The sequence below is a fragment of the Chelonoidis abingdonii genome, chromosome 7 (genome assembly GCF_003597395.2).
Source record: "Chelonoidis abingdonii isolate Lonesome George chromosome 7, CheloAbing_2.0, whole genome shotgun sequence".
Lineage (NCBI taxonomy): Eukaryota > Metazoa > Chordata > Testudines > Testudinidae > Chelonoidis > Chelonoidis abingdonii.
The window spans coordinates 28,671,847-28,743,935 of record NC_133775.1 but is presented as its reverse complement, the minus strand read 5'-3'; positions in this window follow the sequence as shown (position 1 = coordinate 28,743,935).

Below are 72,089 nucleotides of genomic sequence, written 5' to 3'. Positions count from 1 at the left end.
ACCTTTTAACTGTTTCAGGAGCTATGGGGCTCCTGTGTGTCAACTCCTTGAGGCAGAGCCTGGTAGTATATGTGTCTTGGTTCGGGGGTTCAACAGAACTTGGAGCAGAAGCTAACATGGTGCCGTTGCCAAAGGATGTGTGGTTCATGAGCCACCAGCCATGAAATGCCAAGGATTTTGGGGAAGTGTGATAAGTGGATTATCCCAAACTGGACGATCTCCTGATGGTCCCAAATGGCAACTTCCAGAGGCACTGTCTCCTGTGTCATGGGTCCCGATGTTAGAAGCAAACCATTTGTAGTTTCCACCAGTTCATGGGCAGACTTTGGTTGAACCAGAATACCCAGGGCTTGGGCCATATCAGCATCTATGAAGTTCTCTACTGCCCCAGAATCCACCAGTGCCCACTATGGTGAAATTCGGTAGAAGAGACCTGGACTTTAAGTTTCGGAGAGTGCTTGCCACACCTGGGACATACCTCTGTGACAATTGGATGGCATTATCTTGGAGTTTGCTTAGGCCAACCCCCTCTACCAGGCTTGGGCATGGTTATTTCCCAAACTGCATCATGCTGGAGCTTGGGATGGGCAGTTGTCAAGAGCATAGCTGGATCCCGCACAATAGAAACAGCCCGTGGTGACGATGGCACTCTTTTTTTTCTCAAGGGTCACAGGGCAGTGGATGCTATCCAGCTGCATGGATTTGAAGTTTGGGATGGAGGCAGATACTGAGGAGTGCTGGCCGGCTGGTAACACAGTCCCCTTCCTTTGCTTGTGTTGTTCACAGCCTATTGTCAATGCATATGACAAGGTCGATGAAGGCATCTAGGTTGGTTGGGGCCTCCACACAGGCTAGTTTATTCTTAGCCTCCTCATGTAGACCCCACCAGAACTTGAAGAGCTGGGCTGCTTTGTTCCATTCAGGGTCAGAAACTAGATGTCAAAAGTGGCCAGCATACAAACAGACCGGTCCCTACCCCTTTAGGAGTTTGAACAGGGCTGCCTCTGCCAAGCAAATGGCTTCTTGTGCATAGCTAGTTACATGTAACTCTTGGTTACTTTGGTACTTGAATAAGAGGAGAATGGAGAATCAGGTGTCAAAATAAAAGAAAGAGGATGTGCAGAAGGTATAGATCGCATATACAGTGAGGGGGAGAGAAGATGATGAGTGGTTCAAATGTGGTATGAACAAAAAAACACAGGCATGAATTCAAGATGATTCTTTATCAAGGAAATGATGTCTAATAAGCATGACAGGTTTGAAAAGGAAAAGAAAAATGACAGAACTGGCATTTCAAATCACATGCACTGGCTCTTAATAATAATTTTACCATTCATCTGAGTGTTTTGCAGACTGAACTAGTTAAAAAAAAAAAATTACCTCTATTTTCAGTATTTCTTACATGAAATTCACACGTACTGAAGTATTGTTAATCTAGGCAAAATAGATTAGATTTTATGGCTGACATATATAATTAATTTTGTGTAATACAGCGTCACTATAATGCGAACACTTCTGGTCTAGAGGCTGGCAAAAGAATCATAGAATATCAGAGTTGGAAGGGACCTCAGGAAGTCATCTAGTCCAACCCCCTGCTCAAAGCAGGACCAATTCCCAACTAAATCATCCCAGCCAGGTCTCCCTCTAAGGAAGGAGATTCCATCACCTCCCTAGGTAACCCATTCCAGTGCTTCACCACTCTCCTAGTGAAAAAGTTTTTCCTAATATCCAACCTAAACCTCCCCCACTGCAACTTGAGACCATTACTCCTTGTTCTATCATCTAGTACCACTGAGAACAGTCTAGATCCATCCTCTTTGGAACCCCCTTTCAGGTACTTGAAAGCAGCTATCAAATCCCCCCTCATTCTTCTCTTCTGCAGACTAACAAGAAATCAGTGCACAGCATGATACGAATGGCAATGGGGAAGTAGTGAAGAGCACTTGTAAAAATTTTTACTCTGACAAAATGTCTATGCAATTTTTAATATTTATGCAGAGTAGAGAAGATATTTTAAGGTCACATGTGAGAGACTGTCACACTGTAAGCTAGATGGAACTCCCATGATCTATCTTGAAAATATGCTGGGCTGTGTCAGCACAGACAAGGTTTAAACCTTTGGTTTCCTCAGAATTTAGTTAACCCAAGTGGAATACAAATATTCCTGCCCAACCTTTACAGACAGTGAGTAACACAGCAGTGCCACCTACCCAGTCCAGGGGCTGGGAGCTATGCTGCTGTGGATGACTGCTCTCCCAAGACAGGTTGGCTGGCAGGGTAGAGGAAGCAGATGGCAATGGTCAGGCAGTGAAGCTTGCATGCCCGTTTATTGAACCTGTGCAGCAGATGGCATTCAGGATCTCTTCCAGTACCATTCCCTCACCCTACTTGTCAAGTGGGTCACCAAAATGAGCAGAGATTCAGAGTGGATTGTGTAGTTTTTCATAATATGAAACTACTTTCTTTACATGCTTTGATAAGCAGTGAGACACTTTACATGTCAACATTACTAACGGGTATCACTGGCATCTCGGTTAACACCCACTAAAATAAATGACACTGTTCAAATCTCAAGGCTTTTGTCTCAGGCTCTCTGAAAACTAGGCAGACATTGCTGCATCAGTTACACTTGGGTCACATTTTCAAGGTTGTCTTTGCAACCATAATAGCTAAAGAAAGTTACTTTTGTAACAACTCTGGACAGGAATTGAGAAGCCAGCCTGCTTCCCCGGGATAGTCTTTCATTCCTCCCTCGCACTGGGGAACACTTTGGGAAATGCTGCACTACCCCTTCCCACTTGCAGCCCTAGTATTCAGTTGAACTAGCAAAGTGACACATTTCAAGTCTGAGTGCATTCATGTAAAAACAGATGTTGGTGTTTGGGAATTGGATCCAAGATGAATTTTTGCTATTTCTGTTAGTGGAATAAGCTTTCAGTGTAAAAAGGTCTTGGTTCCAGCCTCTGGGCAAAGTAATGAATTGTCCCAGAAAGAAATGTGCTACCTTTGCAGAGCATTTTGTCTGTTTGGCTATGCAAGAAGACTTCTGCAGCAAAACTCCATCACCAAAATTAAGAACCTAATTGCTTAGAAAATTCTCAGAATCTCAGTTTATTAGTGACTAACTTTGTGTGGGAATCAACTAACTTGAAACATACCATAGTTGTCAGCTTAAACCAAAACAATATAATCATGAATTCCAAGCATGCTGCAGGAAAGCATATGGTTCAGTAAACACAATAAACCTTCACTAAAGAAATTGTATACATAAAACAGATCTCCAAATCTGAACTAGTAAAAAAGGATTATAAAGGCAGCTCTCAGACAGACATCCCTCACTTTAATCTTTTAACTTTTCAGCTAAAACTTGTTTCATTAAAGAACCCAACAAAAACTTTCTCAGTCTGAGCTTTTTACAACTACAGCAGTTTCCAGATGCAAAAATGCTCAGTTTCTTCCATGATGAGATCACAACTCAAACCATTTCTGTTTGCTTAAGAAATACAATCTTGAAGTCTGATCTGTAGACCCTTCCTGGGATGTACTCCTTCCCGTGAGAAGTCCAATCAGCTTCAGAGGCACTACTCATGTATATAGGAACTCAGGTCTCAAATGGTTTTGTAAAATCAAGACCTTATTTTTCTCCTCTAAATTTGTATCTCCAAATAGTCATCACATTAAATACAATTGCTCAATTCTCCTTTTGCACACGATGTATTTCCAGGCTAATTAAATAAAGGTATGTCTTCAAGGTAAATATCCTGGTAGTGATTTTTTTTCAGTTGTTTTTTTGTGGAACATAATGATATGGTTAATGATTTTCTTGTGTTAAAGCTTGAAAAATAGCTGTTGGTTCTTTTTTGTTTTTAAATAAACAGTGATCAATCTTTGATCTCAGTTACTATGGATATACATTGATGTAATGCCCTTAATTGCAATGGAGTTATTTAGGATTTACACCAGAGTAACTGAGATCAAATTTTTAGCCTGGGTATGTGTTGCCAACAATCTATTCATCAGTAATACATACTGAAAACTGTCAACAGGAATACATAGGAATCTTACAAGGGACAAGTGTCCTGCCCTTTTGATCACAGAATGTAAAACTCCATTTGTGCACCATGCTACCCAAATATTAATTCAGTAAACCCTGTGTTTAAAGTAATTGGCATTTGAAGTGAGCCCAGGTAGGCATTGCACTTCAACATGAAGCACATCCTGCTGTGATTTCACTTTGTAATGATGGAAGCTACTCATCACCAAGTGGCAAATCCTCAACTCCTGTAAATTGTCATAACTCCCATTGAAATCAATGGTGCTGTGACCATTTACATCAGCAAAGTCAGTGTCCTTCAAGCCAGTTTCATCCACTTTAACTCAGAAAGGCACTATCCCGTGAATCACAGCTAGAATCCAAAATACTGGCATCTCTAATTGGAACTTTCCTGTCTCTTTGCCAACATCCCAAAATAAAGAATACAATTCATATACAGACAAGTTTAGAAGTAGCAAAATTGGGTTTTAAACTAACCAAAGTGCGCGTGTGTGTGTGTGCACGCATGTGTGTAAGTAAAACGTGCTTTCCCCAGAAAATTTCAATTTAAAAAAAAATTTTTGTAATGAAAAAGAAAAAGTGAATTTTTTTATTTGGAAATACTGCCTTGGTGCACCTTGGGAGTTGTAGTTCAGGTGTCTCATGCCCCTATTCTCCTCTCCTGCCTGGGCTCGCCAGCTGGACTACCTCTCCCTTAGTACACCAGCTGGGAAGCCCAGGCAGTAAAGGAGAATAGGGGCATGAGACACCTGAACAACAACTCCCAAGGTGCACCAAGGCACTTCAGTAAGAAAGGAAAACATGGTTCATCATAGAAGATGTAGTATGGCCTGGGAATCTGGTTTTCAGATGACAGGTTTTGGTTTTCAATTCCCCCTTCCCCCAAAAGTCATTTTTTTTGTGGAAGGAAATCCCACCCTCTGACCAGCTTTACTTAAAACAGCTCTGATTTGTTCATCCACAGGGAGGTACCCTTTTGGCCCACAAGGTAGAGTTGTGAGAGTGCTGCTGTGATAACTAGCTCTGCTGCAGTAAATAATTAATAGGACATTCATACAAAAAGACCGGTCTTAAAACAAGGAAATAGCTAATTGATGTGTTGTAGTGTCTTGCTACCGGTGGCAAATACAGTACAAAACAAAATTAACCCCAAAATAACTAGAAATTCCCTGTGACAACTGCTTAAGAAAAAAATAGAATTTATCTAATTTCATTGAATAATTACTGTTTGATGTAGTAACTTCTAAAAGATAGTTTACTATCCGGGTTTCATCCAATTTAGCTCAGAAAAGCAGTATCCAGTGAATGACATCTAAAATTCAAAATACTAGCATCTCTAACTGGAACTTTCCTCTGTCTCTTTGCCAAACTCCTCAAATAAAGAATACAATTCAGATACAGTTTACAGTAGTAGTAATGTTAACCCAGTTTGACAAATCTGCATGTCAGACTCAACTGTGAATGGCCAAAGGCCAAATGATTGTCAAATGGATTTTGGCACTGGATTAAAAATTAAATCTATTTCTACTTCATCTCTTTATTCCAGACATACGTTTTATACTGCTTTTGACTGCTGTAGACAAAGATTAAAACTACAAAGTGGTATTTTGCAATTCTGCAACCACTGTAGAAATCTTTTGTTAGAAACTGTTCAAGAAATTTTGTTAGAAAAATTGACTTTAAAAGTTTTCTTATTAAATTATAAGCTAGCAATTAGTTTCCTTTACCCACAGTCCCCACCTTGCAGAATGTTGCCACATGAGCAAGAGTTGTTTTATCTCTTGTTTTCTTTTACAGTTTGACTTTAGACATCTTTGAATATTTTTGTAGGTTTTAAAAGGTATGTTTTTATTTCTGGGCTTAAAATGAGAAGAAACACTTGTTTGCTCATCAGGATACCTGCTTCTTATTTCATTGTGAATTCCCTGGTAATTCAAAGTAGAAACACACTGGGCAACCACAAGAGGTTTTACCTTTATGGGTCAATATTTGTGTGTTAGATGTTGTAAGACTGTTTTATAAGATTCACAAATGCTTTGTGGGATGACTTGTATAAGATTCAGAAATGCTTTTTTTTCCTACTTGAAGACACTTGACACAAAAGGAGTTTGAATATCAAGAGACTTACCTGATCCAAAGAAAATAGCCAACTGGGAAAAAGCTAGAAATGGGTCAATTAAAGTTGAATGGCCAATGAATAGCTGTGCAGGAAATATCTGTCATTTTAGGGACAAATATAAAAAAAAAAACTACATTTGTCAGTTGAGAGATTTATTTACTATTGCAACAAGGATAACTAGAAATTAAATCTGTCAATAAAGTTGCCAAGTTGTGTAATACAAAAATTGTGTTCCCACCTAATAAATAGTACCAAGTAGAAATAGAAGGAAGATGATTGTTTCCTGTAACAAAGCAATATGACACTTGTACAGTAGCTATCTGGCAAGTGAATATTCAAAGTTTATAGGTCAAGAACCACCCGTGTTACATGTTATCCTACATCCTACGGTGTTATATTTGAGGTTGTGTATTTAGCACTGGTGTATAATCTGAAATCTAAATAAGGCACTCTAACCCGTATTTTTTTTACAATCATTTTTAACATGGTTATAAACATTTTATTCTGGATGTAAACTTGGAATAAATAAAATCAGACTATGATTTTAATATTTCCCCCCAAAGTTGCAGTATCCTTGACTGTTTTAAAATTGGTTAATAGTTACTATGATGGATAAGAGGAGGTAGTTTCAAACGCTCAGTGGTGTTACTAGCGCTGGCTGGGATACTGAATTTCACTTCTGTGAAAAATTTAGAGGTTTTGAAAAAAATTTCACTCTAAACCTGCCTGGTTTCTCTCAAAATCAGAAATGTGCCATTTAGCTGAATTCACATTTTTTACTGGAAAAATTTAAATTGCTCTTTAGTCATTCTCAATCTTTTTCTATGGCCTATAGACCAGTGATCAGGGTATTTTCCTGGGATGTGGGAGGCTCCAGTCCCCACCCCAATTAATATTTAATTAATTTATACAGTGTCCACAGGAGAGATTGAGAGACTCACCCCAGAATACTCCACAGCCCAGTGGTTTAGGCACTCAGCTAGAAGGTAGGAGACATAGGTTGATGTCTCTGTTCCTTTCAGGCAGACTATGGAGTTGACTACTAGTCTCCCACATGCTCAGTGACAGCTACCATCACTGGGATTATTGGGTACAAGGGGGAAGCAGCAGCACCAGCAGTCCCACCATTTTCTCATTTTTTTGAGAGAGAGGGTTGACCTGGCTTAGGCACAGAGCTAATGTGGGGGAGAGGAGAAAGGAACCAGGTGAGTGATCATCTCCCCTGGTGATCTTTAGGTGTATGTCTGGTGCCTTTTCACATGAGGCTGGAGAGCGACCTGGTCTGCACTCACGCAATAGTGTTGTCCTTGCTCCAGGCATTGTGACATGGTGCACAGGGTTATGAAGCACTGCTGCCCATGTGCCATGTCGCAATGCCATTCACTCAAATTTGGCCGAACTGCCCTTCCATCATGACAGACAATGGCTGAGCCAAACCTGATTGGTGCTGTACACCTGTGTGCCAGGCCACAAGGCCTGAAGTGGGGAGCAGGGCCCAGCCTAGTGGTATAGGAGCTGCTGCTGCTGCCAGGTGAGTGGAGGGTGGGCTCATGCTTGAGTCCCAGCCTTCTTGGGGACTCTCCTCTAGGCCAGGCTAGGATTAGGTTTGCAGTGCTGGGGTGGAGAGTGCTGCTCCAGGTGGTCAGTGCCCCCTAGATGGGGCAAGGGGGAGGCAGCAGCAGCAGAGGGGCTGTGCACTTATTGAATAGGGAGGCACCACCAATGATCCATCATCTCACCCCAGTTGCACAATCTGTCTCCACCAGTGCTTACCTCCAGGAGAAGGTTCATAGGTCTGAATCCTAAGTGGAGATAAGTGCTCTATCTGTTCTGCAGTTAGGTGCCCAATTCCTTTTAAGAGACAGGTATTACACCACACCCTTTCCTTGGCACTTCTGATTGGCTACTTTAGGGGGCTCTCTGGTCAGCATGCTGGCTTTTATGAATCCCATTCTGAGGTACCTAACTCTTTTCATGCATAGTATTGGGACTCTGGGTGCCTCACTCAGGCTTTGGATTCCACCAAGTGGCAGAGTTCCTAAAGTTAGTATGTAGCCCATAGTTCCTTCTCCTCTTCTTTGCTTTTTTCCTTCCACTAGCATGCTTTCACTTTCACTGTTCTTGTCACATTCTGGGGTGCAATGCAAACCAGTGAAAGGTTGTGTCACCACTTGGCCTAGGGTTGCCAACCCTCTGGGATTGTCCTGGACTCTACAACAATTACAGATTAATCTTTAATTAAAGATTATGTCCAGTGATGAAACCTCCATAAATATGTGCAACCAAAATTGGCAACCCTAACTTGGCCTGCAAGTTTGGTTGCCTCATAAAGTTCTGCTGTTGTAGCTCCCAACTTGGGCCTCTCACAAACAGCCAAACAGCATGCAGTTCAAACCCTGAGTGTCCGTGTACAGATGCGGTCCTGCTGTAGCAACTCTGATCCCAGCAGCTTGTCAGCAACACACCAGCCGCACTCTGGCTTCCAGCAACCTTGGTTACAGAGTGACATCAACACACACACACTACCAAATTTTCCCCAAAACGTGTTCTGCAGCATCCAGCCCTCTCCTGGACAATTCAGATATTATATGTCCATTGCCCCTAGAAGCGTCAACATCCAATTGTTTGCTACTTTAACTGGAGATACCAAACTGTTCCATTTAAACACAATCCTGGATTAGTTTGTTTTATTTTTTTTCAATCAATCTTATTTAACTACAGAGAGATTTTAAGTTAGTACAGGATATTAAATTCAGAAATGGTTAAACAGAAATAAAGATAAAATATTTTCTAGTACCTTGAACCAAGTCTAGTTTGTTAAGTTTTAGCTAAAATCTGTACCATATGTCCCCAGCAATATTGCCAACCAAATTTTCATGCCAGGATCCCTTTTAATCAAAAGGCTGGTTCCTTTGTCCATAGCTGTTGACTCCCTGGGTCCTCTGGGGCTGGAGAACCCATGGGAAAAAAATAGTAGGTGTTCAGCACCCACTGGTGACCCCACAGATAAGCTCCTCCCTCTTTCCCCTGTGCCTCCTGCCCACCAGGGGGCCTCACCGATCAGCTCTTCCCCTTCCTCTCAGTGCCTGCTACCCACTGTGGATCAGCTGTTTAGCGGCATTCAGGAGGCGATGGGAGGGGAGGGGTAGAGCAAGGGCAGAGCACAGCCAGGGGAGTGGGCAGGAAGAGCAGGTGGAGTGGGACTGGGACTGGGACAGGGATGGGGTCTTGCGGGAAGGGGTAGCGTGGAGGCAGGGCCTGGGGTTGAGCACCCCCTGGAAAAACACAGTCGGTCTCTATGCCTTGTTGTCTTAGGTGAAAAATAGAGAATATACCTGGGGTGTTTTTACTTGTCACCCTTTTAAATGCATTTTCCTAAGCGTTACCACTAGATAAAGTTCATTCCAGCTGTGAGGATGAAGACCTGGAGTCTTATGGTGAAAGAGGTTCCATGTTGTTGCTTGCTAAAATACAGAAAAATCTGTTCTTGTCCCCCTTCATTACTAAAGACTGGCCATTTGACAGGTGATTGTCAATCAACTTTGACACCTGGCTAGAGGTGTTAGCTTGTCCTTTGTCTTTGAGGAACAGGTTTACCCCTTCCCCAGATTTCTCTGGTAAACACATTTCAGTCATAATTTCAGTTTGTGTTCATAACTTTACATATCATGTTGCTACACCCACTACTCCATAATATTATTAACGAGTGAGTTGTTTGTTTTCAAATGATATATCACAAGGCATGTTTTGTACAAAGATTATTACAATAGCATGAAGGGTGTGAATACAGGAGTGCATTTGGTCACAACAGTTAAAGGGAATGATGGAAGGCTGGCATCCTCAGTGATTCAGTGGCTTATACCAGCTATGGTAATGGCGAGGAGTGTACTTATGGGTGGAAGAACAGCATGTATGTACTGCTAGGTGGCTTAACTTTTAATTTCTTTGTTTTTGTGGCATTGCATTAGGCATGCGGTGGGTGTGTTCATTTCCTAGGAGTTTTTTAAACACTTCACGGGGCTAAGGTTTTAATGGCTGTGGGGGTAAAAATTTAGCTGCTGAAGGAAAAACATTTACCCATCCACAGCTGAGCAAGATCACTTGCATCTGCAGCTATACATTAGTCCTTTTCTGTTGCATCTGCAGCTATACATTAATCCAGGGGTCCCCAATGCGGTGCCCGTGAGCGCCATGGCACCTGCAGGAGCATCTAAATGCACCCACATCCTGGCTGGTGGTTGAGCATCCGCCGAAATGCCGCTGAAATTCGGTGGCGACGCCTCTGGATGATGCCGCTTGCCACTAACAAGAGACGTCATCGAGAAATGTCGCTGCCGAAGTGCCGCAGAAATTCGGCGGCATTTCGGCAGATGCTCGACCGCTGCTATGGTCCTTCTTCTGGTGCCTGCCAGACAAAAAAGTTGGGGACCACTGCATTAATCCTTTTCTGTTGTAGAATAAAATCTAATAGGAAAGTGTACCTCTTGATCAAACAATGTGCTTAGCACTAAAATTTCTCCTGTTGTGATATAATTAACAGCAAAAAATGAACCAAAATCCAACATTTTTCTTAGAAGATTTTGTTTGTTTATTTTAAGAGTTGCACTGTTCCAAGTTTTGAGGATACACGATGAAGGAAGAATTTCATCCAGAAACCAAATTCAAAGCTGCTCTATTAATAATGTATGAAGAGAAACCAACCCAAATCATCTACATAAGAAATTCAGAGGGCATTAAAATTATGTGAAATTTCATGCCAGTTGGCCACCTACTTGTAGAGAAAAACATTAAATTTGCCTCATCTTAAGCCCCTTTTAGAATGCATATTTAACCATGTAGTTGTTAAGAGATGGTTCTGTATAATTCTGTACACAAATACATACTATCTGCATAAAAGTATTGTGTTCTATTTAAGTTAGAGAGCCATAACCAATAGCATTCACTCCTAATTTAGATAACAAAGTGATTTGTATGGAGAGTGGATATCTGAGTATGACTTTTTGGCTGTGATGCATCTTAAGTGATAACACTGAACAGCATAGTAAACAAATAACAAAATCTAAGAGATTATAATTGCAGAATAACGTGTAGGTTACCCTGGGGGAAAAAAATCAATCATTTCCAATCCTGAACATTGCATATGAAACACTACAAAATTATAAACATTATTATTCTCTCTTTCTCAATCAATCAGTAACATTAAATAAAAATCTTACAAAACTCCTAAGAAATTCAAAGTCCGACCAGGCTTCTTATGGTTGCACAAAATGTCATTAATATCACTCTCTTTTGAAGATCATATATTTGTATAGGTCACTTTTTAATTTCAACTGCTCATACCACCTATAACACACAGCAAAACTGTACTATCATTATCAATCATGACATTGCCAAGAAATGTAACCTTTCATTTTATTTTTATTGCTTTTTCAAATTACAAAACTTTATTCAAATGTCACATTTTCCAAATGCTCCATTTCATGAAAAGCAAAACCATAGCACTGAACAGTATATAGTATGTAAGTTCTCATCAAAACCAAGAGCTAGATGGTGCTCCATCTCTGGAGCATACAAGGGAAGGAATAGTGTCTCAAAGAGTGAAACTTCTACATGTTGTATAAATCCAGATAAAATGAACCTTTTCAGGGATGCAATCCCATGCTTTGGGCATTCCTAAACCTCTGTCTGACAGAAGCTGGTTCATTAGATAATTGTCCTGTTCTGTTCATTCCCTCTGAAGCCTCTGGCACCAGCCACTGTCAAAAGCCAAGATACTGCGCTTGGTGGACTATTGGTCTTGTCCAGTATGGCCATTCTTATGTTAAATAAAAAGAATCTGAATATTTAGTGACTACTTGAAAGAATTTGAGGGCTTGCTCACATGTCAATCTAGTATGCGGCAAGCTGGGATGTAAATCTACAGTGCACTAGCTTTCCGTGTAGTAACTGATGGTGTAGACCAGGGGTAGGCAACCTATGGCACTGATGCCGAAAGCGACATGCGAACTGTTTTTCAGTGGCACTCACATTGCCCAGGTCCTGGCCACTGGTCCGGAGGGCTCTGCATTTTATTTAATTTTACATGAAACTTCTTAAATATTTAAAAAACCTTATTTACCTTACATACAAGAATAGTTTAGTTATATCTTATAGACTCATAGAAAGAGACCTTCTAAGAACGTTAATGTATTAGAGTGAATGAATGAAGATTCGGCACACCACTTCTGACAGGTTGCTGACCCCTCGTGTAGACCTACTACCTTGCACTAGAACTTCTGTAGTGTGCCTTGACCCCCTGCTGTTTGAAATGTCAGTAGGTCAGAGTACGCTATGGAACTTTTAGTGCATAACAGCAGGTTGTATAGGTGCCCTGGTGTACTAAGGCTGGTATGCAGTAGATTTACACCTCAGCTTGCCATGCTGCACTAAATTGCCACATGGACAAGCCCTTAGAAAAATACAAAAGCTTTAAAAGTAGAATATTTTGTGTGCTTTTGCATTCAGCATTTTGGATCTGGCTGAGGCTAGGAAGTACTAGAAAATTCATGAGGTAGTTTATTGCCACAAGATTTTAGGCCAAATTTTCTTCTCAGAAGGGTTTAGATACCCACCTGAGTTGTCAAGTACTTATCCAAACCTAACTGCCTCCATGAAACTACTGGAGTCCTGCCATTGTCCGAAAAACCTAGGAAAATATATTGAGGGGAAAAGTAATTTCTGTTAATTATTTATTCAATATGAATTAAGTATGTTAAAATATGACCTTAACTTAAAGCATTACCAATGTGTCTTGGAGTTGTTTGCCCTCACTCCAATGCTATATGCAGCCCAAACGCCCAGTCGAGCTTTGCTTAAGGGGGCCCGCTTGTTCTCAGTTTAGGACTTAAAAGAATTCATTGAGAGAGATTAGATTAGAGGGTCCCACAGCACTAAATTCATGCTTAAACGTATAATGTTTCATTCAAAGCACTAAGGCTCTTTAGACCTGTCATTTTTAAAATATTCCTATTTCTGCACTGTTTCTCTGTAGCTCTGGAGAGGGAGCCTTTCAAAGAACCATCAAAGTGGAAGCAACCAAGCAAACAAATTTTAAGATGACAGGTCTGTGCAGAATCTTTGTGGTCTAAATGAAATCTATATTTTGAGATACTCTGCTTCATCCACTCCTTTCCAATAAAATCTTCCCAACTCAGCTCTCTGTTGATGTGTAAACCTCTCAGGGGAATTTCCAAATGGGAGCATCAGCCGGATGTAACAGTGGAGCAGCAACAAGCATTTGTAAACAAACTGCATTAGTAAACAATACCTTTACCTAACCTCCTCTGAGGCTTGAAATGTTGGATGGTCTTTCTTTTTTTAAATTAAAAAGAGAGAGTGAGATGGCTTGCCAAGTGGGATTTTATAAGTTCGCATAGCTGTAACCATTACTAAGCCATAAATAATATTTAACATGCTGAAAGTCCATCCGAGTGCCCAGTGGATATTTGTTCACATCACACAATTTGGCTCAGTTCAGCAGGTTTGGCAGTCTCTGTTCATGAAAGGCCAAGAACCGGAGTAGCAGAAGCGCTGCGGGTCAGGATTGTGATTCATTGGCAGAGCTGTATGGGGAAGCTTGCACTGTGTCTTGACTGCATTATTCTTGGCTGTAGCAAATGCTGTCAATCCCTTATTTTCCTGAGCACTAAACTCATCCCAAATATAAAGTATATATTAGATGTGTGTCTCTGTATATACTGTATGAATGCAACACAATAAATATGCTACTGATTTGTTAAGTGCCAGATTCTGATATCCTTCCTCATATTGTACTACCTATAGACATGAATAGGACCAATTGTGGAATAAAGTGCTAATTATTATAGTTATTCACTGCATTTTGTTAGTTGTTTTTTTAACGTTCATTTTTGTTGTGATAGTACTCATAGGTTCCTGAAAGTGATCTCTGCAGCTCAGTCCTAAAAGACCAGAATAAACACTCTTCACTAAAAGCTGAAGACGGATATGTCTGAATTGCCCACAAGAAATCTTTGAAGATTTTCTGGAAAAAAAAAAACCAAATCAAAAACTAATCTTGGTGCACAGTAAATATCAGGTTGCTTATGTAACTGGTTGCACAAATTTGTGTTGCCAGATATATATTCCTTCAAACAGCATTTCATGATTGAAACAGCACTGGAAAACAACAAAACTTTTTTCCATGTGCATGCAGCTGTGTATCTAGTGCATATATCCGTCCAGCAAAATGACAGGTTCTAGTCTGTTTTTGAGTATTTAGCACATAATGTCTGATGAATGTAAGGTTGTTGATTGGTTTTATTTTAGTATTTATAAGTAAAAAGATGTCTGTGTTGTGATTGACAACATTTTTATTTATACATCCTATTGAGCTCTGCTGAAAAGTTTGCTGTGGTCTTTATTCACATTTAATTAGCACCTCATAGGATTAGTACCTCATTTTTCAAGCTAATGCAATCTTAATATAAGATGATGTAAATACAATATGATAACAACATGTACCTGGCTGTTTTAATTAATCTGTCTAAACTGAACAAGGCACTTCAAATATATAAAGCTCAACCTTTAAACTACCCCTGGAATTCTCATCATATTAACTGGCTGCTGTGCTAGCAAATGCTCTTTTTATTGTTCAGTGTACATACCAGCCACTGTAACCCCTGTTGACCCTGATGAGCATGCATTGTAAGGGAGTAATCCATGTTTTAACAGACTCATGGAGTAAATAATATATCAGGGTTGAATATTGCCCATAATTCCATGGATGGAGTTAAACCAAGGACGAATAAATGCCTATATTGTATTGTATTATTTGCTGTTTCTTGGTCTCCTTCTGGTTTATACAATTTGAAATGAAACTTTTTATATAGGTTAGAAAACTGCCAAAGCAAGACTGTTGATAACTATGCCCACCTTGATTTGGGAATATGCAAAAATGTTTAAAACATTTTGAGGATTTTTTTAAATAGCATTTAAAACTTTCTATGGTATAACTTTATACCTTGCATGAACTAAAATTCTTCCCACTATTCACTGCTTTATTGCCCAGTCTTGTCTTTACTTGTACCTGTACTCTTCAATTCAGATAATCTTCATAGACTAAATAGTCTTGTAGCCTCTATGCTCTCTGTACTCCACAGATGTGCTATTTGTATGGATCCAAATGCCTTCCTCTTTTTAATATAGAATACAGGCCTATTTGTTCTATATCTTTGAATAACTAAGATCTTTGAATGCCAATTTGGTTGTCCTCATACTATATCTTTTCTATTTATATTACATTTTTCATATATATAATAAGGTGACTAATGTGATCTGCACAGAACATAACCTCCCGCATCCACATCTTCCATTAACTTTGTACAGTGCCAAGCACAACAGTGCTCCAGTCCAGGTGTAGAGAGGTGCTGTACAAGGTGCCCAGGGTTCACAATAGAACAATACAAAGAAGCCAACATTATGGCCTCAAACTAATCCCTTTTAAAGTGTAAAAAATAATCTTCTGTGACTCAGTATCTCTTTACATGTCCCTGAGTTTTTACTGTAGGTTTAGAGTTATATCTACAATTATATTTATAGTGTACAGTTGTGCAGGGTGTATGCACATCAAAGTCTGGTGGTTTAAAGTAACTTCCTTTGTTTATTTTCCTGTGCTGACTGTCTATCATCTGCCTATGATGCCGATATACCGAACTATATTTGGATTATATTGCCTTCCTTCACTTTTGCATCATAAGCAAATTTAATGTTCAGTCTTCCAGGTGAGTGGTAAATAAAATGAACAAAAGCTGTTCCAGCACTGATCCTTGTGGCACTTCACTAATCATCTTTCTCTGGTCATCTAGTCCAACCCCCTGCTCAAAGCAGGACCAATTCCCAACTAAATTATCCCAGCCAGGTCTTTGTTAAGCCTGACCTTAAAAACCTCTAAGGAAGGAGATTCCACCATCTCCCTAGGTAACCAATTCCAGTGCTTCACCACTCTCCTAGTGAAAAAGTTTTTCCTAATATCCAACCTAAACCTCCCCCACTGCAACTTGAGACCATTACTCCTTGTTCTATCATCTAGTACCACTGAGAACAGTCTAGCTCCATCCTCTTTGGAACCCCCCTTTGGGTAGTTGAAGGCTGCTATCAAATCCCCCCTCACTCTTCTCCTCTGCAGACTAAATAAGCCCAGTTCCCTCAGCCTCTTCTTGTAAGTCATGTTTCCCAGCCCCCTAATCATTTTCATTGCCCTCCACTGGACTCCCTCCAATTTGTCCACATCCTTTCTGTAGTGGGGGGCCCAAAACTGAACGCAACACTCTATATGTGGCCTCACCAGTGCCGAATAGAGGGAAATAATCACTTACCTGGATCTGCTGATAATGCTCCTACTAATGCATCCAAATATGGGTTAAGAATAGTGTAAGTCAAAATAAGGTCCAAGAGACAGCAGCTTTTTCAAAGAAAACTTTAAAGTGAATGTCAATTGTTAAAAGAATAAATAAATGACATGGGAACTGTGCATGCGTTTGAAGGGTAACTTTGGCCCCTAGACAGTTTGTGTGTGTATGTGAGTATCGCTATAATAATTTCTTGTTTGGTCTTTCAGATAAAAGCGTGACAGTTGTAAAGCTGATTGCTAATGCCACTTCTAGAGTATTGGGTTGAGATACAATATCTAATTAGTGGTTCAAAGATATTTCAGATACAATTCAGAATGATTAAACTACAATTTACTGGTAATTTTAAGGTATAAAACTATGTCTGGGCATATTTTTATTGTTATCTAGGAGACTATTTGTAGATGTGCAGTATCTGCTTTCATTAGCAAAAGATGCCCATCTTATTTTCCATTACCCATGCTGAAATTTCAACCCTTAATATTTCTTTAAACATATTGTTATAAAACCAAACCACTTGCGTGTTATTCATACTGTATAACTTGGCAATAGTACAGAAGACCTAAAACCTAGGAAATGTAATTTCGTCTGTTGCTTACATTGTGAAAAACATCATCTTTTATGTCAGCTGGGTATGAACTGGAATTTTAGTAAACTTATCTATAATGCAATTGGACTTGATTTCATGCAAGAAAATAAATTTACTGGAGGACCTATAAATACGAGAGACGCAGCATCAACATGCTGGTGGCTGTGTGGGGTGGGAGGAATGAATGTATGGGAAAGTATAAGGTACAGTTTAAGTATTACACTCTATTAAGAAATCCATTAAAAAGAGCATTTCTTCTGGATGCAGTTTTCCTTTTGTTTCATGAAAAAAATCTGTTACTAAAAATTCTAGAATGACAGAGAAGGGGGAGTTCTGATGGAATTTAGTATCTGGGAACCAAATTGCATTCTCACTGGCAGCTGTTAAGATTCAGAGTAACTCCATTCATGTCAGTGCAACTACTTCGGATTTACACTGCTGTAACTGAGAGCAGAATTTGTCCCTGCAGTTCTATCTCTTCTCTTGCACCGAAAGTTGTGGTCTAGGGATGTTCAGCTTGTCATCTGATAACACAAAAAGCACAATTTAATTGCAGTTCTACACATAAAAAGTAACAATTTCCTCACTGACTGACAGGCTCTAAATGGTTGTCACTTACAAAGTGCATAACTAGCATTTTCAGGTAGTTTATTTGAGTTAGTCAACGCTGAAGTTTCTTGTGAAAGTTACACAAAAATGGCATTTTGCCTTTTATCAAAAATATGCATCTCAAACATCTCGTCAATGACATAAGGAGTGGTAAGAGTGAGCATCCCAGAAAAAGAATGTGACTCAAACAAGGAGACTTGGACAAAGTTGCTATCATAAATTGATTCTTCTTCCGGGAAATGAGTAAATACAGAACCCTGACCACAAATAGGCTTACATTATGCAAACTCACTTTTGCAAAGTACTGCTAGAAGAATTCTTCTGTTTGTCACAGACTTTAAGCATGGAGGTAGGAGAAGTAGCTTGCCTGAGAAACTGCAAGTGCCCTACAAAAGACTGTCCCAAGATAGCATCTTGATTAATTTCATTATAAAAAGCTCTGCTCCTGAAAATCTTTCTGAAAGTGAAATCACCACATCAGTTAATTTAATATTATCTGATAGAATGAACTCACTCACTGCAGTAATTATGGGGGTACTAGTAAGTTCCTGTATTAATATCATTTTACAGCTGGTGGTAGGTTGCATAGTGAAATACTAGAACTGGTTATATGCGGACTCTGTATTCCCATCTGTAATCTAATAATCTGTCTAGATTTAATGGCAGAGCCAGCCATCTTCAAATACAACAAATGTGAATTATACATGGAACTGAAAGAAAAATAGTCTCCAATACTGTTTCATTGGTGAAAATTGATTCCGTACACTCAAACATATACTTTATATTATGCCACTTTATATTTTTTCAGTAGAAGCCCACATTATTATCTTCTATTTACTCTATCTTCTAGTCTAGTGGTTCTCAAACTGTGGGTCTGGATCCCAAAGTGGATCACAACCCAATTTTAACGAGGCCACCAGGGCTGGCATTAGACTTGCTGGGACTTGAAGCTGATGCTGAAGCCCTGGGTGGTGGGGCTAAGATTACAGGCTCCCTGCCTAGGGCTGAAGCCCTTGAGCTTCTGCTTTGGCTCCCTGCCTTGGGTGGTGGGACTTTGGGTTTGCCCCCCCATGTAAAGCGGTGAGGCTCGGGAAGGCTCAGGCTTCAGTCCCCACTCCTGGGATCACATAGTATTTTTTCTTGTCAGAAAGGGTTCGTGATGCAGTGCAGTTTGAGAACCCCTGCTCTAGTCACCTTTCTTTGGGGCACTGATAAACCCTACTTATACATTCTGCTTTCCTCCACCCAGACTACAGGCTCTTTAAAGACACAATATAGAAACATTCATTTAAACTAATAAGTATAAACCATTTTTTCATGAACAGATTAACTACAAAATATAATTTACCTCAGTTCTAGAATGAAACAGGCTTAACATCATGCAATCTTAAATCCAAGAGAAGTTACTTTAGTTCAAGAAAGAAAGCAATGGAAGTTTTGCACTTCTTGGTTTTGTAGTGGCAATGAAAAAATATATAGTTTGGAAAAACAGTGGGAAAGCCTGGCATGTGACTGAGTCCTGGGTCCAGATATTTGTTCACTCTCTCTTTTGTGCTGCAGTTTAAGCTCTTCACCCTGTGTTAATACTACACAATATATTATGTTGAATGTGGGTATACTGTCTATGGCACAAAGCTCTTTACTTCCATACAATGTGCACTTAAAAAATTGAATGAGAAAGGAAAATATGTGCACTTACAGTAAGAGAAAGGATATGCTTTGAAATTGTCAGTGTGTGTCGCTTTTGGTTTCTTTCTAGGTTTTTACTTACAAACTCTGTATAAAAACCTGCTCCCAGATATGGGCACTCAACTTCAGTTGGAACCAGTGGAAGCTCTGGGTGTGCATGTCGAAGAATAAACTTTGACCTTGCAGTATGTGGTTATCTTCCCTCTCTACATTTATAAATTCAATCTGAAACTTTTCAAAGTTCTTTACTTAGTGAAGTAGTTGTAAGAAACCAATAACATATTTACAAGCTTCTCTGTCAATTATCTTGAAACTTTAAACCTGCTTAGAACACCTGGGTGTCATCAGTAATATAGGTGTCTCAGTAACATATAACAGAAACAAGCACAACTGAAGCTGAAGAGGCTGATTTTTCTTATTGAAAAATGGTTCATTTTAATTGGTTTTTAGACCAGTCCTGGAGTGATAGAAGACACTACATTAGTTGTGGGAATGCGTGTACACATTGTGTGTATACAGACAAATACACACACAAACAATAATATAGGATGTTTGTGTGCACATATATATTGTGTCTATAGTAATGTTCTCATGCTGGTATTATACTGTAATATTAATGACTGTAAATATGTTTTGTAGTCACTGTGGAAAACAGAAGAGATTTTCATCTGAGAACAAATGAAATATTTAAAGAAGATGCATGATGATATTTCCACTGGGCATCTTAATAATAACTCAGAAAAGAAAGTGTGTGTACAGATAATCAAAATGACCAATGGTATATTATAATAAGCACTTAGAACTTAGAACTGCTACATTTTCTTAATTTTAGAAAACCAATCAAATAACTATGTTGGGTTACCTGCAGAATAAAGATCCTGATAAACACTATTCTGATAACAAAGAATTAAGGCAAAATTGAGAGAAATTAGTTCTGGTCTTTATGCGGTGAATTCTGAGCTAGTAAAACTGTCTTCAGCCTTTAGGTTCAATAGTTAACTCCACACAAAGAACAATAGACAACAGTGTCAGAGTACCTTATATGGAGGAACTAATGTCTTGGACTACTCTCAGACAAATGAATGGACAAATGTACATGCTGGCAAAACTGAAAATTAATTCTGCTTGTGTGTACTAGCATGAGGCTACAAACACCTCCCCGATAGGTACCACTAAGGGAAATATCTCTGACTTTGGTGCACTGGGTGTGCGCACGCACCCACCTGAAGTGGAATGGACATGTGCAAAACATCTCAAAGAACATCAGTTACAGAACGGGTTAATAACTAGATTTCTCTGTGCTGCTTCCAAAGTGGAATCTTGGATTTTACTTAAGATAATTGAGCACTGATAATATTTTGCATTTATATGTGTTTTTTCTTGCAAACAATAGACAGAGTACTGCAGAAATACAGCCTCTTCTGTGTGGAGAGAACCAACTGGCTTATAGGATGTAGAACAACAGGGGGAGGAAGGGCAATACAGACGGATATCCACTCCCTGTCACCAAGGTTTTGGTGGATTGTAATTATGTAGTAGTTTACAACTGGGAAATGATATAGTGCACTAAGGACCTGGTACAGTAGAGGACATGCAAGTACCCTTCCCTTGTGTGACTAGTCCCATTGACTCTAATGGCTGTATTTCTAGATCTGTTGGACCTCAATGAGAGCCATTCCACTGAGTCACAGTGATTTCAACTGACTTTGGACTAGGCCCTATGTGCTCAGAACTGCTCACCTGAGTAACAGTTTACAGGATCAGGCTCTGAAGTATTCACTGATGTGAAAAAGAAACACAGGAATGGTTGTTTGTTTGTACAACCAACATAGGAAATAATAGAAATTTGTTTTGTATGCAACTGTGTGTTATAATGTAATTTATTATGAGGCCCATGCATTCTGAGGTGATTTGATAACAACAGTTTGGTGTTTGATTATTTGTATGATGATAGCACCTAGAGGCCTACCTGAGATCAGGGCCCCATGTATAGGCACTGTACAAACACACAGCAAGGGACAGTCATTTCCCTGAATGTTTTACAGTGGAAATAGATAAGACAGACAAGGTGGGACAAAGAACGTGTTATCTCCATTTTTCAGATGGGGGCACTGACGCACAGGGGGAGACTTTCCTAAGATCACACTGGAAGTCTGTGACAGTGCAAGGAATTGAACCCAGATTTCGAGCCACATTGCCAAATAGACAGATTTTCTAGTGCTTTGAAAAATTTCTTGGGTAATAACATTTATAATCTAGAGAAAGAAACTTTTTGCTGGCTTCTTTAGTTCTGATTGCATATCTTGTCTCAAGAAAAAAATCAAACACCTCAGTGATAGAATTTTAAAAAGACGATATTAGATTCTTATGCAAATTCAGGAAAATGTCCATAAATTCTTCATAAAACAAAATTTATATTTATTAATTAGATTCATTATGAATATTCAGGTTGCTATGCAAATAGATCCAGCATTGTTTTAAATTTGCTGTATAGATTTAAATCTTCTATTTCAGCTTAAAAATGTGTACATCTTTATTGAGTTCTATTTTTCCTGAGATAAAATTGGGTCCTGAATGCTCATAATTTTTCGGAGTAGCTAATTTGAACAGACTTGTCACTCCTAAGTACCAGGAGTTTGGGGATATTGACTTTCTATTGAATTTTTTAGGGGGAATTAATAATGTTTCATGTTCTATGAGATGATTATCTGCACAACTGGTATCCCTGTTAGGTCTAGGCTGGGCAGTCAGCATATCAGAGTTACTGTTTATTCTGAATCTGGGATGAAAGAGATTCCATCTATCCATGAAATATTGTTGGATTTCAGGCAAGAGACTGTCATATTAGTCTATTTGGTTAGAAATGATTTGTATAAAAATCTGCCTGCCTTCATGTTTGAGAACTTTCATATACAGAACTCAATTTACTGAAATAACTCCAAGTTTTTTTTCAACTCTTGGGTTTTTTTTTATAAAGGAGTCTATTCAACAAAATAAATACTAGGCTTGAAAGCGCTGCTGCAGAAACAAATGTCCTGCTTTTTTTTAATGTCTAAACTGGTATGCTTTTTCTTTTTTCTTTTCTTTTTTTTTTTATCTGAACCCATCAGAAGAACTGTTTCTCTCATTCCCTCTGCCTTTTATTCATTTTAAACACTGTTCATTGGTGACCTTCACATAACAGCATATGCAGTCTACCCATTACGTATGAGTTTTTATGTCTGATTTGTGAATGAGTGAGTCATTGCCCTGAAGTTTGAGAAATTGAGTAGTTGACTAAAATGATTTTATTTCTCTTACTCATGGCAATGACTCATTATTGCCACCTCTTGAGGTGATATTAACTCTCTTGTAGTTTTATACTAAGCCCTTGCTAATGGGCTATCATGTTAATTATTGTGCTTTTGTTTATGGAGAAACCACACCAGCAAGATTAATATGATCAACATACACAATTCTAACCAGAAATTTCTATTTAAGAAAATTATTGTTCAGCACCACAGCCAAAGGGAGTTAGTTCATCATGTTGCACTGTAGTATGTATGTACTGAGTCAACTTAATCTTTAACAGAAGTTGGCTAAATATTAAAGTTCCATCCCCGCCCCCAGGCTGTTTTGTCTATCGCTAATTACTAAAATGCCAAAAAGTCAGTGGTTGTAGGTTTGAGATTAGTAGGTGACTTATTTTCTCAATTCCTAGTCCCAAATTTTAAAATATAGATGGGATAAATGCAGGAAGGAGAGGACGCTATCCCTATCAGTAGTAGTCCACCTTAACCAAGCTATGAAAGCTAATAAAAGTTAAAAAAATTATTAGATTACTTATGACAAAATTCAGCCATGGGAAAAAAATCCCAAGAACATTAGTATAAGCGTATGTGCTAGGTACATTCAGTGATATCTTGATGTCTGCTACATGTAAAGAAAATATATAACAAGTGGGGTCCCACAGGGATCAGTTTTGGGTATGGTTCTGTTCAATATCTTCATCAATGATTTAGATAGTAGCATAGAGAGTACACTTATAAAGTTTGTGGATGATACCAAGCTGGGAAGGGTTGTAAGTGCTTTAGAGGATAGGATTAAAATTCAAAACAATCTGGACAAATGGTCCAGTATATAGGATGAAATTCAATAAGTCAAATGCAAAATACTCCACTTAGGAAGGAATAATCAGTTGCACACATACAAAATGCCTAGGAATGAGTACTACAGAAAGGGATCTCAGGGTCATAGTGCATCACAAGCTAAATATGCCTCAACAGTATAACACTGTTGCAAAAAAATCAAATATCATTCTGGGATATATTAGCAAGAGTGTTATAAGCAAGACATAAGAAGTAACTCTTTGGCTCTACTCTGCACTGATTAGGCCTCAACTGGATTATTGTGTCTAGTTGTGCGTGCTACATTTCAGGAAAGATGTGGTCAAATTGGAGAAAGTCCAAAGAAGAGCAACAAAAATGATTAAAGGTCTAGCAAACATGACCTATGAGGGAAGATTGAAAAAACTGGGTTTGTTTAGTCTGGAGAAGAAAAGACTGAGACGTGGGGACATAACAGTTTTCAAGTACATAAAAGGTTGTTACAAGGAGGAGGGAGAAAAACTGTTCTGCTTAACCTCTGACGATAGGACAAGATGCAGCGGCCTTAAATTGCAGCAAGGGAGGTTGAGGTTGGACACTAGGAAAAACTTCCTAGCTGTCAGGGTGGTTAAGCACTGGAATAAATTGCCTAGGGAGGTCATTAAATCTCCAACATTGGAAAATTTTAGGAGCAGGTTAGACAAACACTCGTCGGAGATGATTACGACAATACTTAGTCCTGCCTTGAGTGCAGGGGACTGGATTAGAAGATCTCCTGAGGTCCCTCCCAGTTCTATGATTCTGTATGGGTAGAATATAATCCAGGCTTTCATGTTCATCATGATAGTTTGAGTGATCTGTGGCATTGGTCATATGTGCTGTAAGGCATGAAATATTTAGGAAAATTTATTCTTTTGCATACTTGCTTTTATACACCACCTATATATTCCTAAAAGGAAATAGATGTGGTTGTGTGCTTATATAACAAGCATGCAATAATATAAATTACCTTCACTAGCAAACACATATCTGTTACAAAAATATTGGGGTATGAAGCAGTATTTTTTTTTTATTTTGAGAAGAAAAAATCATACACCAATCTTGAACCTAAAACCTGTGGCATGTTGGCCCTCTCTGAGCTAAGATCAAGCGTGAGTAGTCTCTTGGCTTATCCAAGGCCATGATCAAGTGTCTTGATGTTTTTGGTCTTTTAGCCTTAAGACGAAAACCTTGTCTGTGTCTCTCGGACCTTGAAGTAAAACTATTATCTAAGTTATACCTGTAAAGCTTCTCAGTGTGGTGGTCTGGCCCTCTCTAATGGACATAGGGCTACAGATTGAGGTTGGTGAAAGTGCTTAACGTTGGCTAACAGGGCCACATCCTTTAGGTCAGTCAGAAGTTCGTGCTTTAAGACCCTGAAGTCTCAGGTTTAAATCTAACTGCTGATAACTCACCCAGCCTTGCAACATTTATAGTTTGCAAATCTTTTGCTGTTTGAGTGTATTTAAAAAACCCTAAGAGACTCAATTTATCCAGTCCTCCTCAAACAGGGAGGGCACTAAACTTCTTGCAACAGCTGTGCTCCTACAGGAATAACTCGCTTACTTTTAAGATTCCTGCAGAGGAAGTTAGTGACCTTGTGGCTTTCTGTTAGAGAGGAAGGAAGATGAAGTGATTATTGGAATACAAAATATGGCCTTGCTTCGATATTCACATTTAGTATCTCAACAGTCTCCTAACAAGGATGCATTCAGAACAGGTTAACAATGGTGCTATTGCCATTATGGCTAAATGTAAAACAAGCTAGAATGTAAAGAAACATAAATGACTCAAGTATCAGAGGGGTAGCCATGTTAGTCTGGATCTATAAAAGCAGCAGAGAATCCTGTGGCACCTTATAGACTAACAGACGTTTTGGAGCGTGAGCTTTCGTGGGTGAATACCCTATGCCACCAGCACTCCCAGCTATCTCCGTGACACCACTGTTTTCCTGAGGAAACTACAATGCATTGGTCACCTCCCAGAAAACACCATCCTAGCCACCATGGATGTAGAGGCTCTCTACACAAACATCCCACACACAGATGGAATACAAGCTGTTAGGAACAGTATCCCTGATGATGCCACAGCACAACTGGCTGCTGAGCTCTGTGCCTTTATACTCACACACAACTATTTCAAGTTTGATGACAATATATACCTCCAGATCAGTGGCACTGCTATGGGCACCCGCATGGCCCCACAATACGCCAATATTTTTATGGCTGACCTGGAACAACGCTTCCTCAGCTCTCGTCCACTCACGCCCCTTCTCTACCTACGCTACATTGATGACATCTTCATCATCTGGACCCATGGGAAGGAGACTCTAGAAAAATTCCACCACGATTTCAACAACTTCCACCCCACCATCAACCTCAGCCTGGACCAATCTACACGGGAGGTCCACTTTCTAGACACCACGGTGCAAATAAGTGATGGTCACATTAACACCACCCTATATCGAAAACCTACCGACCGCTATGCCTACCTTCATGCCTCCAGCTTCCATCCCAGGCACATCACACGATCCATTGTCTACAGCCAAGCACTGAGGTACAACCGCATCTGCTCTAACCCCTCAGACAGAGACCAACACCTACAAAATCTCCACCAAGCATTCTCAAAACTACAATACCCGCACGAGGAAATTAGGAAACAGATCAACAGAGCCAGACGTGTACCCAGAAGCCTCCTACTGCAAGACAAACCCAAGAAAGAAACCAACAGGACTCCACTGGCCATCACATACAGCCCCCAGCTAAAACCCCTCCAACGCATCATCAGGGATCTACAACCCATCCTGGACAATGATCCCACACTTTCACAGGTCTTGGGTGGCAGGCCAATCCTTGCCCACAGACAACCTGCCAACCTGAAACGTATTCTCACCAGCAACTGCACACCGCACCATAGTAACTCTAGCTCAGGAACCAATCCATGCAACAAACCTCGATGCCAACTCTGCCCACATATCTACACCAGCGACACCATCACAGGACCTAACCAGATCAGCCATACCATCACTGGTTCATTCACCTGCACGTCCACCAATGTAATATACGCCATCATATGCCAGCAATGCCCCTCTGCTATGTACATCGGCCAAACTGGACAGTCACTACGGAAAAGGATAAATGGACACAAATCAGATATCAGGAATGGCAATATACAAAAACCTGTAGGAGAGCACTTCAACCTCCCTGGCCACACTATAGCAGACCTTAAGGTGGCCATCCTGCAGCAAAAAAACTTCAGGACCAGACTTCAAAGAGAAACTGCTGAGCTTCAGTTCATCTGCAAATTTGACACCATCAGCTCTGGACTAAACAAAGACTGTGAATGGCTTGCCAATTACAGAACCAGTTTCTCCTCCCTTGGTTTTCACACCTCTACTGCTAGAACAGGGCCTCACCCTCCCTGACTGAACTAACCTCGTTATCTCTAGCTTGCTTGCTAGCATATATATACCTGCCCCTGGAAATTTCCACTACCTGCGTCTGACGAAGTGGGTATTCACCCACGAAAGCTCATGCTCCAAAACGTCTGTTAGTCTATAAGGTGCCACAGGATTCTCTGCTATAAATGACTCACATTCTAAAAAAATCAGTCTGAAACTGTTTCTTCTTCTAAAGCTGAATCTCCTGCTTCTGCTATTAGTAGTCAGATCTCTAAAGTGCCAGACAATGGTAATGGAGCAGGCAAAGATGTCTGTAGTGAAAGGCAAAGGAGTAAAAGACAGCCTTTCTTGAAAAATTCCACTCCAGTAGATGACGATATGTCTACACAGATTTTTTTAGAGCCTTGTCTTTGTCTTGACTGTAAAGTAGTTACCTGCTTGTGCATTGACATTTTGCATTCTTTGTTACCTCAAGCAGGTAGTTAAACTTAGATGGGAACATTTTATCCAGTAGAGTAAACTTGAGTTATCCCTTAACTTTGAAAGACTAATTTTTACTAAGGGAATTTAGGTGAAATAAGGTCTCATCTACATTGTGAATTTTACCTTAGCGGGGATCTGATTAGAACATATTTGTGCCCAAAATATATTTAAGGACCTTTATTTTTATTTTATTTTTTTAGTAACACAACTGATACCAAACATCACTTCAGGCTATTAACATAACAAAGTAACAGATCAGAAAGCAGCCACAGTCTTACATAATAGTTTGCAGGACCCAGTGCTGCTTTGTATAGAAACATTTTCTGCTCATTCGTGTTATTGTTCATTTTAGATACAATTCCGTGCCTTGTTTGGGCAACTGAAATACAGCTCACACCCTCCCTATGTAATTTAACAGGTTAACATAATATATCTGGAATGCAGCTCCCATAACCCCACCATATAAATAGCGTTGCTGCACCCTTGTCGAATTTTGAGCCACTGTAGCACATAAGTGGAAACTTACATCCCTGCCTGTCTCCTCCACCTTCGCCTGAATTTGCACTCCTCAAAATAAATAAATAAAACCCTGTAGGAAGAGAATAAACTTGGAGGTATAACTATAACAGCCTCTGAGTTAATTAGCCTGCTTAACTTCTACTGTGTGTTGCTGTCTTCATCTGAAGCAGACAAAGACAAGCAGGAATTCTATGGCTGGCCATCATCTTACAGCCACTCTAGTTAGAGAAGAAGAGAAACACGCTGTTAAACTAATAAGGACTGAAGGAGAGAGACAGTGAGTCACAGAATTTTTCTCGCTAATTGCTGATGCCATGTGCCAGCAGCTTATAAGGAGGAACCAAGACAGAGTTAAAAATCTCAGAGAGCTAATGAGGAGATGGAGAAATAGGTAATTTTAAATCATATGTGATAAGGAGACCTGGCCTTTTGACACCTCCCAATGGCTTCTTCTTTATCAGGGAGAGCCAAGAGGGACAGTGCTCCTGGAAAGAAAACTATTTTGTAATAGCATTTATTTGAAGAAAACATTTGTTGTACAGCAGAGGCTATTAGAAAGATCAGCATTTACCAAGGTGTGTTACTTGATTTTTACCTCTGTATTTCTTATATCTCTAGTGGGAAATACAACAAATATTGCAATACATTAACAGTATATGTTGGATTTTAGTGGTGCCCACTATACAAAGGAGAAGATAATTCCTGAATAAATGTGAACTCCTAAATTAGTTTGCTGTGGGAAGCGGTATATAGTAAGAGCAGTGAAAGTAGTTCTCTTGCACTTCCAGAGACTTTTATATTGGCCATATTCAGCCTCTGACACCATTGAAAAACAATCTCCCATCCAACAATTTCTCCTATTGTCACTCTGCAGTGTTTTGATCACATTAATTGCCAACTGAAATCCCTTCTCTTCTTCTTACTGTCACCATCTGGCTGCAGTTCCACTCCAATCAATTTATCCAGGCTTCTTGATTTATACTAGGATTCAGAATTGTTTGTTTTTTTTAAATGCAAGAATTCTGCCAATCTGAAGACCACAGTTATTCCCCTTGAGGATCATGGAGGCTGAAATTTTCAAGCATGGCAGGGCTGGCTAGATTTGATTTTACAGAGCTAGCACCAAGCAAAGATATCTCTAGCCTTGCACCAGGCCACATCATCTCCTTGCCATGCCATATAGTCAATCTTTGTGTATTTAAAATATCAGACCGTTACATTATGTGATCAGAATTCTAGTGTGTGTTACAGCAATCCAGACTTCCTGCCACATGGAAATCATGTTGTTTTCCTCATTTGCTGTTAGAAATAATGATTTTAAAAGAAAAATGAGAACTGATTGTTCTGTAGTGATAAGGATTGCCACAGTACGACAGTGGTAACAGATTTATGAAAAGAGATACAGAAATATCAAACCACTGGCTTTGGTATTTTATGGCATACAAAAGACAAACATTCTAATTTGAGGTCCAGTAAAACTCTAAGATTGGTGTAATGAAACCCTGAAAGAAGTTAAAATTTGAATTTGAATTCTCTTGCCTCTCTTTAATCAAGGCATAATGTAACTTGGTTATGTATTGTGTGTACTATTATAGCACACCTACTAGTACTCATTAACAGCCCGTTGTCTGCCTCTATTTTTGAAGGTCTTGACAGTGAACATTATCACCCAATGTGTCATCCCAGAAACAAGTTTACTTTCAAAAATCATAGAAATCCATTCAGCATGTTTAAAATTGGACAAAGTGGGCCTGATTCATGAGAGTTTGCAGGGTATACACGGTCAATCACTGTGAAGCCATCCCCGTGGCAGTCCTCAGCCCCTCACCACCAAGTCTGCACCATGCTCAGTCCCCACCTTCCAGCTCTGCCGCCCAGAGGTAACGTCACTCCCCATGCCTGAGAGGGGACACAGGTTGCTGGAAATGGGGTCAGGGTGGGCAGTCCCCTGAGGTGACCCTGCATGGGGAAGCTAAATCCACAGCAGCAGCAAGGAGAAGTGGTGGTGGCCACTCCACTGTCTATTGAGGTTTGGCCCTGATGGCTCATCATGAAAGGGGGAAGAGGGAGGGCAGCAGGTCCAAAACTGAATAAATGACATTGCAACCTGTTATATGGAGGTCAGGGGGCCAATTGTGAGCAGCACTGAGACCCCCATGCACCAGGTTGCAGTAGCACTCTCTCAGATTTGGCCCTGGCACCTGGCTGTCATGACAGAGGACCAGCGGAGCCAAACCTGAGTGGACCGAGGGGCAGCTGGAGCTGCTCATCCTTGCCAATGCCAATGATATGTGCCATGTGTGGTATACACACATACAGTTGTCGGTGCACTGAGAGTTTGATCATTGATTTCAGTGAGAGCAGGATTGGGCCCAATGTGTGTAGCTGTGGCTATTATGTATATACACAGCACATCTGTAGTGATGATAAACGTGATGAAATGCAGAGGCATGTAATAAATTGTGCAAGCACGTGATAAATTAATTTATTATGCACTTTGGACTGTTTCATCTGCCCTCTGCTCATTAATTCTTCTCCCCCAGGACATACTCCAGCATTCCAAACCTATGAGCACATTCACACAGCTGCCATTAAAAAATAAAAAAGAAATTAACCTTCCAGGGAGATGCTTCCTCCTTCTACTGAATGTAGAATTTTGTCCCAAATTACATCTGCTCAGAGCAGGGTGGGGGAAAATCCATCCAGTAACAGCTTTTCAAGGCATAAAGGTGTCATGAGTTTAATGCTGATAATGGCTTTGCCGGACTACAAATGGAGACTTTATAATTGGGAAGGGATGATTCCCAGCTTTCCGATGGATCCAGTAACCTACTTCTAATGTGGGTAGCTACTAAGATAGTAAACTTCTAAATCATGATATACATACATATAAAAGCGATATTTTAGGTCAATTTTAGGGTTTTATGGATCCCTTAAAGTGCTGTACAGTTGAACTCCTGGTAAATTACCTGGCTTTACAGGCAAAGGGATGGAGAATATAATCCAAACACATTTTTTTTTTAAATTTGTACAGACGTTTGCAAGAATTTTTCTATAGTATAAGTGGCATGTACAGGATGTATGATACTGTTGTTTAAGGGTTTCATGGGCAATGTGGGATGACCTGTGTAAACATTTATGACTTTGCCACTATTGAGTAGTGCAGTCATCTCCAGTGGATAAAATATTTATGTCACAGCAAACCAATCATGTGTTCTCTGTAACAAATAATATAATATAAACATGGTTCTGGTTGTGCCTGAGCCATATTAAGTGCTAGATGCAGAAATTACTGGATGAAATTTTATGGCCTCTGTTTATGTAGGAGGTCATACTGGGAGAAAGGGATAATAATGGTCTGTGATGGGATGCACTCACCCCGCACCAGACGGGAAGGTGTTAACACCACTTTTTGGGCTGAGGAAGCCATGCCCCCTTGTCCTTAGTGGGCATGCTCCAGGTGTACCAGCATAAAAGAGAGCAGCTCAGCTCAGTCAGGGGAAGATATTTGTGGGGAAGGATGTGTGCCAGGAGCTCCTGCTGCAGACAGCCTCCAGCCTGTGCCAGAGGGGAGCGGAGACGTGGACCACAACCTCAGACCCCAGCAGCCCATGGAGCCCCAGGGAGCAGCGGTGCTGGGGAGCTAAGAGATCCCAATGCCTCCTGGACTACAGCACCTGAGACTGTGGTAGGAAGTGACCCAGGGTGATATCAGAGTGGTATCTCCCACCAAGGTAAGCTTGGCGTGTTTCAGTGGGACTCCCCACTGAACTGATAGCTGGTCGTTCCAGTGCTACTAGGGCCCTGGGTCAGGGCCCAGTGGAGACAAGTGAGCCCCATGATCTCTGGCCATTGGGCCACACTTCCCTGACTGTAGGGGTATGTTTCATAGACTCCAGCCACTAGGCTGTACTACCCCAATGTTTGCATAAACTCCAACCATTGGGATGTGCTGCCTTAACAGTAGGGGTGTGTTTCATGGACTTCAGCTGCTAAACCACATTATCCCAAGTGAGAAGGATATTTGTATGGATTCTGCCTATTGGGCCGCACTGCCCTGACAGAGTACATTGTACAGCTACTAGGCTGTGCTACCCCAACTGAGAAGGGTGACCCTATGAACTCTGGGGCCACTCTACCCCACAGCTAAGCCCAGACATGTGGACTTGAGTTGGGGGAAGTGGGGAATAAGCATGCGTCTGCCCCTATTTCCTTAAGAAGGCAGGCACACTTACCCCGCACCGGATCGGGCCCACCTTAATCGTGTCACCTGGTCCCATCTGGCTTTAATATTTATAGTGAATTTCTGGCATCAGTGAAGCCAGTGAATGGGAATTGTTTAAGAATACTTTTTACTAGATGCCTAAAATGTCATAATCCTATAATCAAGGAAGGAGGTGTATTGGTTATAAAACCAATCTAGTTAGAGGAGAAGTAAAGACATTATATATATAGATGTATGTATGTATATGTATGTGTATATATATATGAGGAAGTTGATAGTAATGAATATAAATAAGAAGCTAGGAATTGTAGAAAATAGATAAGAGAAGCAATGGGACACAAGGAGACATTGATGGCCAGCAGAGTTAAGAACAAAAAGAAGGAGCTTTTGGAATATATATGGGGGGGAAAGAATTCTGACAATGGTCCATTAGTAGATGGAAATAGTAAAATTATCTATAATAATGCAGAAAAGGCACGTGTGTTTAATAAATATTTCTGTTCTGTATTTGTGGAAAAACAGATGATGCAGTTACATCATGTGATAACACCTTTTCCATTTCATTTGTATCTCAGGGGATGTTAAATAACAGCTACTAAAGTTAGACATTTTAAAATCAACAGATCCAGATAACTTGCATCCAAGTGTTTTAAAAGACCTATCTGAGGTCATCAGTGGACTGTTAGTATGAATTTCAGTAAGGTTTGGAATATTGGGGAAGCTCCAGAAGACTGGAAGAGAGCTAATATAGTGCCAATGTTTAAAAAGAGTAAGCAGGATGACCTGGATAACTATAGGCCTATCAGTTTGACATCAGGCATTATCTTGCTTTAAGCAAGATAATGGAACAGCTGATACAGGACTCAATCAAGAATTAAAGTAGGGTAGTATAATTTAATGTCAACAACATGGTTTTGTGGAAAATAGATTCTGACAAACTAACTTGATTTTTTTTTAGCAAGATTGCAAGTTTTTGATGGCTAGTGTTACTGTAATATGCTTACACTTCCGTATGGCATTTGACATGATACCGCATGACATTTTGATTAAAAAACTAAACTAGAATTATATAAAATTAATATGGCACACATTAAATGGATTAAAAGATGACTAATTGATGGGTCTCAAAATGTAATTGTAAATGGGGAATTTTCATCAAGTGATTGTGTTTCCAGTGGGGTCCTGCGGACATTGGTTCTTGGTTCTGTGGTATTTAATATTTTATATTAATGACCTGGAAAAAAAATCATAAAATCACTGAAAGTTTGCAGATGACAGGAAAATGGTGGAGTGGTAAATACTGAAGAGGGCAGATCACTAACACAGGGCGATCGGGATTACTTGGTAAACTGGGTGCAAGCAAACAATATGCATTTTAATGCAGCTAAATGTAAATGTATACATCTGGGAACAAAGAATGTAAGCCATACATATTGGATGGGAGGACTCTATCCTGGGAAGCGGTGACTGAAAAAAAAGCTTAGGAGACGTGGTGAATAATCAGTTGAAAATGACCTATTAGTGCAGTTCTTTGGCCAAAAGAGCTAATGTGATCCTTGGATGCATAAAGAAGCGACTCTCAAGTAGGAGTAGAGAGGTTATATTACCTCTGTTTGGCACTAGTACAACCACTGCTGGAATACTGTGTCCAATTCTGGTTTCAACAATTCAAGACAGATATTGAAAAATTGGAGAGGGTTTAGCAAACAACCGCATGAATGACTAAAGCAGTGATACTCGGACCTCAGTGGTTCAGGAACCAAATTAGCAATTAACATTACCCAAAAGAGCCACAGGGGAAATATTTTGTGTGTGTATATGTATACGCGTGTATGTGTGGGGGGGTATATAAATATTTATATATAATTTTTTATCAAAATTCTCACAGCAAAATGACTGACCAAGTATTTTTTTATCAACTACAATTGGTTAATAACATAGTGAAAGCATCTTGATTGGTTAACAACTTTGTGTGATTTAATTATTAATCAATCTGCGTTTTACTATCATGTGGTGCAAAGAGCCCCAGGAGGCACATGAAAGAGCCAAGTGTGGCTCTCAAGCCTCAGTCTGAGTATCACTGGATTAGAAAACCTGCCTTATAGTGGTAGACTCAAGGAGTTCAATCTATTTAGCTGAACAAAGAGAAGGTTAAGGGATGACTTGATTAGTGTATAAGTGCCTACTGGGAGCAAACGTTTAATAAGGGCTCTTCCGTCTCATGAGGAAAGGTATAACACTATCCAATGGCTGGTAGTTAAAGCTAGACAAATTCAGAGTGGAAATAAGGTGTAAATTTATAATAGTGAGGGTAATTAACCACTGGAACAATTTACCTAGGGTTGTTGTGGAGTCTCCATCACCAACCATTTTTAAGTCAAGACTGGGTATTTTTCTAAAAAGTATGCTTTAGGAATTAGATGAGGGAAGCTGCCATGACCGGGAGCGAGGCCATGGTTGAGGCCACAGCCCAGAGCTATGACTGCGGCTGCAGCTAGAAGCAGAGCCGCAGCTGTGAGCAGAGGCTGGGGCTAAGGCTGAGGCAAAGAGGGGCTGGATGGCACTTCCTCCCCACCCCTGGGTGGCTGGCCTGGGCCCCATAATGCCTGCCCCCCCCCGAATGTTCCTCTGCTTCTCCTTTGGGGTTTGGGGGATGTGCACACCACAGTTTGAGGACCACTGCCATAAAAACTATTTTCTAGTACCTTAAGTCTACTTTTAGGCTTTCAAAATTTCAGGCTTCTGCTGTTAAATTCAACCTGCCACAATAATCTTTCTCTCCTCACCTGCCACCCCATTGCCTTAAGCATAGAATTTCCTCCCTAGATTAAATTCTTTTGAGGTTCAGAATGGACAAAATTCAGTCTGGTGAAAGAGACAGGTTGAAAATCCAGTATCTCATGCTCACAAGGTGTAGGGATGCTTTCTTTTTACCTCTGGAAAGCTCTGCAAGTCTTTATATATATATATATATATAAACTATTTCTAGCCCTACCAGAACATACATTACTGGACTTTAAAAACTTCACTTTATAACTTGTAGGAAAGCTTTTTAAGATCATTTTTAGAGATTTCTAAAATGAATTGGTTATAATTTTTCTATTCTCCTGTTCATGTCTTTAATTATATGCCATAAAATATATACTATGTGAAATGGAGCCAATATAATAATAACAATAAACTTAGTTTTTGCATTGCTTACCTTTTTGTGGATTTTAACTGGCAAATGTAACTTTGTATTAAGACAGTATTTTGTATTTAGTATGTACGCACACAAACTACAGTGGTTTTCCATAGGAGTGAGATTTACTTCAGAGTTTTGCTATAGAAACTCCACTTTCCAATATCAAAGCCCCTTTGTTGCACTCCATGGCCAATTCCACATAACCGAGAAAAAATAGCAACTGCAGCTGGACTCAGCTTCCCGATGAATAACTCAGCCAGCTGCAAATTCATGACTTCATCTGGTTTCCTGGGTCTTGCATAAGACTGGTTCTAGTTTGGGGAATGTTTTTAATCCATTAAGTCATTAAAAAACAACACCACCACCCTACCCCTCCCGATTATATCAGGACTATATGGAAACCTTGTTGCCAGTTTTATTAAGCAGAATATTTCTTTTTCAGAATGTCTTTAATAAAAAGAAAATTCTCTGTGACTTGAGATACTTACAATACTGATTTGAAAGGGGATTTGAGAAATAAGAGTGTTAGACATGTCATGAGAACACTAAGAATTAGGAGTAGGTGAAATAAGTGACAAAGCTCTGATCTGTCCTGAGGTGTGGCTGGCAAATAATTAAAATGAAGAGATGACAATTTGGGAGAAATTTGAGAAATCAGAAAATTAAAATGTCCACCTCCATGAAACTGGCTATATGGAAAATTTCAATATTGTAATAGGAAGAAAAATGTTTTTGGGAGGGGTGGGTTATGTGTGTGGTGGTTGTTTTTTTTGGAAGGGGAGGGCTGGTTGTCATTGAGGTGACTTATGTAATGCTGTGAGCACTTGTACTTTATAAAAGAGGAAATTAAGCTAAAAGTGTGAACACTATAACTGACCTCAGTCTCCAAAGCCACTTCTAGTAAATCTTTGTCATTACTTTTGTACTGGGGTCCAGTCTTGAAACCCCTCAGCTGCAGGATTAGACCCACAGTTCCTAAATTCATTTACTTCTCTGGGTCCACCTGTCTGAGGACCACATAAGTTGCTGTAAGTTGAGCTAGCAAGTTTATCCTCTGAATTTCTTTGCTGGTATTGGTTTAAAATGAGGGTGACCATATCATATGTTTCAGTTTGGCTGGGACAGTCCCTTTTTTAGGCCCTGTCCCAACTGGACAAATACTCAGTTTTGTAAAAAAAAGTACAGTGAGACTCCTAGCAGGATGCAGAGGAACATGCTGGGGAAGGGGGGAAAGGCAGTGCCAGCTCTGCACTGGAGAAAGAGCTAGGGAGAGCAGCGTGGGCCAGCCAGCCTGCCATGCATACTGTGGGGAGAAGGAGGCCTCGGGTGACCCCATGCCTGGGTACTCCTCAGACCACCAGCCACACATGCAGGCGGGTGTCAGGGGACTCAGAGGACCAGCCCCATGCACAAGGAGGAAGGGAGGGCTCAGACAGGGGGTCAGAGGACTGCAGGGGGAAGGCGGGAGACCAGCCTCACTCGTGGGTGATCAGGAGTGGGGCTTGGAAGACCAGCACTGTGCATGGAGGGCTTGGACCAGCCCCACGTGCAGGGTGGGGAGGCGGCAGGGGGCTCAGGCCAGCCCCCTAGCACCAGTGGGGAAGAGGACATCAGGCTGGCCCGTGCAGGAAGGAGGCAGGACTCAGACCAGCTCCATGCACAGCATAGGGCAAGGGGACAACAGTGGGGAGGGGGGGTTGTGGGTGGGCAGCAGAGGAGCTCAGAGGATCAGCCCCATGTGCAGGTGAGCAGCGGGGGGACTCAACCAGCTCTGCATGTGTGGGGCAGGAGGGCGGTCATAGGTGGGTGCTTGGAAAGGGTGTCAGGCCACCCTGGGTGCCAGTGGGGATGGGGACCTCAGGCTGGCCCCCTGCAGGAGACAGGGAGGACTTGGGCTGGCCCCATGTGGGATGGGTGAGGCAGGCTCGGGCTAGCCTAAGGGGTGTTCTGTTTTCCATTTGGGAAAATATGGTCAACCTATTTAAAATCCATGCCCTTAATGTCATTTGTATGTGCACTATTTCTTATTATTTAGTACAAAGGACTTAGGTAGTGTCGGGGAAAAGACCACCATTCTATTGATTTTTGATCAGATGGCCTGAGGCACCTTTATTGATATATCACAATACAAATGTGCACACAGGGAGAGACAGCGAGTCACCCTAGCAAGGGTTAAGCTGCTCTGCCCGATACAGATTTCATTGAGTTTATAGAGATTAAAACCGCAAAACATCACACATTAACACAGCCTTATTTGGTAATTAAATTGCTAACACTGCAAACTGTAACTGATACTTTTCCCTGTATGGCACACAACTTTGCAATTCAGCAAGCATCTTTGTACATTTTCCTGTTGAAGTTCTTTTGACAGTCAAGTCTGCGGTTTTACCATTTTAGCACCTTTTCTGTAGTCCCGACAGCAGGCTCAGCTGTTGTAACTTAACAGATCTCCTGGTTCCCCTTTATCCAATTCTAGTTCCTCTTTTGGGGGCCCTAACCACATCTTTCTGCCTCGGCATGCCCTTCTGTACAGAAAAACAAGTTTAGCAGACGTTAAAACTCTTGCTCCTAGCTAAAGGCTTTTGGGCCTACTCTTACTCTATTCTCAGTAAAAAGCCTAGGGCCTTGGGTAAGGTAGGTTCGGGGGGGGGGGGTTCCCTATCAACTCCCTCCCTTCTCACGGCATCAACTATCTATATCTATATTATTAGATTACTAATTTCAGAACCTGAGGTTCTGTTTTCATGGGGGGGTCTTCAGGTTTTCATAAGTTGAGGAATTGGGCAGATAAGGATCTAACTCTTTTAAGGGAACTAGGGCCACTCTTAGGTGGGGTATACAAAGCGGGTGCAGAGCGGGGGCAACATGCTTTACAGCAACAATCGCAGAAATAAATATTTAATAACAACTGTGTTATCAAAAGTCCCCACAATATATACCGATAGGAATGGGCTGCTGGAAGGCCTTAATAATGAATCACAGGACATCAGTTTCAATACAGAGAGTTGCAACTCTATGGGCCGTTGGTAAGAGGAACAATAAGGTATGGACACGATCTGGTACTAGGGCAGTCCAATCAAAGGGAATACGAAATTGAAGGGAAACTTGATAGGTTTTTGTCCGCGAGCCAATAAATAATATGAGCGCCTGTGACTGTGTTTTAGATTAAAGACCATGTCCTGAAAAACAGTTCAGTTGGAATATACACAACTATTATTGGCCTAAATCAGGGCTGGGGAGCGATGGTTGTCATATGTCTACTACCTTTCCAACAAATATACTTGTTAACAGTAACGATTTTTCCAGGGCTAAGCTGTCGAATGCACTGGAGCTGAGGGGGTTCTAGGGGCCTGTAACTTCACAGGTTACCCAGCCCTATCCAGAGATCAGGCATTTATTTCTGTGGCACCAACTAGAAAGTGGTTAGGGCCATGGGGAGGTTTTATTCCCCACACATCCCGGTGGATGACCCAGTCCCACATACAACCTCCCGCAAGGGCGATCTGCGCAGGATTCGTTATGGGAGCCCACACTCTTTTCACTGGCCCACTCAGGCCTGAAGGTAGCACTCGTGAGCCACCAGCTGTTTCAGTCCAGAAAATCTCCAAGTGTGTTCTCCAGGGGCGCACAAATCAGAGTGGCTATGCCTGATAGCATCCATCTAAGGGCGGTGGCTAAGCCTGGTGTTCAAGATCCTTCCGGCGGCATCAGCCTGGTCGGTTCAGAAGAAATAATCCCGCCACCTCAGAACCAAGCCAGATCCCAACCGCAATGCCTTTCCTACTTTAGCGCATGCTTAAGAGCATTTTAGCCAGGTAAAGTCTTGGTCTAGAGAATCAAGGAGTGGATATAACATGCAATTCGCCCACTCCAAAAATTATTTAAGACCATTGTCATATATTCAGTTTGCCATCATGCGCAGTATTTGTTACCTGTATAAGGACAGTTGTTTAGCAGTGACCAGAAGATGGGACCTGAAACAAACCTGCTTGATCCAAACATCCCCTGAACTCTGGTGTTCAAATCTAGCTCTATAGCACTTGAAAACTCGATCTACTTAGTCTTTAGTAGTTTTTACGCTTACAGCGTACTGTTTCCTCATTCTACTATTATATTAAAAGTAAGTCATTTGTACCACAAGAAAATATACATCCCCCAGAACCTAGGTGAGTTATTGTAAAATAGTTATCATTTAAACTCCGGATATCAGCTCTTCAGTGCCCAATCAAATTTCTTTTATAGTTTATAAACAAGTGAAGTACTTTGCAGTGCAGGAAACTTGCATCAGTAGCTTAAATCTCACCTTTAAAGGGAATTACTGAAACAATGTAATCTAGGTATTTAGGAGAGTTACAGGTTTGAGAATGTTTCTGGAATTCATGAGGTAAGTGAGGTACAGTGTTCTATCCCGAATCCTGCTATCTTATAGCAATTTGACACTGGCCTCCGGTTAGCGCTGACGTCCCCGCACTGCGGTAACGGCAACTCCCCATCTCTTTCATGCTGCTTATATTATACCAGCCTACTGGAACTTTTCGACTCCATGCATCCTGATCAAGTGGGTTCTAGCCATGGTTAAAGCTTAGTCCCAAATAAATTTGTAGTCTCTTAAGGCCTGACGTCTCTCACCTACCCTCGCGTATCGGCTAGGTAGCCAATCGATTGCTTGGGGATCGATATATCGTGTCTCATCTAGACGCGATATATCGATCCCTGAACGTGCTTATATTGATTCCAGAACTCCACCAACCCAAACGGAGTTGCGGAATCGACAGGGGGAGCCGCGGACATCGATCCCGCACCATGAGGACAGTGATAATTCGATCTTAGATACTTCGACTTCAGCTCCTTTATTCACGTAGCTGAAGTTGTGTATCTAAGATCGATTTTCCCCCAAAGTGTAGACCAGCCCAAAGACGCCACCAGGACACCTCGTTGCTTTTGCTGATACAGACTAACACAGCTACCCCTCTGGAATCTGTGCTATAGATGCTACTGCTCTCCCTGAAGAATAAAACAAAACAATTGCAAATTCTGTTCAATAATGATTAATGCAGCGTTTTGTATCCCGGTGCTAAAATATTAAACACAAAAAACTGCAGGGCAAAACATCTAGCAAATGGACTATGAATAGCATGTAAAGTTAATGATAGATCTTGTCTCTCACATACTTTGCAGTACAAAATAGCAATGTTGGTACATTAACTTTGAGGGAGTATGATGAAGATGTGAAACACTGTGTAATATTTAATTTCACATGTATCTAAAACAAATGTAACCACAAAGTCATGGTCCCTGAAGAGCTGACTACTTGAACTGTATCCCCACAACATCCTTGTCAAAGAACTAACAGTACATTACTGCCGACAGGGAATGGCAGTTAAGCTCTTCTTAAAATGAAGGAAAAAAATGAGAGATGCACAGGCTATAATGCTGGAAACAGAGGGTAAATTGTTGTTGCCTTTCTTCCTGAATCCTGGGAGGGGAAGAAATAAAGTACCTTTTTGTATATTTGTAGATCTAGGTAACATTTTAGTCAGACTAACTTGAAAACTGACCCTGGAAAATCTATCAAGGGAAATGAAACCCATGATACAGTTGAAACAATCAAAATATCTATTTTCTGCGAAATGTGAAAGGAAACAACCTATTCTTTATGATACTGAGAGCCAAATATTCAAATGGGTCTCAGTCTAACCTTGAAAATTGTAGACATTGTTTTTATGTGCAAGTCAATTTGTGTATGCAAACTTCATCATGCGTAGATCAGGAAGTCAGGCATATAACTAACCATTTTGTACACACATTACATACACAATTGACGTATTTGGGAGAATTGCTTTCACAAAAGGTAGCAAACATGGTTTTCCAACTCCACTTTTCAAAATTTGGCCCACGTTGGCAGTTTAATTCAAACTTACAAGATGTTTATAAATGCAGAACATTTCTAATTTAGTGATGGGTGGGAATATTGCTTAACATCAGGGGTGGCCAGCTGGTGGCTCCAGAGCCACATGCGGCACTTCAGAAGTTAATATGTAGCTCCTTGTATAGGCACCGACTCCTGGGCTGGAGCTACAGATACCAAGTTTCCAGTGTGCCTGGGGGGTGCTCACTGCTCAATCTCTTGCTCTGCCACAGGCCCTGCCCCCACTCCACCCCTTCCCATCCCCTCCTCTGAGCTTGCCATGCCCTCACTCCTCCCCCTCCCCATTCCCCAGAGCCTCCCGCATGCCACAAAACTACTGATCAGTAGGTACGGGGAAGGAGGGGGAGGCGCTGTTTTGCAGGGTTGCTGGTGGGCAGGAGGCACTGGGAGCAGTGGGGTGGGAGTTGATGGGGGGCTGCTGATATGTTACTGTGGCTCTTTGGCAATGTATATTGGTAAATTCTGGCTCCTTCTCAGGCTCAGGTTGGCCACCCCTGCTTAAGATGAAACAAAGACTGAGAAAGTTTGAGGAAGCAATGTAGAAACAGCCAGAGTATGATCTGTTCCAGGCATTCCATCTTCAAGAATGTCTTGCTGATGGGAATGAAAATCTTGAAAAGGACAATATTGGTGATGAGGCAATCTGACAATGAAGAAGCAGCAGCATTCTTCAGCATTGTGTGAGATGCTCCAAAGAGTTGTTATGCCTTGTAGTGACAACCAGAATTGCATTACTCTGGAAAGCCCATGGTTTAGATATCTTTTTTTATACCTTTTTGTACAAGTGTAAAAAATCCTAATACAACCCAAAAAATCTCATCCCTCTTATTTATTATTTCTGGCAATTAGGGACTCCAAAGAGGCCTACATTATACTTAGCACGTACTAAGCATTTGCAAGCAATATATAGACAGTCTCTGCCCCAGAGAGAATTAGTCAATCTGCAACAAGTGAATAACAAAATAACCATGAGGGAAGGAATTTGGAAGACAAGGTCACAGAAGAGACCGGTGTGATGCCCCACAAATCAGGTTTATGAAAAAGAAACATTTTTTTCAATTTTTTCTCTGAAACTTAAAAATTATTTTTGAAGATGCAAAATTATCATTATGGCCTGAGAGGCGATGAAACCTCTTTGCTAAAACAGTGAATTTCTGACTGACGGAAATTAATGAAAAATTATTTTGAGACTTTTTGCCCAAAGGGGATGAAGTTTTGTCATTTTCACTGTGATAAGTTGCGTTTGGTGTCAGACATGGTAACATGTCCCCACAGATCATATTAATATGACCATTGGGATACACTGGATCTTGCCATTAACCTATGTATACATACTGAACAGGACATAGAGAATGGCCAAATGCAGACTTCACTGTTAGGTAAATTTGAGAAAGAAACAATCTTGGATCTGAACCAACAGTGGTTTTGATCATGTAAAACAAAACTTTACTGATGAGGTTTTGCAAAACTGATATAGTGCATCCTCTCCACCTGTCACACATGGCGTGGCATTCCATGGCTCATTAGGATGCATACCTGATACCAAAGAAGATGTACAGTCTTTGCAAGCATTTCTCTTAGCCTGCCATGCTTGCTTTAAATCTGAACATACTGAGCTCACAGAACTGGCATTGGTTCTGGATCCCCAGGAGTTGTGGGTGCATACCAACTCTCAGGATTAGGATTTTTCTCGGCATTCTTTGTACAGCCAGAATTGTATATCCACCTCTCAGTGCACTATGACAGCAGACAAATTATCAGCTTTTATATGCCATGTATTGGCTCAGAAATCTGAGGAACAGACACACTGAACAGTGTGCTTGCACATTGCTAAGAGGCCAGCTGTAGCACAGACACAACTATACTCAAACTAATGTGTCTGACTGCCTTATTAACCTTCCTTCACCATCCAAACATCAATCCAGAAGTAAAATTAACAAACAGCTTAGGTCATGTGTGCCCTATTAGGATTTGCTGTATAGGTCAGGTACCGCTGAATAATTGTGCCAGGTCCCCTTTAATTGCCGTCACTCTAGTTAGGCAGCTCCAGATTAAGTCAACTTTTATTATTAGACTTGCATTTTATTTATAGAAGCTACTCTCCTCAACTCCCCATCAACTTTCCTCATTATTAGGCAGCCCCTCTTATGCCTAAAAATGATATATGACGAAGGCACATTGCTGGTAGGCAAACCTGCTGATAGCTGTGATGGTCTCCTGAGATCTAATGACATTCTGATCAATAAGGTCCTCAGAATTCAGTTGCTGTCTTTGGGGAAGGAAGGACTATCACTTTGTCAGTTTGTGCAAGGTCATGTCAGACCCCTGCCAACCAAATGAATGTGTCCAATAATAACAAAAGGAGGAGGAGTGCCAAATCAGAGGGACCATTTGCACCCCTGGATCCACTCAGAGTCCAGAAGACTGTGAACGCCCTGCCGTCTGGCAAACCCTATGCCAGGCCAGAGGGACTCCTTTCCATACAGGAAAAGCAGCTAGAACTAGTCAGAGGATCTGGGGACAGAGCAATATAATAATATGGTCCCTTCTACACACCCCAGGGCAGTACCGTAGGGTGCTTGTTACATTTTGCTTTTCTTCCTCCAGGTAGTAATCTTGTCCCAGCCAGTTCAAAGACTATGATGGGAATAGGAGACAGGGAGTTGAGAGGCAGGGAAGGAGGGCACTGTTCAGGAAGGGAGGGCTGGACCATGAACACATGGCAAGAATGATGTGGTAAAGGGGACAGCAGTGGAAATTTTTAAAAAAAAAAAAGTGCTAAGGGAATTAGCACAAGCTAAGCAGAGGGGCTGCTGAGGGTATATATTAGTTTACATCTTTCTTAAATGTGGAACTAGTCATCTAACTTTGCTTATCTGCTTTCTTTCTTCCCCCGCCCCATTCTTTGTTTCCTGTCTTTTGTTTCCTGTCCATAAATGCTTGTGGGATTGGAACCTTATGTGGTAAGCTCTTTGGGGTGCACAGTGTTTCACAATATCTCTATGTAGTGAAATTAGCACTTGTTAGAATTACTCCTTCCTCAGGCTCCTCATCCTATCTTTGAAAATATATAGACACATTAATAATTTTCCTTGTAGTTAAAGGTTCTTGATTGGGACAGAAGGGATCTATATATATCCACAAAGCAGATACAGACCAGGCAGCCATAATACAGGTTTCCCTGGATGCTCATCCACCACGGCTCAGCCCTGAACTGGAGGGACTAGCTCCACGGGTGTCAGGATAATTCAGTTTCCAGACACAATCAGTCCTTTGCCTGTCTGCTGAGACTGCCAACAAGAGCTCTAGCTAGTGCCAGTTGAGACTGGTGGTTTTGTTTAACTCCTGTCCATTTGGAACTGGACAGAGATTGTGAAATGACTTTGACATAAACTATGGAATAGCCACTAGATTGTGATGACCCTGAGCTGTATTTTAAGATGGCAAAGGGCTCAATATCTCTATCTGACACTCCATTTACTTTCTTGTTGTGTATAGACATACAAGTGTTGTGAATTTGTTTTTATGAACTGCACATTTAAATCTATCTGTCCTTTGGATTTTGCATTCAGTTAGGAGTTCAAATGCAACCTAAGACATGCACTTTTCTTTTTGTTCTGAGTTGTTTTATTTTTTCCCCTAAATCTAAAATGCCAGAGTCCAAGTATATCATTGTTCTTTGTGTGGGGGGAAAACACAATACTTTTTTAGTTTTTATCATAGTTTAACTGCAGATAAAGAGCCTTCATGCTTCTGCAGAAGCAAGTAACGCTAAATCTCAACATATTGCTATTTTTATCTTTCATACAGATAATTCACTTTGCAAACTCTACTTAGAAATAGTTATGGTATCAAGAGCTTTTGGATGCTATTAAGCACAGATATTCTAAAATGCATAGCTAATGGTGGATTAAATAATCAGTCTCTATTGCACAGAACAAGACTATACTTGTCATCTTGGGAAATACTTCCGTTGCTTAGAATCAATATAAATCATCTCATGACTTTACCTTCCTTCTGAGTTAATTATGTCTTTGATTATCCTGCATCATGTGTGTGTGTTTTTTTTTATTTCAGTCAATGTAGTTAAGTTACTCAAAGCAATAGCTATTATATGTAAATGATGGAGCTGCAAAAAGCTATTTAACAGAGAACTAAACTCTGGTGAACAAGACCCTGTTTTGTTCACCTAAACAGATCCAGGCCTATATCTATAGGGGGTTATGGTTTGCATCAGACTCGCAATTAAAAACAAAATATCAGCCCTTCCTGTCTCGTTTCTGAAAAATGGCTTCAAGCCACCTGGGCTCTGGAACTGCTGCAAGCATGTGGGAGGAAACGATCAGGCAATGTTCAGAACCACTACATCTCCTCATCTTATTCTAAGCATCATCTTCGTACTTCTGTTTTTTACAGTATTGCAGTGTGGGCTGTATATTTGTTACTGATTTCACTGCCAACAAAAGGCAAAGCATAGTATTTTGTCACAAAATCACAAGCAATTTTTAAACATTATGCCTTGAAGAGTATCGAGTGTCTTTTTATAGATTTATGTTGTTCCAGGAGAAGCTGCCAGCATAACAGAGGAGAGGAAAGTGTGAGGTCTTCTGATAAATAATACCTTTTCCCTCCTCCTCGGGAAAATCCTCACATTTTCAAAAGATATTCCTAGTGCAAATTAGCATTTTATGAGCTTTTAGTTTATATATATTTTTCCTAAATTAACAAGAGATCTAATATTGATCTCATATTTTTACTTTATTCCTTCCAGATTTAATAATGTCCAGGCATTGGTACATTTGCCACTGTCTGTCTCATTTAATCACATTGCAATGATAGGAAATTAACTTTATCCTCAAAGTAGTTAATGTGAAATAAATTGATGGCAGAGAAAGATTTTTGGTTTAGATGTGCTGAGTCTAGGCAGGATTGTCACTAAGTTCATTTCCCAGCTTCACAGAAAGACACTTGGAGATCAGTTACCAAAATAAGTCTGTAATTTCATATTTTTTTAAAAAAATCTGTTCTGTTTTCTCAGTGAAATCTCACATCACCAGCCCACTGCCATAGGCTAATAGTCTGGAACAGAGCTCGTGCTCAGAAATGTCAAACATAATGAAAAAGGAAAAATCAAAAGAGAGAAAGTTTACCGTGGGTGTTCCAATGGGGCTTAGTCTCACATGCTCTGCAGGTTCTTGTGCAGGTTTGGTTGCTGTACTAGGATAGTCATGCAGCTACCAGTGTCATTTAGGTGACATCCATCAAAAGCAAATCTCCAGATAAACAGCACAGTGTCAGTGCTTTTTGCCAGCCCAAAATAACAGTTTTATTACTGAAACTCCGCTGGAGCGCTTTCCTTCCTTCTCTTTTAACAACCCAAAATGTTAAAGGACCTAGACCAATAATTATTAAAAGTTTTGCAGCAAGTGATACCACCTATGTGCCCCATCTCATCCTAGCAAAGCCCCTCTGCTATGCAGCTGTGGAAAAGTTTGGAGCTGATAGTTGAAGGAGGAAAGTCAAAGTAAGAGAGAAAAAAGGATTATTACAGCAGAGGAGGAAGCAACTGGTATAAGTAAGGTTGCGTGAGCATTCCAAATTTAACCCCATGTCTTCAGGTATTCAAAAAACCTGAAACTTTTGCCTTTTGGTCTGAAACTTTCCAGGATTGATCTTTGCCCAATTATGGTTTTGTTTGTGCTGTTGTTGTTATTTTTTAAGTTTGTCACATATTACTCTGTGTTGTATATTCACTTTGTTACTGACGTATTCTGACACATGTGGATCCACCTACATTTAACAGCTAAGTTGGCTTTTTAGTTAACTACTTCATCCTCCCGAATTGCATGTAAGAAGGCCAGATCTTTAGTGGCTGTAACTTGACATAGCTCCGTTAGCTATAATGGCACTATGTAGATTTACAGCAGCTAGAATCTGACCCAAAAAGTCTGTATATGGGCAGAAGAGTTAGCTTGCTGTTCAATCCCAGAATTTAAGGAAGGCTGTTCAGATGATTCCACATGTAGCTGGCTATGTTAACTTCATTGTTAACTGTTTGTTTCATTCCCTCCATGCCACCAAAGAGGACTCCACTACTGATTGGAAAAAAAATTGTATAGTAGATGGGTTTTGTCTAAGGCGCTGATCCATCAAAGTCTTAGGCATGTGCTTAACTTAATGTACTGTAAGCCGCTCCATTGACTTCAATAGGATGACTCATAAAGTGTCACTTTAAGCACATATATAAGTCTTTGTAGAATTTGGGCCCAAATTATTAAAATACGTAACTTAGAAGAAAAACATTAACAAGTCTGTCAGTAAAAGGATAGTGGTGAGTTATGACACTGAAATTAGTGTATATATTAAAGCAAAATGAAAAAAGGTTCTGCCTGTATGTCCAAAGTTGTCAAAAATAATGCATACTTTGTTTTGAAAAATAGCCTGTGATCATGTAATTGAAGTCTGTATTTTAATCAGAGATAGCTGATTATATTTTAAAAAATCAAATAAAGATGCTGTCAAATATTATCATTATTTCAAAATACCTATTTTGATGAATGGCATTCAGCCAGCTATAGTGTTGTGAATAAAACAATAATATTTGACTAATACCAGTAAAAATGACTAAGAAGCTTGCATAGTTAAGGTTATGCATGCTATCTTAATTTTGTTGTTTCCTGACACTTGAATGCTTAAGCATGCAAACTAAATATTCCTTTAATGTAGATTTGTGCATGGAATTATAATAAGTAGTATCAATGGACTTACATATTCTTGTTCTTTCTGTGAAACAGCTGTTGGTGATGTCCTTCCTCATTTTCTGTCCCTACAACCATAGGTCCTATACCCAGTGGGGTCAGCTCAGCGCAACATCTTTCTGAGGGAGATTAATCACGTTCCATGCAGTTTACTTTGGATAAACCTTTAAGAGCTTACAAACTGAGGTCACATTTGTTCTGTGTGGACATACATCATTTTGTTTTTTCCATGGGGTAGAGAAGCTAGTTTAAAGTACACCTCTACCCCAATATAACACTGCCCTCGGGAGCCAAAAAATCATACCGTGTTATAGGTGAAACTGCATTATATCAAACTTGCTTTGATCAACCGGAGTGCGCAGCCCTGTCTCCCCCGCCTCCAGAACACTGCTTTACCGCATTATATCCGAATTTGTGGTAAATTGGGTTGCATTATATCGGGGTAGAGGTGTATGCATTTCTTTTAGTTACATTTTTGCCAGGGATATGACAAAGATAAATATTTGTTATAGTTTCACTAATTGGTTTTATTCTAAATTGGCCTAGCAGATAGAAATGTAACACAAGCAAAGATATAGAACTAGAACCACATCTTAATGTACTGAAATGGGCCTTGGCTGTTAGTTTCAGCTTGTTAAGATAAGTTCACACAGCTGTACTACTCACAGATAGAGATAATTGTAAAGCCATGATGAAATGTCTAACGTATCCTTTTCATGGAGAATTTTTTTTCTAAGGCTATTAGAGCACTTGTAAAGGTCAGAATGGTACCATATAGAATCTTAGAATTGTAGGACAGAAAGGGACATCAAGAGGTCATCTAATCCAATCCCCAGTGCTCATGGCAGGACTAAGTGTTATCTAGACTAGTGGTCTCCAACCTTTTTCATCTGGCAGGCGCCAGATGATGAGCCACCGAGGACCATGGCGGTGGACGAGCATCCGCTGAAATTCCGCTGACAAGAGGCAACGTCAGTAGGCGCCGACGATGAGAAGTAGCGTCATCCAGAGGTGTTGCCGCCGAAATACCACCAAAAATTGGCAGTATTTCGGCGGCGATGCCTCTGGATGATGCAGCTTGTCAGTGGCATTTTGGCAGATGCTCGTCTGCCAGCCAGTATGCGGGTGCACTTAGATGCCCCGGCAGGTGTCATGGTGCCCGCGGGCACTGTGTTGGGGACCCCTGATCTAGATCATTCCTGACAGGTGTTTGTCTAATGTGATCTTAAAAGTCTCTAATGATGGAGATTCCACAGCCTCCTTAGGCAATTTATTCCAGTACTTAACCACCCTGAGAGTTAGGAAGTTTTGCTTCATGTCCAACCAAAACAGCCCTTGCTGCAATTTAAGCCCATTGCATCTTGTCTATCCTCAGAGGTTGAGGATAATTTTTCTCCCTTCTGCTAATAACAAACTTTTATGTACTTGAAAACTGTTAGGTCCCTCCTCAATCTTCTCTCCTCCGGACTAAACAGCCCTAATTTTTTTCAATCTTCCCTCATAGGTCATGTTTTCTAGACCTTTAATCATTTTTGTTGCTCTTCTTTGGACTTTCCAAATGTGTCCACATATTTCCTGAAATGTGGCACCCACAACTGGACACAATCATCCAGCTGAGGCCTAATCAGTGCAAAGTAGAGCGGAAGAATTTCTTCTTGTCTCTTTCTTAAACACTCCTGCTAATACATCCCAGAATGATGTTTGCTTTTTTGCAACAGTGTTACACTGTTGACTCATATTTAGCTTGTGATGCTCTAGAACCCTAGATCCTTTTCTGCAGTACTCCTTCCTAGGCAGTCATTTCGCAATTTGTATGTGCATAACTGATTAGTCCTTCCTAAGTGGAGTACCGTGCATTTGTCCTTATTGAATTTCATCCTATTTACTTCGGACCATTTCTCCAGATCATTTTCAATTTTAATCCTATCCTCCAAAGCATTTCCAATCCTTCCCAGCTTGGCATCATCCACAAACTTTATAAGTGTAAGCCCTATGCCTTTATCTAAATCATATGAGTGTTTTGGACATAGAACAGGACTATGAAAGACTGTCATGTAGTAGAGGCAGTGGATTGAGGATTAAGCAATCTGGGTTATAGTCCTGACTCTCAGTTAAGGAGCCTTCAAGTTGAAGGGTTCCACAGTCTTTCCCGCATACAGCAGCTATGAGCTCTGAAGAAGGGCAGTCATTTCCTCCCACAGCTAGGCTCTTTTGGGGGATAACTCCTGTTGTACATGCACACAGCACCAACTCACAGAACATACCCCTCCAATAATAGAACTGCCATAAGTGCCTTCCAGGCCATTGTCTGGCTTCTTGCAGATGAGCTGCCTCTTCCAATGAGCTACCTGTATAGCCTCTAGACACAATGAGAGGGATCTAACTCAGAAGGAGGAGAAGATGAAAAAGAACAAAGGAATGGGAGGCCCTGGTCTCTTGCCTACCCTTTAGGGCAGTGTTTCCCAAACTTGGGGTGCCATTTGTGTAGGAAAAGCCCCTGGTGGGCTGGGCTGGTTTGTTTACCTGCCCCATCCGCAGGTTTGGCTGATCACGGCTCCCACTGGCCACAGTTCGCTGCTCTAGGCCAATGGGGGTGCTGGAAGTGGCACGAGTGAGAGAAGTACTGGCTGCTGCTTATGGTGCTAGCCTGGGACAGAGGATACTCTGTTCTACCACTTCCTGTGTGACCTTGGGCAGTCACTTAGGCATCTGTGCTTCCATTCCCCATCTGTAAAACTGAGATAACACTCCCCTACCTTATTCGGATGTTGGGAGGATAGATGCATTAAAAGAATGAGATGTTCAGATTTTGTGGTAATTGGGGTAGCTCAGATAGGTAGAGCTGAGGTATCCAATGGTGAGTGTGGATGGTGTCATGAGAAACCAAGAGAGGGATTAGGTAAAGTAGAGTGAGGAGACAGAATGAGAAATAAGGAGCAGAGGGATGGGTGGATTTGAGAGATTTAGGAAGAGTAAGGGTGGAAAAGAAAATCTAACAAGATAAAAACACCCCAAGGGGGGAAAGTTGTAGATATAGAATGAGAGAGATGAGAGGAAAGATGAAGAGTAAATTTAAGAGAGAAACAGAACATTTTAAAATGATTGTTTTGTAGAATAATTCTGCCAAAATATTTCTTAAAATATTATTTACATTTGATTATAAATGTATTATGGGGCATGATTGGTGTTATGAAGGGTCTTTGGAGGACCTGTGGATGGGAGGAAGGAATGGGAGTCTCCTGGCAGGAGTCACAAGAGATAACATGCTTTGTTTGGGATTCTTTATTAAACTTATTGTTGAGACTGACTATGTGAATTTGTTATATTATTGCAATAAGCACGAGAAACCGGAGATATTGCTATTTGTAATTCATTGTAATACATTATTGCATACACAGTACCATGCTGGGTGACCATTTTACATTAAGTTCTTCTTTTCAAATATTTTAAAATAATCTAAGATGCAGGAAATGGCCCCAAGACTTCAGTTTTCCACAGCAGAATATTCCCAGGCTTTGTTCCTGGGCTCAGCATAGACTGAATTTCTCCCTTCCTCTCTTGTGTGCCTGGCTGCAGACATTGTGAATGAGGGAGGAAGGAGCAGCTGCAAAAACTGAACAGTTTTATTGGCATAGAGATGTTCTCCTACCGGACACCCAGCTAAGAAGGTTCTGTCCCTCCTGAATCCCACATCCTGTGGCTCATTGATTCTTCTCTCCTAAAATCATTTTGATGTGGAGCCTTTTGATACCACCTATTTCAATTTTTAAAAAAAAGATTAAATTTTAATATAGAAATAATCTTTTCTTGATGAGACCATATTCCTCCTTAATAATTCAGTCAATGAGTAGCCAGGTTGTGAATATGTGTAACCACCTCATTGGTTAAGCTATAGCTATACAGCTAAATCTGTTTTATTTTAGGTTTTTTAGCTTCAACAGCAATCACTAGGTAACAGACATTCTCTGTTGCAAAGGTAAATCTAAGTGAACTGGCTACCCTGTGGTGCACCAGCAGCATGTTTCCTTGACTGAGAGCTCAGTGTAGACTGAATTCAAATCATGATATCTGTGTTTGCAGAGAGATTTTCTCATGTCTTGAGCTTTAGAATCCTATGCTGGTAAACCCATTCAATTTTACTCATGTTGCTTGCTACTGTTTTCCCCCTTGGTTGTAATAAAGTTTAGAAAAATGTTTATCTGTTGTGCATGGAAAAAGATGGACACAATGCCCGTATTTGCCTGATCTAAGTGAGCTGAAAACTTAAGCTGGGTTTGACGAACAGTTTGCAATGATTTATTAACCTTTCAGAGGACCTAAATTAAATGTCAGGTTGGTAATAAGATGTAATATCAGGTGCAATGTCATGAAAATTGCAATGCCTGTTGCATGGCATTGTGCCCACCTACATATCTTAGTATGAACCTGAAATTCACGCTCCAATCCCTTGAAGTATTAACAAATAACAGAAAACCTTTGGCTAATTCACTTCATGTTTGGGGCTGGCAGTGCAACCTGAAACCAAGTGAATGTTTTGTGTAGATATAGTCATTGGCCAGAAAGCAAAAATTCCCATGGCAGTTGGTGCTCTTGCATCCACTTCTGTGTAGGTGAGCTAGAGAGAGGAAGCTGGATGATAGTTTGGCTTTATCATTAACTTTTTCAAATGGGACAAATTGTACACAGTATCTGGGGAGATCACATACAACAAGTTAACTGATTCTGCCATGTTGGGAAATGAAATGCTTTCAGTGATTTTACAGCAAGTGCACATAACCTGATTCTCTTAATTGGGGATGAGAAAGGTAATCAGAATTCAAATTTACCAAAGCTCTCAATTGGGATTTACATTTAAAAGCCTTAAAACTTGCATCCAAGCCTACTGCTCTGCCTTTAAAATGGTTCACAAGTTTAATCACCAACTAGAACTGATGCTGTGGCACCAATGGGACCAACCCATGTAGAACTTACTCTCATATCTCTTGGTGAACAAGGCCACATCAGCTATAAGCATTAACAGAGAGTAGAAAATAACCACATGTGATTGAAGTGAAAGTCTGTCATTTGTATCTGTCTTAAAGATACTGACTTAGTTCCCAAATGAATATAATCCCAGCCAGGGGCGGCTCTATGTTTTTTGCCGCCCCAAGCCCGACAGTCAGGCAGCCTTTGGTGATGTTTCTGCTGGAGGTCTGTCCCAGCCACGCGGATTCGGCAGTGTTCTGTGGGAGGTCCACCGGTCCCACATCTTCAGCATACCCATCACCGAATTACCGTCAAAACCGTGGGACCGGCGGACCTCACAGACTGCCCCCTCACGGCTTGCTGCCCCAGGCACACGCTTGCTGCGCTGGTGCCTGGAGCTGCCCCTGATCTCAACATTGTTTATGCAGTTGCAAATAAATGCAAACAGTTAACACTTTTCCTCAGTTTTTATAACATATGGTGATAAATAAGTTGTCAAATGTAAATATTTTATTTTTAATCATGAATCAGATTTCCCATAGCAATGAAGTCCATTAAAACATTGCATTTTGTATTTATAATTTTAAAATGGATGGCCTGTTCCAGAATGATAGAACTTTCCAAGAAAGGATATTTTATTTCAAATTTAATAATTAAATCACAAGGGTTAATGAGCCCTGGTCAATTTTAGATTATTATTAATTACTCCTTGTATAATTTATTAGTAACCCAGTTAGCAGCTGGCTCATTCAACTTTTTTGTACTTTTTTGTCCTTGTTCTGAAAAAGGACAAAAGACAATACTATTTGGTCAAGCCCTGATAAATCAATAACTTAATGCAGTTAGTTACACTTACTTAGGGCAGTTAATATTAAGAGCTTGCAAGAGTTTTCTTGTATTTACTTCTTTATTCCCATATCAGCCGTTAAAGAACATTCTAATTTTCCACATGAAAGCCACAGAAGCCATTTCACAGCCCAGACCCAACAGACTGAATACCAAATGATTAAGTGACTAAGCTACCTAGCATTGCTTGTTTAGCTCTGCCCCAGGATTTGATTTTGCACTACCCTGTTAAACATCCTAAAATAATTTAACCACATCCCAAACACTTTGTAAAGAAAGGCTCTTCCATTTCTCGCCTCTTTAGATTGCACGTCCAAAGCAATTTCTCCCAAATTGAATGCCATTTGGTTTGTATTAGAATAATCAGGACAACTGTGAACTTTAATAAGCAAAGTTATTTTAGCCTAAAACACTTGAGATAGGCCTGAAGCAAAACCCAAGATCTGAATGCTCTCAAACTTTGTGTAAGGAACACAATTGCAATGTGAACATGTTCAGATCCAAAGTGCACATCTCTGCAATATCCTAAGTCTAAAACTCTTTTTCAAACACCCTCAAATTTTGGGGCTTTGACATCTGGATTTGGATCAGAATTTTGCATCTTAAAACTTAAATGAAACAATATTTAATTATGTTTCCGGTCTGCTTGACCTTTTTTTAGTCTCAGTTTAGTCTTTTAGTTTTAATACTGACATTTCTAAATGTAATCAAAACATTGCATGCAATGTAAATGCAAACAATAGTTGAAAGTACTAAAACAACCATAGGTTAAGCTTTATATTTTACTGCGTTATGGTGTGAATCTCAGCTGATCTAGATGATGGTAAAATATTCATCCTTCCTTCATAAGAATCTGATTTTTTTTTATATAGAACAGATACAAAGCAGCCACTCTGCGCTCCAAAATTCGTTTGGTAAAATAACAGCCTCACTCATAGACTACTTATTTAACATTCTCATCTTCACGTAAGCATTTCTTAGACCTGATCGCTACCTGGAACAAATGGTTTTAAATAGTGAATACAACATTCTTACATTTAAAACCAAGCTTACCTGTATCAATAAGCCCAGAGACTAAAGAGTTGTATTCTCTAAAGGCAATTTCATTTGTTTCATTCACTTCAAAGTTAAAAATTGTGATTTCTAACATCACAGTAGCATTCTTGTTTCCATTGTGCTACTTTGATATTGGCAGGAATCAGTTCAAAAGAATGCTCTGAAGTCTTCATTAGGGGACTGTGATACTCATAGACAGTAGTGGAGCCAGATTTTGAGCAGTGGCAGAGCCAAGAGAAGTGATAGTTCATTGATGTCACCACCTTCAATTATACCCCTCGCCTTGAAAAGGTGCCATATGTACACCTAACGCCATGAAGGAGTGGTCGCCTTTCCAGTCTGCCTGTTAGCCCTGGCACTGCTCACAGAGTCTGCGGATGCAGCCCTGGGGAATCAGTCGATGAAATATTCAAAATGACAAGTATACCACCTTCTTACATTCACGTACACCAGAGCCAAATGCTGAGATATACAACAAGAGCCTGGGCCTAGTCTCAGTGGTTGTGTATAACATGTTCTTCAACTTGCATTACCCTAAGACTTGAATACCTGTTGGAATTAGATTAAACTTTTAGGTTGTGATGTACTGTGGTTTTAATCCAAAGCACTCACAAGTTTCTCTTACACTTATGTATTTGTTAATCATGTCCGAGGGGGCACAGATGTGACCACAGGACTGTTTATATGAAGATGAAGCTAGTATGTATAAGCAGAACACGCTTCAGGATTCTTGACCAATGGATGCTCTCTGAGCCAAATCTGTGAAGTGTGGGCCTTGGAGAGTAGATTTTCATAGGATGATGAACAAGAAATGGTAACAAGAACAGTGGTCTACAAAAGCATGCTGTGAGATACTAAAGTGATTAGCAGGGGGAGGAATAGCTCAGTGGTTTGAGCATTCGCCTGCTAACCCAGCTTTGTGAGTTCAATCCTTGAGGGAGCCATTTAGGGAACTGGCGTAAAAATCTGTCTGGGGATTGGTCCTGTTTTGAACAGCAGGTTGGACTAAATGACTTCTTGAGGTCCCTTCCAACACTGATATTCTGTGATTATCCTGCACAATTCAGGATCCCAAATTTAGTTTAATAGATGTCTAAATGACATGTCAGAAGATAAAGAGCAGTAATCAAATGATCAATTAATAATCCCAGGATTGCACCACCTTCACTGATTTAACAGGCTGCTGAAGCTAGGTGCATCCTAAGAAAGTCTACCTTCACTGACTATCATACCCTTTCCTGAGAGATACAAAAAGCCTTCAGCAAGAGTTGAGGACACTCAACACCTCTCAAGAGGCACTCAGTGTCTTGCAGGATTGGACCATATGTAAAATGTCAAAAATGCATATGAAATTAAAACAACCATCCCGCAACCCCAGCTATATATATAAATCTGGATATAAATCTGTATCTATATCTGCATTTGCAGCTCAGCTGCTGCTCTAATTTGCACCTAGCTACAGTGGTGGTTAAGGGGCAATTCTGGCAGCTGGGGACTGCTAGAATGCAGCAGCTTGCCACTGGTGACCATGTTGTTGTTGTTGTTGTTGATTAACAGCTGCTCTTAAAGGTCTCTCAGCTAAGATTGGGGCCCTATTGCACTTTAGAACTGTACATATGCACAGTAAAAGATAGCTAAGGGAAAGAAAGGAGGAAGCCAAGCACAGAGAGATTAAGTTACTTGCCTAAGGTCAACTAGGAAGTTTGTGTCAGAGCTGTGAATGCAGATATCCTGAGTCCCAGTACACTGTCCACAAGACCATTGTTCCTCCCTCTTTTCCTTTTCTCCACTGCTTTCCCCACTTGCCCAGTGCTAGAGTCTGTATTTATTTGCAGGGATTAGCAGAGGAATCCCCCAGATAGTAGATAGTGCCAGTTTTCTGGATACTTTCATGACAGGAGCAGCATACAGCAGGTGGTCAAGAATCTATCCCCTGTAGTATTTTGCAGGAATATGCCACCCTAGCTGTAAAACAAAGCAAAATCGACCCTAACATCTGTCCCAAGCTAAGCCCTTTCCCTAGGAAAAGCCTGGGAGAACAAGTGGAAATTACTGTTTAGTATAAAAAGCACATAATCTAGACTTTGGTAAATGAAAGAGGGAAGCTAGTTCCAGAGTCCAGGGACTTCTCACAGAGATGCAATCCACCATAAAGTAGTAAATACAGATTTTCTTTAATACTGTAATTGTTTTTATTAGACAATCACCTTTTAAAAATGAGCAGGATTGTTTTCCCTCAGTCTCACAAGGATCCAATATCATATATAGGCTTATCCTCTACCTAGTGCTATTAACTGTTAAATAATCAACACAAAATTTTTATCAGCCTTTTCTAAACACAGACACAGTAGGAAAAACCTACTTACCATGCATTAGTTCAATATTGCTGCTGTGTAACATTTCTAGAACTTAGTCTTAATTCACTCCTTGGCTGGTCCCAAACAGTATGGAACAATACCATTAGACAAATGATCTCTTATTTCAATTTTATGCAGGATTAACTTAGTTGTTCAAGACTTACCAATGAAGACACCAGCAAAAGTCCTTTAAAAGTTTAATGTTACTCTCAGATAAATTGAATGTTGTCCATATCAGCTAAGATATTTCTGGTTTTGTACTCTCTGTCTAGTTGATCAGTTTGATAGCTCTATTCTTTCAGACAGAAATTGCTCTCATTTTTTTCTTTGATTGATTTGACATTTCCATTGACACAATAGCCTATGAGTCTATAACCAAAGGGAATGGTTTTCCACAGTTATTGTTTTGAATTATATTCACAGCTGACTCTGCCTCATTTAGATCTTCCAGTATAAACAATATTTGGATTGCTTTCAAAGTAGTAATGCCCCAAAGCTAAATTTAATATTAAAAAAAAAATTATGTGCACGTCATCTTCAAGAACTGCAAAATGTTTATTGATGGAAGAATGACTATAGATGCTTGGATCAATTGTTTTCCTGTAGGTCAGTCACTGCTTATCTTATCCAGTGAGTCATATTTTCTTTTTAAAAAACCCTTTAAGGAATTGACTTTGACATTAACTATTCATGGTGAATTATGAGCCTCCAGTCAATGAATGCATTGGGTGAGGAGCTGAGCTGGTTGATTAGCACAAAATGATTTGTGTCTATTTTTGCCATTAAACATGATGAGACTGATTCTTCATTGCTCTACCCCTTGCATAGTCACTTATATGTTTCCAAAGTAGGGTAAAATGTGACTAGTTCAGACTGATGGTATTTTACATGCAGCTTGCGCAGGTGTATATGAATTTATGAAAGGCCAGGCAGTGAAGAATCAACCTTGATGAGTTTACTACACTGTTTATTATTCATAGGGTCATATTGTCTGTTGTTCATGAGTATTTAGAGGACAGCTGTTCTATTTTCCTGGCATAAATGAATGAACTTGGCCATTCTAGTTATCTAAAGGTCATAAAAAATAGACAAGATCTCACAACCCTGCAATGACATCTAAATTGGTGTATTCTGTTAGCAAATGATTATCTATCAGGAAAAGATTTGTGTTTTCTGAAATATCTGTAAAAGTGTTTTGATTTCCCTTTTGGTTCTTTCATAACCATAATAAGATAACATTTGTTTTTATATAACATTATAGTAGCATTTTATGACACTACCAAATATAAAATCACATCCATATGCACAGCTGCGCTGATAGACTGTCCATAGTTTACTGTACCTCTTCATCTTTGAAATTTGTTCACATTGTATTTTGTGTGACTATGGCAATTATATACTTTGGAAGTGTCTCCAGCAGCTTTTGATGAGTATTTTCTTTTTCTAGAAATTTGGTGATGAATACATTTATTAAAATTGATATTCAGTGACCAACTCATCAACTGTTTCATCTTTTACTTGGGTTTTGCTGCACTACCCATCTTTGATCTGATCTTTTCCCACTTTTGAATTGCAGCTCTTGATCTTTCATTTCCTGATTTTTATGGAAAAATATACATTTTAATAATTTACCCTGACAGCTGGATCATGCCTGTAATTCAGTATCCTTGTGATGCCACTTTCATAAAGCTCTTTTGCTTTTTAATCATACTTTTTTTTTCCTCAACAATATTTTTTTAAAAGCAGCTACGGACTTATTGAAAAGACAAAAACAAGAAAAAAAAAAACACCTTTACCTACTACTCTATATAAGGTTTTTAACTTTTAAATGAAGGGCCAGCATGTGCCTGGCCTTCATTCAGGTAGTGAGGCAGACAAGGCACAAGGAATTTGTCCCTGTTCTTCCTTATTGCAGTCCATGTAAAGATTAGGCACAGTTGCAGTCACTCTATTCAGTGAAGTCGGGAACAGGGATTCTCACTCTCTTTCCAGTTCAGCGATAGTGGTCTATGAGGAAGTCCTATTGCTGCTTCCTGCACACGTTATTGTTCACTGTCCGGTACTTCCTTACGAGCTCTCTTTTTCAAACTATCTTTAATGAAGACATCACACAAATGCAATACACAACATATCAATATAAATACAATTATGCAATAGAGGATGTACTGTACAAAATGTATATATTTACGTGCTGTGGATGAATGGAGGGATTCAAGATATGGACCCACAACCTCCCACTAGGACTATACACCCCGATGTCCCTTAACAATGACCATAGAGACATTTATGTTTGAAACAGTTCTTCAGTTGGGATTTATTTACTTTTGTTAATCCCAGCTGATCACCAGGTTCTTCAGAGTTTGTCCCTTCCTAGAATACAGCCTTTTTCTTACCTGCCACCTCTTGGGGGTCAGATTAATTTACATGTAATTCCTTCCTCAGGCCTTTCTTCTTCCCGAAGGGGTTTGCAATTTTCATTTGGGTAGAGCTCTTTCTCCAGGGCCTTTTCCCAGTCTTTTCCACCCTCCCATTCCTGGGGTTTCTCTCCAGACTAAGTTCCAGCCTTGTTTATGTAGCCATCTCTTTGATTCCCTTGCATCTCAGGTCAATCATTGTAAGTCCCCATCTCATTCATCTGGGGGATAGCTGCCTGGTCATGAGCCCAGCTTGCCTTAAAGGGTTAGCCAGTCTGTGATACATGCACACTCTCTTTTTCTAAAATTACTCTTGGGTTTTATTAGGAAAATTAAGCTCTATGGAGGAAGAAAACGTAAGCTAGTAAATCATAGACATGGAGCACTGGAAGGGACCTCAATAGGTCATCTAGTCCAGTCCCCTGCATTGAGGCAGGACAAAGGGTATGTCTACACTACAGGATTATTCCTATTTTACATAAACCGGTCTTGTAAAACAGATTGTATAAAGTTGAGTGCAAGCGGCCACACAAAGCACAATAATTCGGCTGTGTGCATCCCTGTACCAAGGCTAGCATTGATTTCCGGAGTGTTGCACTGTGGGTAGCTATCCCATAGCTATCCCATAGTTCCCGCAGTCTCCCCCGCCCATTGGAATTCTGGGTTGAGATCCCAATGCATGATGGTGCAAAAACAGTGTCGCGGGTGATTCTGGATAAATGTCGTCACTCATTCCTTCCTCCGTGAAAGCAATGGCAGACAATATTTCGCCGCCATTTTCCCCGTATTGCCTCTGGCAATCCAAACCATTGCAACCACTGGAGCCCCGTTTTGCCTTCTACCTGCACTATGTCTACTGAATTCGCTGACAAGCATAACTGCAGCGCTACACAGCACTTCATGCCATTGCAAGTAAGCAGAGACAGTACCAAGCGTCTTCGTACCAATCTGCTGTGCCAATTGTAAAATGCGGATGAAGATTACATCGTTCTGTACCATCTGCTCTTCCATGTGCCCTGCCGAGGGTCACCGGGGGGCGCAAGACAAAAATGAAGAACTCACCGGCAATCCTCCTTAGGTCTAAAAAAGTCACTGCCTAAAAAGGGCAGAAGAGACTAAGAACCAGTGTATCATAGAACCAGAGAGACAGCCCATCTACAGAATCCCGCAGAAATGAGACTCGCCCATTCTACTGGTCCCCGCAACAACCCCACCGTCTCCCCCCTACAGCAACTTCCTGGCACGGTGGCAGCCCCCATTTGTGATGAAGAAAAGAAGCAGGCAAAGAACAACTCGGATTTAGGAGATAAAATGGGGAGGCAGCCCCCTGCTATAACCGGCAGGACATTAAACGTGTGGGGAGAGGAGCCCAGCACCCACTGCAGAAATAGGTCCAGCAACAATCTTTTACACAGGTATCAAGAGGGAGGGGTGCTTGAGCTCAGCCCAGTTGCATGATAGGACTGATACTACCGTCGAACCATCTACCTGGGTATCATTCCTTTTTACCCAGTCCCCAGCCGACTCATTCTAGGGCCGCCAAGACACCCAGGAACATAAGACTGCTGTCAGTCCTTGTACGGTATTGTCTCCACCGTGGGGAAGGAGGAAGAGATACTGCGTTCAGCTGCCGCACACCCCCAACTACAGCACAATCATACCAGTAACATATAAAAATAGTCAAGAAATATTTTCCCTTTTTTCTTGGGGAGGGTGGTAATGAACGACATAACCCTAACCACCCCCTACAAGTTTGACCACAGGCATTGGACCTCAAAAAGCAAGTGCTTTTTGAGACTGCCGGAACGGGGGATAGCTGATCCTCAGACCCCTCCCTCCTTCAAACATGCCATGCGTCTTGGCTCCATTACGCTTCACGCACACGTCCTGTGACTCCGTATCATGCCGAATTTCAAATGCTTCTCATTCGTCCCTGAACAGAGCTTGATAGACAGATTTTGTCTCCCCATATCCAGGATCAGATCCAGAATCGCCCGTACGGTCTATCTGGGCTCTTCCGATTTGGGACTGCATCGCACCATGTGCTGGATCAGAGCCCACGCTGGCAAACAATGAAATTCAAAAGATTCGCGCTTTTCCCTGTCACCTAGCCATCATCCGAGTTCGATGCTCGCCAAGTAGCGTCACAATACTGTGACTGCCAACCTAACCGTCAATTGCGCACACTAACCTAATCCGAATTAACCGATATTCAGTACCCCTCGTGGGGAGGAGTACAGAAACTGGTTTAAAGAGCCCTTTATATCGATATAAAGGGCCTCGTTGTGTGGACGGGTGCAGCATTAAATCGGTTTAATGCTGCTAAAATCGGTTTAAACGCGTAATGTAGACCAGGCCTAAGTATTATCTAGACCAGTGGGTCTCAAACTTATTTGATTGTGCACCCCTGCTCTGTGTCTGTAGTTGCTTATGCTCCCCACCCACACAAGTGCATTTACTGCCACCCAGCTCTGAAGGCAGTGCTGCGCCAGCAGCAGCGAAGAAATAAGGGTGGCGATGTGAAAAGTGATATTGATAAATCTGATATTTTATAGCAGATTTAGTGCCCCATTGTCACCCTTACTTCTGTGCTGCTGCTGCCACCCTGGGCCAGTGGGGCTCCAGCTCCTTGATGTGCACAGCCCTTCTGCATAGCCCCAGCAGTCCCAAGCTGGCAGCCAGAGCTCTTAAAAAAATGAAAAAAGTGCACACTTTACTCCTCCCTTCTCTTGGGAGGCCCACCCCATAGTTTGAGAACAGCTGATCTAGACCATCCTGATGGGTGTTTGTCTAACCTGTTGTTAAAAACCTCCAATGATGGGGATTCCATAGCCTTCCTTCGTAATTTGTTCCAGTGCTTTACTACGCTGATGGATAAGAAGCTTTTCCCAATGTCCAACCTAAATCTCCCTTGCCGCACTTTAAGACCATCACTTCTTATTCTGTCCTCAGAAGCAGAGGCAGTGCTCACTCACTGGGGAACTGAGGCAGGAATATGAGGAATAGCTGCCTGGTAATGGGACCAGCTGCCTTAAGGAAGAAATGGGCTTAAAGTGTTAACTTGTCATCCTTTATGTCCCTGGCTAGTTTAATAGCATTTTTTTGCTTTGGCCTTTCTAATTTTGTACCTACATGGTTGAAGGATTTTTTTTTTATATTCATCCTTTGTAATTTGACCTAGTTTCCGCTTTTTGTATGACTCTCTTTTGAGTTTCAGGTAATTGAATATCTCCTGGTTAAGCCACAGTGGTCTCTCTTACTATACTTCCTAAGTATTGGGATTCTTTGCTCTTGTTCCCTTAATAATGTCGCCTGAAAAAACTGTGAACTTTCCTGAACTTAGGCTTGCTTCCCATGGGATCCTACCTACCAATTCTCTGTGTGCTAAAGTCTGCCTTCTTGAAGTCCATTGTCTTTATTCTGCTATTTTCCCAGTGTAACAGGGCCTCCTGGCTCCAACTTTTGTTCCGATCTACAAACTACTCAAAGACCCTTGTGCTGGTCCACCACCTTGTGCAGTTTATTTACAAATGGAGTCCCACCACCTTCATATACAGCTCCTGTGAGACGGAGGACGGGCGGGCAGGTAGTTATGCTCTCTTCCCTTGCTGCCTTCTTTCCGGACCCTTCCTGTGCCTATTTGTGGGCTCTGGCTAATAGCTCAGTTAGCCTTTCTGCTCTTCCCCACCCACAAATTAGGCACAGCTCTGCTTAGTCAGCTCCATTCAGCCTTGATTGGAGCTGCTGTGAACCGAGTACTGACTCAGCTGTTCTTGCCTAGCACTCTGTCACACCCCCTCTCCATTCCTTAGAATCATGAACTCATCATTTCACGATCACTTTCACCCAAGCTGCCTTCCACTTTCAAATTCTCAACCAGTTGCTCCCAGTTTGTCAGAATCAAATCTAGAATAGCCTCTTCCCTAGACACTTTCTCCACCTTCTAAAATAAAAATGTGTCTCCAAGGCATTCCAAGAACTTGTTGGATAACCTAGGCCCTGCTCTCTTATTTTTTTCAACAGATGTGTGGGTAGCAAGTACCCCACTGCCATTAAGTCTTGTGTTTTGGATGATTTGGTTGGTTTAAAAAAAAAAAAACCTCAATCATCTCTTCTTTCTGAATAGGTAGTCTAAAGTATACATTACCATGACATCACTTTGGTTTTTTTTTAAAAAAACCGTTTTAACATAGTTGAGTAAGATTACTTGTTTTCTGGGATTCAGAATCCAAAACACTATTAGTATTTGAAAATTTTGCAATGAAAGAGCTGTCATTCATCAATAATTGTCAGATTTGGACCTGTGTAAAATTTTCTGTTATTTCTCAGATTTTGGGTGAGGTCCATGAAGTTTGAAGTAGTTTCTTGATATTTAATGTTAAAAAGTGCACAGTTTTTATGTCAGATATTCACCTGGGTCAGTTTTTCAATTACCAGCATGAGTGGGGTATTCGTTGAAAGGATTTTTTTGTTCTGTACGGCATTACAACCAATGGGTTGTGCATTGTTGATGGCATAGTATGCATACACTGTCTAACACTAGCTGTAGGACAGCCACTAACCATTATTTGGCTCACTGCTCATGCTGCCTTGGCCTCTGTAATTCTGGCAGTCTCTGTTGGTTTGGTGGTTGTCTTCAAACAGTATGAGTTCCAAGGCTTCAGAGGGAAAAGGGAGTATTTCATGGCACAGATGATTGGAAAGTGTGTAAAATCTGAATTGAATTGGTAGCCAGAACCCTAAAGAGTGCCAAATTCTCCCTTGACTCTCACTCACCTCATGTAAAGGAGAGCATTTGGCCTCTTCTCTCTAGTCTGAAAGCTGAACTAAAATCAGCTACTGATTGCCTGGTATTAGGAAGAAACTTCTTCTGTGTACAAGTTATTCCATTATGGGGTTTCTTGTAATTTCTTCTGAAACATTTGGTAACTGCTTCTATCTGAGGCAGGACAACAGATTATATGGACCATGGTCTGATCCAGTATGTCAATTCTTGTCTTCCTGTTCATACACTGCAATAACACTTACAGTGGGATGGCTATTTGAGGGTCAATGAGTTGAATTTAGGTATCAAAAGGGAGGCTTATCTGTACTGAATTGTGGAACTTGTTTACTTTACCATGAGATTTGCACCTCAGGGAAAGACATAAAGGTCTGTTGGATTGGAAGAATGTGAGACAAGTTGAAGGCTCAAATTTGGGCACATGTAATTCATCTGACCAGATTTTCTTTCATTTGAAGGAAGACTTAACAAAATGTTGTGACAGCTACTGCGGTGACAGGTGAGAAAGTTGCAATCAGCTATAAAAATGGAGGCAGATAGAAATAAAGAAACAACTGACCAAAGCTGTCAGAATCTTTTCCTTCCATCTCAAGTGGATTTTCACTTCTGCAATTCATCAGTTTTATTTCTCTCCCTTAGTAGTCTTGAGCATATGTGGCTGCATTACAAAGGACATTTCAATCACCCATTATGGTCATTTATATTAAGCTCTAGCTCCAGCTTACTGAAGGTCTGCAGCATCTCTTGGCTTCTGTGAGTAGGAATCACCATTAGTTCTTGTCCTGACTTGCACTAGTACTTTGCAGTGGTGGTGTAACTCTGTTGGTACTTTGCAGTGGTGGTGTAACCAGGTCCGAGGCTATTGAAGTGACAAGGTGTGCGAGGTAATAAAAAATATTACCTCACCCATATTGTACTAGATATCGACAGTTGTGATAATGCCACAGACACAGCTGTGTAAGCCAAAGGGCAAAACAAAAAAGGAACCATTGTCAAGGGAGAATTTTGCACTGTCTTTAGGGTTTTGGCTACCTATTCAGACTCCTTGACTGATGTAGTAGTGAAAGGAAAGTGAGTTGAGCGGTGTCCCTAACTAGATGGCTTTTGCAGAAAACATCACAGATTTAAGGACTATATATTGAGCCCTTACTTGTACTTGACCACTCTCTTTGGGTCCAGATCAACACAATATATCCATAGTCAGCAAGGAACTTATGCATGTGTCTAACTTTAAGCCCATGAGTAGTTCCACTGAAGTCGGTGGAAGTACACGTGGAGCATCAGCACTAGTCAATGGGAGAAAAGGGATGTGAATTGACAGGAAGGTGTCATAATGACAACAGGCATTTCCTATTGTTTATAGATTTTCTTGACTGTTCAATTAACCTCAAAACCTGAAGTCCATAAGAAAAGACAAGTGTGCATGTGTTGTGTGATCATGGCTTTAATTTGTATTTGTGATGACCATAATTGCAAGTGTGAACTGGGTTTTTAAGTATGCATATGTTTAACTGATCGTTTGTGCAATTAAATGTCTGGTTTGTGAACACAATCATGGTAACTGCACAAGGAAACTGGGTACATTGTTACACATTTGTTTTTGTTTTTTTAAACCATCCCTTGAGTCAATTTGATTTGAAAAAAAAAATACATTTTAGTAATAAAAATCATAAATCATTTGTTTATGAGGCAATAATCCAATTTGTAAGTGGTTACACTTCTTGGCAGGAAAACAGGCAATTGCTGTTACAATATAAGTTTAGTCAATGCAAAATTGTTTCTAATTCTTCACAACAGAGGGCCAAGTTCTATGGTTTTCTGTGCCCACTGCAACAGACCTACAGAAGGGCCACTGCTGTGTATGAATAATTTCCATTGCAATTAATGGTATTTAAAATCAGATTTTGTGCTGCTTACAAGCCTGGGATATATTGTGTTGATTTTGATCCCAAGAGCTTGTACAAGCCTTCTACAGGCTTCCTGTGTGACCTTGGGCATATCGCTTAATCTCTCTGTGCCTTAGCTCCCCATTTATAAAAGGCCAATAATAGCACTTCCCTACTTCACCAGGGCATCGTGAGGTTAAATGAAAAAGCCTGTGAGGGGCTCAGATATTAGGCAAATCTGAGCCATATAAATAGATATAACAAGGCTCAAGCATTCGCAGGGACACAAACTTGAGTGTTCTCATACCATGCATTGCCAAGTGGTTTCTTAAAAATGGACTTTTAGGATGATGTATAATATTAGATGAATGTCTGACCCCTTCCCATAGATTTCGCATGCGATTTTCAGGCAGTAATACCACATGCTGAAACATACCCTAGTTTTCACATTTTGAGCACTGACGTTTAAGTGAGACATAACCGAGGGTTTTACACTGAGAAGTGTCGTATGTTCATGTTTAAGATTAAACCACTGACACTTAAGTGAGATGTACCCAAGTGCTAACTTTTTTTATTCTGAAACATTTTACCCAAGTGTTCCTCTGTACAGAGAAGTGAAGTGTTCTAATTCTGAGATATAGACATATTCCTTACCAAGAGCTTTATAATTTTCAGAGACAGATCGTACAGATATAAAACACAGACTTGGTGTCTTCTCCTTTGGAGAATGGGAGGGAGCATCATTGTGCCACAATTACAATAGTATTATGTATTTGGGTGAGCCTTAAAGATGGAGAGGGATATGCTTCCTCATTGCTTGCACCTGCTCAATTGCATTGAAAGAGACTAAAGATACAGTAAATAATATAGACTTTCCATTAAAGCAATTGTCACAGAGATGTTTTGTGATTTGTGAATAGGAAGGAAGAAGATCCTTCTGATGAAGGTGAGATGGGAAGTGTCCATCTCTTTATTAAAATGTGGTCTGGAAAAGTTTGAGGACAGCTGCTGTATAATGAACTACTTTCCAGAAATATACTGAAAGCGTATATTTACTGAGAATATCAGTTTTCAGCCCTCTGAAGTTGTCGGTTAGACAAAGCTGATTATTGGGAGCCCACAGTGAGGACTCTCAATAACTCCACAGCATATAACTGAACACCCGCTATTTAACCACAAATGATATTTATTAAGTCTGTGCAGCCAGTGCCTGCACTGAGTCACATCCTCATTATTAAAAGGTGTGTTTTTCTAATCTTGCATCATCTCAGTGCTTTATTTAAAAACTAAAATCAATATTCATGTCACAGAAAGCTTTTCTTTTCCACTCTTGTTTAAATCTCTCCAGAGTATTCCTCTAGTTTTCCAGCACCTTCAGTGCAGACAGTGAGCATAATGTGTCTCCCACAAACCTGAATCAGAGAAGATGCTTTAAATAATTTAAAATTTTAAAGAAGATTCAAGAATAAAGGCTTTTTCCCTACTGTCTGACAATAAACACACTGACATTTTTTACTAAGCTACAGTGCATGATATAATAATAATTAAAAGAAAAGGGTGAGATGAGCAGCACATATTTTTGGTAGCTAATAAACAAGATAATAGTCGTTGTAGAATCTTAGTATTATTACATTATTGAGTTAATTACCGAAGTAATATCTCACAAACAGTGCAATAAGAAATGTAGAAGTAAAAATTTGAATGATCTAGCAAAATAGTTAAATATCATTTATAACAGGGCTATTTACTGCTCCACATAATGTTCTTTTCTGAAGTATTACCTTAAATCTTTGTCTGAAAGAATGAAATAACATTCCTTGTAAAAGCATGCTAACTCAGTGAGATATTCCACAATGTACTTTGTGTTTGGATTATTATGCGAATGGTGAAAAAAGTGCTAATAAGTGAATCATTAATAGTAGAACACGAATCTTAAAAATTAGAGGTTGCATATGAAAATGAGATTCATAGTACAGACTTTCCGAATAATCCTCAAAAACATAGCCTTGAAATGAGAGAAAAGCTGTGGCCCTTCATAACAAATAAAATGAATGCTCTTTAAGAACAATAAATTAATGAAAACCAAGTTAATAGACAGAAGGATTAAAGAACTGTAATAAGACCATGCTACAGATATCCACAACAGGAAGGCAGGAGAAGGGCGGGAGAAAGACTATATGATGAGATAAGAAAAGTATGTATGGATAATAAGATTGTGATGATGGATGATCACACTCCCATAATATTAATTTGAAAACCATTCAGACTTGATAGAAATAAAAGCTGTTGCAAATTACTGCTTCCTAGTTCATATTGGGAGCAGCTCAAGCACAAATCTGGCTCTAGCAGAGCTAATGCAAATACCAGCATCACTAAATAAGAAATGGTTGATACACACAATGGTCAAGTGACCACAGCAAGATAACATTTCTTTAATCTGAAAACTGAACCAATTAGTATCAAAAAGAGTCACTGTAGCTTTACAATCACTGTGTGTAAGAAGCAAACTGTGTATGAGAAGCAAATTCTGATATCTGGAATCTGCTAAAGGCAAAGGTTCTATATCTGCTCCAACTCCTCAGCCTGCAGCTGCTCGTGGCAACTGTCACCCTCCACAAAAAGGTTCTTTAGTATGGACTGCACCCCCACAAGAAAGTTAAAGTCCAGGCATATCATGGAAGCCCAAGGAGGGTCTTACAGGTAGAAGAGAGATGAGAGTATGGAGAAGAGACTTGGAAGGCTAGAGCCAGGAGTGACTTTTATAATGGTAGTTTTAGTGGAGTGGAGAACGCAAGAGTGGAAGGGACTGAGAAAAGAGCTGAAGAAGAGGATAACAAGGAACTGGAAGCAGAGAAGCCCACTTCTGAGTTTGTGTATAAGTTGATAAAGACAAAACAGGACTGAGTGAAGATTTCTTTCAGCTAGATGGAATGGCATGCTTGAATGAGGATAGGGAAGAAACAGGTACATAAGATGAAAGTCTGGGTGGAGATGGGGAAGGCAGCAAACGTGCATGTTAGGGGTTGAGAGAGACTAGGTTTGAGTTAACATGTTCAAGCATATGTGGTGGGCAGTAGCATGGAGACCCTGGAGTATAAGACAGAAAGTTTTCAAGGGGATAATAGTAGAGGAGCGGAAGAAAAGATAGAGAGTTTCTGCTGGATCTTGTAGATTTTGCTTTTAAAGAAATTAGCTCCTGGGCAAAGGAAAGAGCTAAAGGAGAGATGGTAAATGGGAATAAAGAAAACAGTCTGATTTGTGTGTATAATGTCTTCTCTAATATGAACCCATAGCATCTGTAGAAACAAAACACTGCTCACACAGTTATCCATCTGGGGAGGGAAAGAACCACACCTGACAGATATCAGTCATATCACTTAATGCACTACTGGAAAATGCTCAAACTACAGTGATGAGGGTAGTATAAGTACCTGTATAAAATAGAATATATGAGGGAAATTCTAAACTACTGAAACATACTGTACTAACACCAGCAAAGGAGGCATAAACATTATCAGCATCTCCCCCAAGAGAGGCCTGACTTGGCATTTTTACTTTGTTTTAGTTTACTGGAGTAAATGTGCAGAGGGGGGAATGGGGAGTTAAAGCAACTATTTTTCCATCTTGACGGTTCACATAAGCACTGTACTTTCAAATTGAATAACTTGGCCTCTATTTCAGTGGCTATATAGTCTTAAAAATAAAATCTGTGATCCATGTGTTTTGGTATTACTACCTTACAGATGAAATTAATAGAGTGAACAGGCCAGCTAAAACAAGTACATCTAATGTTTACTCCAAACTTAGATTTAAACCTTTTCTGAAGCAAAGGGGAAGAAGCAGTTCAAATTATTGTAAGTGTTTGTTTGCTTACACTTCCTGGTTCTGGCCAGAATGGAAGCAGAAATATTTTGAGAAGCTATAGGCAGGAAGCTGTAATTATAACTTTAAATTCCAAGGCTGAAAATTGCAACGTCCTTTACAGAAGAAGGTGAACAGGTTTAGTCCCATTTTACAGTTTTACTTAGTCAAGAATAATTGCACAAAGTCAAACAGCAAGTCAACGGCAATCAGGACTGGCACCCAGATCTCCTGACTGGACTAATTTTGATCAGATTATTTAACTGCTGATTTTGTTATGAACACATCTTGTAACAAAAGCCACTTCTGGAAAATAATGAAGACCTTTTCAAGATATTTAATATTGTAATTTGATGTGAAGGGAAAGCTTTTTCAAAAGACTCTGTGCTTAACTCCCATTCTTGGGGTGCAGCTGTTGAGTAGCATTGCAATGACATATTCACCACAGTTTTGAATTCCAACAGGCCCCTCCAAATTTGTGAGCTCCTGCAGCTCTCCCATTATGCTCCTGTCTGGCAGAAAGACTGCTGCCACTGCACTGACATTCATCACTGAGCGTTCTAGCGTGGGCCTGGGACTCCCATGGTGACACATTCTGTTGAAAACAGCACGAAAGTGCATCAGAGCCTAATCATCAATACTGGGAGTATTTTTCCCCAAATGTTCCCCCCTCCTCCTGCCCTTTGAAATATTTCTGTAATCTGCAAAACTGGGCAAAAAATGGGGGTAGGAGTGGAATTCCACAGATTTAGAAAGGAAAAAAAAAAAAAGAAAAGCTTTTCATTGCTTTGGCTTTCCTAGCATATGACTTAATTAATCAGAGTTGTTAACTGGGAATCTGCACTTTTGAAGAGTGAGATCAACAAAGAACAATGGCCATTCCAGCAGTCATGCTCAGGCAAAACTTCCATTCGATTCAAATGGATTGTTTGCCTGAGTAAGAAACTGAAGGTCTCTCAGGCCAAGGTCTACACGACGCGCGATAAAATGATTTTAGATAGCAATTTCAGCACGGAGAATAGCGTAGCTCGAAATCGATTATCTAAATCGATCTAATCTACCCCGCTTCACACCGCGGCGGGATCGATGTGCGGCGGCTCGCCATGTAAGATCGTCGGAACCGTTGTTTGTGGAGTTCCGGAAAGTCGATGTAAGCGCGCTGCAGCGGATCGATAACTCGCGTCTAGAGAGACGCGCTATATATACCCGGAGCAGCGATTGTAACGCGCCGATATGGCGCGTCCGTACTAGACGTGGCCTCATAGGTACAGCACATCATCATGTATACAAGCTTCCCACCCCAAATTTAAGTGCTGGTTCATGTGATTCTGGGTTTTGTTGGTTGGTTCAGTGCCCAAACGAATTCATAGAATGTAAAGTTGGATAGAGACCTGAGGAGGTCATTTAGTCTAATTCCCCTGCTCAATGGCTTCGTGAACATGTTTAAATTATAATGAAACCTTTGACAGCAGGTGTCTGGGGAGTTGTGTTTTTTGTTTTCTGAAGACTTGTAACAGACCTAACAATTTGAATTGTAGTTCATTGTACAAATATATGCAATATGCAATTAGAAAGTACCGGAACCCATGCAGAAAAATGTGGCAAAGAGCACTATTTTTTACAGGTACCTTCCCCCCCCTCCACACCAAAAGAGGTTTTATTTTCTTTTGTAAGATTGTCATATACCAATGAATAGAAATGGCACAGAAATGAGACAGAGTAAAAAAGAACCTATAGTTTTGAAGTGCTGAACATCTGCAGAGCCTCTTAATTTCAACTTGCATTTGTGGCTGCATTTCTGAATATTAGGGCCATGGGTTCTGGGGCATTTCC